The 52,673-nt window shown below is 48.6% G+C and overlaps 1 protein-coding gene across 1 annotated transcript; it reads right to left on the bottom strand.

The window, feature by feature from the left end:
* Positions 1-3,194: 3,194 nt before the first annotated feature.
* Positions 3,195-46,552, bottom strand: LOC111139235 (ubiquitin specific peptidase 22). Its single transcript, XM_022491448.1, has 13 exons — positions 46,225-46,552; positions 27,351-27,483; positions 21,769-21,882; positions 20,039-20,140; positions 19,578-19,747; positions 18,724-18,871; positions 16,111-16,216; positions 14,511-14,669; positions 9,814-9,940; positions 8,831-8,922; positions 7,877-7,939; positions 7,068-7,217; positions 3,195-6,328 (listed from the first exon to the last, which is right to left on the bottom strand). Exons 1-13 carry the CDS (start codon positions 46,393-46,395, stop codon positions 6,286-6,288), a joined length of 1,578 nt encoding a protein of 525 aa, XP_022347156.1. The 5' UTR covers positions 46,396-46,552; the 3' UTR covers positions 3,195-6,285.
* Positions 46,553-52,673: the final 6,121 nt, after the last annotated feature.

Here is a 52,673-nt window from a genome sequence, read left to right as displayed (position 1 = left end):
TCTGTACCTGGGTTTGTCCACATTTCTCAGGTTCTACATCAAGGCTATTTCCCTTCCAGCAAGTTCCTTGGGGCCAGGCCCTGGCTCCTACCCCCTCGCCATCAGACTCCTACAAGCCGATCAGGGGCTGCCCAATCACAGCCGCGGTCACAGAGGCAGGGCCACCAGCACTGCAGCAAGTCACCATGGCTCCCGGCGTGAACTATGCAGTCAGTGACCTGACAGTGCATTCCGCTCCCATGCCGATTTGTGGCAGACCTGGCAGGACAAGAGCAGGTGGAGGGGACTACGATTTGTAACGGCCAGCGGGGCACTTTGCTTTTACTTGGCGGGGTCCACAGTGTACTTTCCCGGTGCAGACTCGGGGCTACGCTAATTCCGCTTTCTGCTTTAAGAAGCATACATAGACACGGACTACCTCGATATTCCATCATTCATTGCTCTGGTCCACCATACGGAGGGCATTCTGCTGACTGGACCTGATAAGCAGGTACCAGTAAATTCTACAAAGGCTTCAATGAAACAAGAGAACCAAAGCATGAGAAATAAGCTTCCCGGAAGTCAGGCCCCCAACACAATGACGTTTCTGGGGAGCTCAGGGATCTGAAGCCTGTCAGGAGAGCCTTGTCAAGGAGAAGGACAGACGGTTGCAAGTCACCTGCTACGTGGAAAGAGGTGCAGTGCCGGACCGGTCTTGCAGGCTTGAGAGGTGGCAGACACCGGGTCTGAGCGCGTTCATTCAACCCATCTCCGGAGGCACTGCGATCGGCTCCCAGCTGCAAGGAGGACTACGTTCAGGCCGTCATACACGCTGTACAACTGCTCAAATCCTAGGATCCGGAAGATCCAATGATACTCAAAGTGTCCATAGCAAATAAGAATGCTTCACAGAGCCTCCAGCAAGGGCCAGCAGAAGAGAAACAGCAGAGCCCCTCAGGAGTTCAGAGCAGCTCCCAGCTCTGTCGTCCTCCAAGATGCGTATCCTCCTTTCTAAAACAGCTCCAGTTTGTTTCTTGGACTTAGCGGACTGGTGTGTAATCACAGGACAAGAGCTGACCAGGCAGCCTGAGCCTCCCACATCAAAATGAGTGGCCTGACCCTCTTGGCCTTAAGGTTGGGTGTGGGCAGCAGCCATCGATCACGCGGCGGGAAGGGCACGTGGAAGAGAGCATAGGCGTGCGCGGAAGGTATCAGACTGTCAACGGACACCTGCTGCACGGCATCTGTGTTTTTTTGTGACCAGGTGACTGAGGACACCGACAGAACGGGATGGAGGAAAATCCTGAGTGGAGACTTGGGCCATACCCCTGGTTACCCAGCTGCCTGGAGGGGGCAGGGCCGGAAGTACTGATTCACGCTGATTTGTGGTGAGCTGCTAGCAGCTTGGCTGGATGGCTGAACATCTGGAACAGGATTCAAAGATTAGGGACATGGTCTGGCTGGGGACAGAGGTCTCAATATGGGCAGGCACAGACTATGAAGGTATCTGTATCCACGTGTGCCTGCCAGAGGCTCTCAGTGATCAGGGGGACAGAACGGCCTGCCCTGTGGACGCGGCCAGCTGCCTTCCCCAGCCACCGTGCTTGCTTGGTGGCCCCACGAACCAAGGGGCCATCCAGACAGGGGTGGGGGCTAGAACAGGCTCGGTATCTTTAACCTGTCCTGCCCACGGCTCACCGAGCCAACTACCGCTGAGGGCCTAACCAGCTAATGAACACCGAGTTCCTAGAATGGCATTTCCTCTGAAGACCAGCTAGTCACTAGTGTCAGGTAGACTACACTGGGCCCCTTGCATCATGGAGGGGGCAGAGACCGGTCCCCACTGGAATAAACAGATAGTCCAGTCATGGACACCCCCACCCCGCCTGTCAGCACCACCACCCATGGTCACTTTCCACAAACAGCTGTTGATCACAGAACCCAAATCACAGCAAGGGACACTCATGACAACAGGCTTGTGTCCATGGAACAAACTGTTATTACTACATCATCCCCCACCAGGAAGCAGCTGGGCGTACTGAGGACTCAGCTATGGTGAAGGAACGCGGTGCCGTCTCTCACAAGGACTTCCATGCCTTTAGCCAGAGACCATGATCTGGTGCGGATTCCCCAACAGCCAGAACATACGGGTCTGCAGATCAAGGTGTGGGAGTGGGGTTGGCACTCTGCAGTATTACACTTAATAAGCCAATCACAGAATCTTTATTTGAGAGAGACACACACAGGGAGAGAGGGAACACAAGCAGGGGGAGTGAGAGAGGCAGAAGCAGGCTTCCTGGTGAGCAGGGAGCCCAAGATGAGGCTTGAGCTCAGGACTTGGGATCACGACCCAAGCTGAAGGCAGAGGCCCAACGACTGAGCCACCCAGGTGCCCCTCACCCAATCTTTTTACTCCAGGCCTGGAAAATCTGGGCTTTGTTGGTTTGGCGGTCTTAGATGCTAAGGGGGTAACTTCCCCTGAGGGACACAACACTGGTTCTGGGTAATCCAAGAAGAATGCCACTCAGTGGTGATAGAGGACTAAGCCTGAGATCCAGAGAGATTCTCCAGTGTCTCCTGGTGTCTCCACCCAAGGGAAATAAAGCAAAGGGAAGTAACTCACTACAAAGGTTTCTAGAAAAGGACACTTCAGCAATGAAGGTTTGGTTCAGCCAGGTAAAACCCAGGTAAGGGAGGTTCTGAGGACAAAGGAAGTGTGGAGGGTGGCAGGGGAGTCAAAAACGTCAACTACAGTCAGCTACAGTCCTGTGAGCGATCACAGAATCCAGGGCAGGGCTAATGGCACATTTTCTCCGTACTGACTCACACATGCTCTTTTCTCATCTGGGGCGCTCCCTGTAAGAGAACATTGCTATACTGCACCCTGGGGCTCGTCGCCAAACGCTGGCAAGGACTCCTACATTTCGAGAACTCCTCAGGTGACGACGGTGACAGCGACCAACTCTGAGAGTGCGTGGTTGTCCTGACTCCCAGATGCGTCACCATTATGCCAAGAGCAGGAAAGAGAAGGTGGTCAGGGAAGCAGTGAGCCAATCAGAGAAAGTGAGGAAATGCAGGGGGCGCAGACTTCCTGGTACCAGAGCCCTAGCTGCTGAGCTCAGGGCGGCTGCTGTGGCCCGGGAGCCCTGCAGTGCGGCCTCGCCTCCGCAGCGCCCTCTCTGGCTGCTGTCGGTAATAAGGGGAGACCAGCCGTGTTCCGAAGAAAATGTAGCTTTATTATGACATAGGAAAGACTACAAGCCATTAAGGGAGAAGACTTGACAGGTCCTCAAAATGACAGGTAAAAGGGAGGTGTAAACATCTTGGTAATAAAATCCACAGCACGATCATTGGAATCTTTTTCTTACAATTTTTGTTTTCAAGGTTATAGTAAACGAAACAATCACTTGAATTGTCAAAAGGAGGGCCATCTGGCCCAGGGAAAGCATACACACCAAGCCGAAGGACAAGAGCGAGGGGCTATGTGTTGTGGGGTCAGGGGCACTGCCGCGAGAAGGAGGCCTAAAGACGACCCTGCGCCCTGGAGAGGCAGCCTGGCTGCTCGGGCTGCCCGCCGGACCCCCACTCTCCCGGCACGGCCCCAGCTTAGAGCTCACGTCACAGCTCTGGAGATGGAAAGCCCGGTTCCCTATGATGCCGTGAAAGGGCGGCCAACGTCTCAGAAACACAGATTATTTTAAAACCACTCATGGGAATGTGGGGGGGCAGTGGGGATCCCCCGATGGCCCCTTTAGTGTCAGATGCACTTGGTAATGGCCTGAACATGTGAACAGGGGTCTTTGCAAGGAAACGAGAGAGCTATGTTCCTGAATTTAATGCCTGGCCTGGGAGCAAAAAGAAACATTCCCAGGCCCACCATGGAGTATTTTGTGAGTAACAAAGTAAATCCCAGCGACCGACATCCTGCTGGCAACACTGCCCTCGCACGGTTGCTACAGTCACAGGAGCTTCCCAGCGGCAGACACAGGTGACAACTTGCAACGCCGGTGTCAACAGGGAATAACAACAGTTAATTTGGATACAAAAACTTAGAGTCATGTCTACAAAAGAGAAACGTGGCCTCATCATCTATCTCCAGACCTCATGCTCTTGGAACAGCTGAGCTCTCCTGAACATGAGCAGACACAGATGTGGAAAGCAGAGCTGGCCAGACCACAGGGAACCTGCCAGAAAACCCAGGACCATCCAGTACAGCCAGGTCTCAAGGGAGCAGAGCTCACAGCTCGAACTCCGCAGGCCAGCGTCAGCCAGTTCCTTGCTTGACTTGCTCCTTATTAAAGGGCAACAGCTCTCCCACAAAGCAACCTTCCCAACAATTTCTCTCTTACAATCACACACACAACCCAGCCACGTGGGGCCATTTCTGAAAATCTGCACCCACCCTTGTTCCTGATCATTCCTGCTATCACAGAACACGTACTCCCAAAAAGCAAAAATACACTGAGCATGAACTGAGCAAGTGCTTAAAAGCTGCGTCACTAAGGGCTTTGTCATCCAGGAGGCTGCTGCGGCACGACTGCTGTTTCACGTATTCCCGCATGTTCCACACGGAGCGGTAACTACTCAACGGCTGCTGTTCCTACCCACTTCCTACCTTGACTAGCTGATGAGCCAGATCACGCCCACTGTTTCTGCATGGCCTACCAGCTCAGCATTGTTTGCACATTTTTAAATAGAGAAAAAAAAACAAATTCCGTAACAGGTGAAGACTGTCAAATTTCAGTGTCCGAAAGATGTCTTCCTGGAAAAGCCTCAAATTATTTACTATCTGGCTCCATTAAAAAAAAAAAAAAAAAGGAAAGTAAATATGCTGAACTTGAAACAGAGGATTCTCTTCTCCAGGAACAAACATTCCACAGCTCAAAAGCAGACCCGGCTCCTAGGACAAGCACTGCTTGTTCCCCAAAAAGACATTAAAACAGCTTTTCCGCACCCACATGTCTGGGTTGTTAAGTTCTCAGAAACGGACAATGGAAGTTTGTGTTTAGACAGACAAGTGCATGCAGGGTATCTTACAAGGACCAAGGCAAACTGTTCCGTCTCCTCCAGCAGCTCCTCCCTCTTCCCACCAGCTCGCTGGCCCAGCCGCCTGCCTCTGCTGCAGCTCTACCTACACCAGACGTAGGGCGGAGGCAGCAGTACCAACCGCAGGCTCCACGGGACGCCACTCCAGCTTCCATCCGACCCACGAGCCGCCACGTGGCCACAGGGAGAGCAAGTGGGACGAGGGGCCAGGAAGAAAATAGGAGGAAGGAACAACGAAGCCCCTGGAAACACTTCACTTACTCAAAAGATTAACAGGACAGAGACACTTACTAGCCTCAGCCTGACTCTCGGCCGCTGCCCCCGCCAGCCCTCACCTGGACGCGGATGCTTCCAAAGGGGAAGGGGGTAGGGGAAGCAACAAAACCAGCACCGATGAAAAAGCAAGATTCACTCTCGAGAATAAAGGAAAATGATCTAAATTTCTGTATAAATGCAATAATTCATTCACGTTACTACCATTACATTGATGAAAGTCACCATTGTGGAAAAAGAGAAAAGGGGAGAGAGCTATGAAAGTGCCTATTTCTAATAAAAAAAAAAAACAAAACCAAGAGAGACCACCTGGGCTGACGCCTCCACATGCAGTTGGGTGCTAAGTGATCTGCGCAACAGACGAGCTTGGGAACCCGCTGGAGTCCCCGGTTCCGCGAGCTCGGTGGGGGTGGGGGGGTGGGAGCGTTCCTCTATCTGCTGACCAGACGCAGGCTAAGTTCCGCTATCTATGTTTGATACTAAACCAGCAGCGAGGAAGGTGCGCGCAAAGTCCTCTGTCCTCACACCACGGCTTTGGCTCCTGTATCTCACTGTTTTAATGGACCCATGATGGAAAACCGGGTTGGCGCCTTTTCAAACTGCTCCCTTGCACAGCCGAGCCGCAGCCCCGGGACACGCTGATCCCCCCACCTCCGCCGCACGTGGTCTCGAGGAGCACAGCAGACGCCCAGGGACGCACCACCGGGGTTCCTCCCCACGCAGGGCACATCCCCCCACGTCGCTGCGTCCGCTGCGTCTGCTGCGCAGGTCCCGGAGCTTCCTTCGGAGTACAGCGCTCGTGCACGCGGATGCCGCGACCCTGCGCACCCGTGTGGCCGCGGCTGGGCCCAGGCTGCAGGGGAATCCGATGCTCTCGGGGGCACTTCTGTGTGGGGGGTGGCTTCATGAAGTCGGGGAGGGCGGAGATCACCTTGGGAGGCTGGCCAACTCATCGCCTTCATTTTTGGGGACCAGCCGCAGGTAAGGCTACTCATACTCCAGGAACTGTTTGTGGTAGAACAGCAGATATCTGAGGAGGCAAAGACAAGAAGCACGCTGACACTCCAAGTTACCGGAGGCAGAAGCAACACCGCGCCTCACCGCCGAGACACCCGCGTGGGGGTCTCGGAACCCACTGGCGGCCTGACTGCTGGCCTGGCTGGGTTCTGGCCCCGAGGAGAAGGGGCCTTGGCTAGGCAGCAGGCTGCCCACGGTGAGTGCCCGTCCTCCCCCCTGTCCGCCAGGATGTCCTGAGTCCATTAGTCCCGCCCCCACAGCTCCTGAAGCTTCTCCCGCCGTCCACCTCGCTGCCAGGCTTCTAGTCCAAATGCGCCCCTTTGGGTGGCTCCTCTGGCCGCCTCTGCGCCCACAAAGCTATCCTCTCGCACACAAATTGTTCTACAAGGCTCTCAAGGGGCGCCCCACTACTTGGCGGTGATACAAAGCGCACACGCCTCAGGAGTGCTCTGGGCCCTATCTGAGCCCATCTCTGGTGGGGGCGGGGAGCGGTCCATGGACAGTCTCAAACCGAGTAAGGACTTGAGGGCAAAAGGCCAGGGAGGAATGAAGCAGGTCAGGAAGAAAGGAGCTCCCCAAGACCCCACGTGGCCACTCAAGCCACAGAGAACAGAAATGACCACCCCCACATTCCTGGTGTTCGGGTGTTCATGGAGAGCGACCCCGCCCACCCAGGCTGGCACCCTGTCCAGAACAAGCCTCCATGTGGGAATGGATGTACACTCAGGGAGCCGGCTGCCGCCCAGACGTACCCCTCACTATCCAGCACGTCCTCAATGCTGGCCTTGGTGATGATGGCATCGTCACACTTGAACCACTGGTCCTTGTGCTGCCGGATGAAGCTGGTGTAGTGGCCACTCTCCAGGGTCCCTTGGTGGTTAACTACGGCAAACAAGGAGTACCTAGTTTGGGAGCGCGGGAGTGGGGAGAGAATGAGCAGAGAACTTAATCGAATCGCCATCAGAAGCAGTCAGAAGTCTGCACGGTCCGTAGCTCACGGACCCCAAATGGAACACCCCAGGAACGACAGCGGGAGCCCGGCAGGCACACAGGCCTGCCCAGCCCGCCCAGCCCACCCAGCTCTTTAGCTGCTTTGCAGAAGCCACATTCAGTGGAAGCGGGGACAGCAAGCTGCACTGGGGATGCTGTAAGCCCACAGTCCTTTGTTCCTTCCCCCACAGCGACGGTAAGCAGGGGTGAAGGGAAGAACAGAGGCCTTACTGCAGCGCCGGTGGAGGCAGAGGCCAAAGGGCCCCAAATCCAGACACGGAGCTCTCATGCTAGCAGCGCCGTGGCCAGTGCGAACCCTGCTCACGTGCAGGAGCTGGGGCAGAGGGGGCAGGCTCCTACATCGGGCAGCTTTACGGTGCGCTTGTGAAAATCCTTCCCCAAGAGGGTTTCAGTGTTTTCAACAGGGGCAGAGGAGCAGCAAGACAGGCAGCAGGCCAGCGGCCAAAACAAAGAGGAGCTGTGCCATTGGGGGCCTCCCCGCACGGCCCACCTGTGGTTCCATGTTCCCTGCTCATGCTGGAGACGCGCCCACCCACGAGGCACCACTTACTTATTGTCATTGTTGAGACTGTCTGTTGGCTGCTGGTACTGTCCGTTCATCCTGCTCTCTTTGCTGTAACAAAAAACAGTACTTCCTCAGCATCATTTAAAATAATTAACCAGGGACACCTGGATGGCTCAGTGGGTTAAAGCCTCTGCCTTCGGCTCAGGTCATGATCCCAGAGTCCTGCGATCGAGTCCTGCATCAGGCTCTCTGCTCAGTGGGGAGCCTGCTTCCTCCTCTCTCTCTGCCTGCTTCTCTGCCTACTTGTGATCTCTGTCTGTCAAATAAACAAATAAAATCTTAAAATAATTAACCAAGCAGATGCCCGGCTCGAATGACGGTACCCCTGGGTACTACTCCTGGGGCCTCCTTCGCCAGACGTGGCACTCGGTGCACTTTAGACATGCTTTCTAATTCTTCCAGCAGCTCTGCTTTCTAGGGGAAGGTGAGGAAGCGGAGGCTGGAGCTGGAGAACAAGCTGCACAGAGCCACGAGGCGCAGAGCCGGCCCAGACAGACCGGACTCCCCTTGGCTGCTTCCAGCTAAGCTGTGGTAATCTGTCAGAGAGGCTGTAGGAGATAATGCACATTTCACGTAGGCGCGAGTGTCGTGGTGGTTCGGAGGGCACGTTTTAAGTGGTCTGGGATATCAAGATTTGAATCTATAACTGCAACACAAACTGCTTAGTGTATCCAAAATCAGTCCCATCAGTGGCAGCGCGGCCTGCCGGGATCCCACCGCGACCGCTCGCCACGACTGAGGGCTGCTAAAGGAGCACCGGGGAAACCCGAAGCTGAGGAAACTCCTCTGTGTCCTGGGTTAAGACCAGGATAAAGATTCCGTTTCAGCAAAGGCGCTTCTAGTAGCCTCTACACCGGCTGATCACAGACCCGGAGTCGATCCTGGACCTTATGGAGCCGCAGCCCTCCTGATCACACAGCGGCCCAAACCCTTTCATACCTGGACGCCATGAAGGGGGTCATGTCCAGTTCCAGGGGAAAGGACACGTATGTGGTGATCTTCCGCCTCAGCTTGGCCGAGTGCTCGAATCGCTACAGAAACGGGAGAGGGGAGAGAAGGAAAGGGATGAAGCTATAGGGGTTTCCTCTGATGGTGCTTCTCTGGACACTCCCAAAAGTGGGCTTTTCATGGCCTTTCTGACTTGCCCTTTGGCCACATCTAGAGCTTACAGACTCAGTAACAGTGTATTAATCTATACAAATCTAATTTATGGGGTTCAAAAATGGAGTCTTGAAATGATGGGGTTGTTCAAAGTGACTGACGCCAGGTGTGCAAAAAAGTGATCTTACAACAAACCCAGCGAAGGGCAAGGCGGAAGGAAACAGAACAAACATCCATGAGCTCCGGGAGCAAAAACGGACCTACTGTTCCTTTCGGCAAAGACATTCCTCTGACTAGACTGGGGCTACCAAACCCATGCAGCAAGCCAGGAATGGCTCGGGGCTTTTGCTGAAAGGGTCATAAAATAAAGACCATAAAACAAAGATCCTATGTGGCCATGAAGCCTGAAATATTTACTCTCTGACCCTTTATAGAGAAAGCTGACCGACTCCTGGACTAGAGCATAACGCTCATGGTCTCATTTGCTTTTAAGTAAAAGGAAACCAGAAAACTCTGGTGTTGGGGGGAAGGTGGGGAAGCTGGGGAGGAGGAAGAGGAGGAGGTTGTTCACTCCCGCCCCCAGGAGAGTAACTCACGTCCTACTGTCATCATGAAGTAACCAGTCTGGTTCACCACAAACCCCTCGGCGCAACGAGGACGGGGCAGAGTCACAGCGTACAACCCTCCTGCGCCCTCCGTGCTCGTCGCTGAGTCACGGCAGTTGTACAATGTGCTTCTCTACACCAAACCGACAGGCTCTCGGTGGTACCAGGGACTGAAAACGGAATCTGCCGCGGGAGTCTGCTTTCTAGAAAACTTACTTTGAGATGAAAACAGGCTACAATGGGCAGTTTCTTCATGGTGAGCTGCTTTGTGGACTCCTGGTAGCTGTGGCAACCGCTGCACTTGATCTTGGCGCTGCTCCCTAAGTGCTCCGGTCGGGTGAATCTACAGGACACGTGGAGAGCACAGTTGAAGAAGAAGAAAAAAAGATGGAGAGGTAAGAGAGGAAAAGACAAGAAAATAATTATTTTATCACTTTCCATGAGTTAATTTCCTACTAAACATGCACATAGTTAGGAGTGTTTATAATTCCACAATGAAAAAAAGAAAAACCAAACTATTTCTTCCTTCATCTCTTCCCCTTAACACTTCAAGAATGGTCTTAATTCTTCTTTTGAGTTAAAAGTCTTGTGAAACAGTAGTAACTTTCTAACGACCGTAAGACCCAGCAATTTGAATTTCAGGAAAACGAGAACTCAAGTTCATGCAACAATGGTACACAAACGCTCTGAGCGGCTGCACCCGTGACAGCTGAACACCCGACAGCCATCAGTGCTCTCCGGTGCGCGGACGTTAAAGCAGCGGCTACGGGCCACCCCCGGAGTACTCGTGGGCAACAATCAGGGACAAACTACGGAAACACACAAGCTGGAAGAATCTCCAGAGACCTATGGATGGGAGCCTTGGAGATTTCAGAGGTCGTATGTTCTACGATCCCGTTTACATGACATTCTCAGAACTCCCATGGCTGCCGCGGGTTACGAGGCAGTGGTGGGGGGAGGGACGGGCGGGGATGGAACTGTCCCGCATCCCAACCGCATCGATGGGAATATCCTGATGACACTGTACTGTAATTTTAGAAGATGTTATCACTGGGGGGGAACTCTGTAGAGGGTAGCCAGTTATTTATTTATTCTTTTTTAAAGATTTTATTTATTTGACAGATCACAAGTAGGCAGAGAGGCAGGCAGAGAGAGAGGAGGAAGCAGGCTCCCCACTGAGCAGAGAGCCCGATGCAGGGCTCGATCCCAGCACCCTGGGATCATGACCTGAGCCAAAGGCAGAGGCTTTTAACCCACTGAGCCACCCAGGTGCCCTAGCCAGTTATTTCTTACAAAAACGGGGAAATGATCGTTTTGGAATGATGAAGACCGACCACGACACAGCAGGGCTGCACTGAGCAGGCCAGCAAGCATGTGGCACAGGGGTGGCTACCCATAAAACAGACGTTTCGATACGGTTTATGTCAAGTTTTTTAAGTTTGAGGCTGAAAAACAAAGTTCACCTTTTCACAACTGGGTCTGGAAATCTCCGTTTATCCATTGGAAATTCGTCATCTTCCCAGAACAAGAAGTTGCCCCCTCCTGACCCGCAGCTGACCCTGCCTGCCCCGGGAGGTGCCCCGGAAGTGGGAAGCTGAGGGGAGCAGTCAGATCTCGTAGGGAGAAATGTGGGACAAGGCATCTGAGCGTGTCTGCCCCAGCCTCTAGGAACTAGCCCACAAATGCAATTGGCAAAGTCCACAGGGTGGGTAATTCTGAGAAAAACAATCTTGTCTTCTCAACACAGAAACAGCAAGGCAACCAAAGAAGAGGCTGAAGCCATGGATTTGCAACCAAAGTAATGTGCACACCTAGTCTGGATTCTGACTTGAACAAACTGTACGGAATACTTTTTTATAAAGACTATCAGGGCAGTTTGGACACTGGGTACCTGACCGAAGAGAGAAGAACGTGCCCATATCTATAGTGAAGACTCTGGAAATAACATGACTCGCCACACACAACCCCATAATGCAGCTTTCCCACTCAAACCCGTGTGGCCCCAGCCCACCCAAACTGCTTAGGAACACGCCAGGGGCCAAAACCGCTTCCATGACGACTAGCCACGCTTCTCCAGTCAGCACTGACAGCAGGGACAAGTACTCAGACTGTGGGTTACTACTGGGTGGAGAGAGCACTGTGCACTGAGGAAAAACAGGGACTTTTACAACTGGAAGCCCAAAGCCAGCCCAGAACAGAAATCAGGGAGAGGATTCTGTCCGTCCAGCAAGCAGTCAGAAAACAGGTGTCTGATGGCGGGAAGCAAAGTCCCCGAGGCAACAAAGCTACCAAGCCGGGCTGCAAAGAACACTTCCATGAAGGAGTCCCCAGGAACTCTGTCCTGGGACAGGTTTGAGCTTCCCGAGACGCAGCCTTCTGCGGCTTGTTAAGTCAGATTGGGGGTGGAAACATTTTACTTAGCCTCAAATCTGAGTACACATGCATCAGCCAGGTACAACCTCTCTGCTAAGTATCACCAATTAAGCACCTGAGTAGTAAGCACGCTGCTTCTCCTGCAGACACGCACTGCAACAGACAGACGCCCGTCCAGTCTAAAGTATGGAGTCCAAAATCCTCTTTTGAGGTTTTCCCATTTTGTATTCTTCGGGAAGTTCCTGATTTTTGGTCATTTTTTTTTCCATGTACAGTGCCCTAAGCTCATCCTCCCTGCCAAACTACGCTAACTTTCTGACACCAAATAGGTCAATCAAACCTGCTTCGACATTAAGAAAATGTCCCACGACATTAGCTACAAAGAGGATTTGGCTTCAAATTCACATAACTGTGAGTAAAGGATGGAAGAACCACAGAGCTCAACCCCCATTATCTCCTCAACTATCTGTCCAGGCCACCCCTACTGTTTGGGGAACTTCCAAACCTAGGTGGGAGGCAAGGCCCAACTTCCTTCATGGAAGGTTACCACAGAAGTTTGGGCACCCGACCTAGGCTCGGCCAGCTGGATACTCTTCATGAGGACTCTGTATCTGGAAAAGTCGCTCTTGAGAAACATCTGTAGGAAGAACTGGTCCGGCCAGGAGCCCCAGTTCTGCTGCACCCGAGAGCAGCAGGCCGATGGCGGGCAAGCCTCTCGCGGTGACCACGTGTTTGCTGAGCTAGGTCCTCTTCAGCCTTCCTGGGGATGTGGTGACACCCAGTACCTTTTCCTGCCTAAGTTCAGCAGAGCCCGCTCCTGCCACCTGTGAGCGGTCTGAGCCGGTGCACCCTCATGCACACATCCAGGGGAGGACCACCACCATGCCAGGTGCGACGGCAGGAGAGGAAGGGAGTACGAGGCAGTCTCCTGCCCCGAAGAGGCTGCATTTCGATCTGGACTGAGGAACTACAGCATGGACAGCAGAAAGCAGAGACAGCAATATACTGACGAGAGCCAAGGGCACGTCCCGAGGCCAACACAGGAGGAGCATGGACACCAAGGAAATCGACTGGCTTGGCAGAGGTCTCCCCCCATCACCAGGGCCACTTCTGTCTCCCACCGAGTCCACCTCCTGCCAGCAGGGCTCCAGGAATACAGGCTGAGCACTGCCTTGAGGCAGCTCCTGAAGGGTGATGGCCACTGCTTACCCCCTCATGAAACACTATAGGACTCGAGGGTCTGGAGCTACGGAATTCCATCTACCTTGACGTCTTCCTGCCGGGTTTGCAATCTGCTCTCAGCCTAACTCGGAAAGGGTCCCTTTGCCGTTAGCACAAACTCAAGATGCACGTTCTCTGCCCTTCCCCAGCCACTCGGCCACTGACCCAGCCCCATGTGGCCCCCAACCGGACAGCTCCGTGGGCCAACTGTGGCTGCCCCCTCTGTACCTGCTTGGTGGGCAGAGCTGCAGGTCGCCGAAACATAGGACTGAGTGTAACAGAGATGTAAACACTCCCTTTGAAAATGGTGGGCTTTTCAGTTCTGATATTTTGCTTGGTTTCCAAAGCAAAATCTGGTTTCCAAATTACAAGTCTGATGCCCCATTTACAACTGGAGTATCAGTGTGATGGAGCTGATGCGTTTAAAAATTCTTAGCAGGGGTGCCTGCGTGGCTCAGTGGGTTAAGCCTCTGCCTTCGGCTCAGGTCATGATCTCAGGGTCCTGGGATCGAGCCCCGCGTGGGGCTCTCTGTTCAGTAGGGAGCCTGCTTCCCCCCCTCCCCCTCCCCACCTGCCTCTCTGCCTAATTATGATCTCTGTCAAATAAAGTTTTTGAAAAAAAAAAATTAAAATAAATAAAGTAAAAATTCTTAGCATGCACCTTTGGGCCTGCTGACTACACAGAGCAAGATAAAGACCCAGAAGGCCGCCCCTCTGCCCAAGGACACACCTGCAGTGACCTTTAATTAATGTAAAAGGAAATAAAGACTGTAAAACACTAAACACCATTAGAACAGTTTAGGGAAGGTCTCTAGTCTCCCTGCCATTGCTGAGAGCTTCCCGAGCATGGTGACAGCAGTGGTACTCTACACCCAGCACTCGTGTCAGGCAGAGACGAGGTGACCGGACAGGCATGGCACCACAACAGGCCTGTTGCCCACAGAGAGGGCCCTGCCCGACACCAGGGCAGGTTATCAGCCACACACGGTGACCATTACCGAGCTGTCCCCTCAGCTCTTGGGTTGGTCACCCGGCGCGGCGGAGCACGGCTATAACACATACAGGCTCCCTGCCAGGCTTTCAGAGCCAGGACAGACTGTCCGAGCCACTGGGCACCACCTACAGCCGCCTGCAGGCTGTCCTATCTCATTTTCTGTACCCAACACATGAGAGAAAATCCTACTGGGCCCCAGACGGTCCTGAATTTCTTTGGACTCTCCCCTGACCAACCAGTACCTCCAAGAGCCTGAAGGCAAGAGAGACAAGTGCTGGCCAAGAAAGACCGTTCTCCATCCCCAGAGGTGCCGGCGGTTTCTTACCTTCGCAGGCAGTCCGTGAGCGTAGTGGTTCCCGCTACGTGGCTCTCCCCGTTCACCACACTGCCCTCGCTCCCGGGGCTCAGGGGCCAGAATGGGGTGGAAGAGCCAGGCAGATCCAAACTGATGTCCCAGAAGGGGTCTATGGTGGTAGAGACTCCACTAGAAGCAAGAGGAGACAAAGATGCAGGTGAGAGCAGACGGCCACGCAGCCTCCGAGGCAGCAGCTGGCCCACGGCAGCCGCAGCCTGACACAGCCCTGCTCGTCCACCCAAAGGACATAAAGGTCAGACATCGCAAGACAGCTCCCACCCAACGTGTCGTGGCTCCCCAGAGGCCCTACGGAGGAAGAGGAGGTAAACCACTTCACGCAAAGGCTGCTCTGAAAGCAACAGTTTCCGAACCCAGAAGATCCTCATGGTTATTTTGGGGTTTTCTGAAAACCTGGCCCGTGTCCATTAGTTCTGAACTGATGAGCCTACCTCAGCAGCATCTGAGTCCGGTAGGAATCTAGAGCCCCAGGCGCGCTGCCCATGGAGAAAAGGCCGAGCAGAACTGGGCCCTTGACTGAACAGAGCCGTCTCCCTCTTACAGACGGACTAAAGGACAGGCTGGGAGCTTCATTCCAGATACTTAAACAGGACATAAACCTGAGACCACCTCCTGCTGCCGGAATCCAGCAGCACAGAGCCGACAAGGAGCTTCTTTAAAACGGAGTCTCTAAACACTGGAGCGCTGCCCACGACGGCGTCTCCGTCACAGAACGCTGTGTGCATGACCCAGGCCAAGTTACTCTCCTGCCGCCATCTCCTCTATCCTCTACCAACCGCATGGGGGAACCTGGCAGAGGTTCCGAAATAACTTGAGTGGATCGTGACCAAGGTTTTTAAAAACCTTGAGATGGAATAAAAAACAGAGGAGCGTGTGTGGAGGTCAGGAGGGAAGGTTCCTGCCACCTCACGGGTCAACGCTGCCTCCTCCAGGAAATCAAAGCTCTTGCATGCTGAGCCAAGCCTACAGCTGTCATCAATCAGGGAGCCCACGCTGGAAAACATGGAAACAGAAACCACGATGTGAAATGCAACACACTTGGGAGCACGGGCGCCAAGGATCGCCCACATGTGCGCCAGTCCCTCTGAAAGGCAGGGCTCGCTTATGTGGCTCCTGTAGGGCAGAGATGGGGGGGATGGGAATAAAGATGGCCCTGGGGACCCTGCTCCAGACGACCTGCTACGCTCCCCCCTGGGTCTTCCCTGCCAGAGCTGTTTCATCTCAACACAGCTGACGGCTTGGCTGCCGAAATTCAACTCGTCCTGCTTCACATCTGGCTGCCGCTGCACAGGCTCCTCCATAAGAGCCAAACCCCTGGTCCATCCCACCTCACCAAGGAGGCACAGCCGTGGGGCACCAACTGAACTTCTGGCTCTAAAAGTTAAACTTTTAAAAGCTGCTCAGAACACAGCCATGTTGTTGGTTGAAAACTTCCCAGCATGTTCAATAAGCAGCACCTAAGGTCCCACATCGAGGTCTGGTCAGCACAGACGAGGTGGGCCCTCGTGTTCCAGAAGAACGCTCGGGGCTACGCAGGGAGCCTCCCACTTACTGGCAGACTTGGCAGGTGACGTCGGACTGCAGCCCGCCCGTGAAGATCTGGTCGATGATGCAGTTGCAGTGGTTGGGGTTGTTGGCCTTCTTCCCGTTATCGTCACCTGGGGAAAGATTGTAGCTGTGACATGCACCTGTGCCCGAGTCTGCAGGCTTCCAAGTGCCATGGGCCCAAGGTGCAAGGCCATTCGCGGGCAGAGGCTCACAAAGCCCGATATGATCACACGGGCGCAGAAGGACCCTTATGCAAACAGGGAGGCTTGGCGGGAAAGGAGGTAACAACCCAGCTAGCTTATTTTCAATGCTCTTTTTTCTCCACTCCCTACCATCCGCTGGGCTCCTATCTAAGTACCAAGATATAGCTAACGCCCAGTTACCGGGGAGAGTTAAGGATTCCCGTCTGCCTGCACAGGACAACTGAGCAGCCCTGCCATGGCAGGCACCCCACGCTGCCGTGCCTGCTCTCCCCCTGTACTGCGTAGTCAGGTGCCCGACTTCAGAAAGCGTCTCTGCAGGACTCCCGCCGGGTTGTTTTCCCCATCAGCTCCTGTGCTCTGCAACCTCACGAACAGCTCCGCTTTCCAAGAAGCTGCCCCCAGAGAAGTACCACTCCCATCCTCCCTAGCTCAGTACGGGTTTTATTTATATCTTCGGGTGCAGATACAGGAACATAGTGCTTACATGCGGAACACGACACATGTTCGTTTGTACCGTTAAGTACATACTATAGAACTTCCATTGAACCAGACGAAGGGGAGAGACTGGGTCTGTCTGTATGTACGTTTCTTCTCAAAAAAGTGCAATTATTACCTAGGAATAAAGGATGCCCATTGGGTCTTTTGACAGCACACTGCCTAGAGAGATTAGGCAGAAAATCATATCCAGAAAGATTTCAAATTCATAGGAGAAAATGTCAGGACACAGGAAAATACATATAGGAAGCCACAAAGGAAGAGAAGCCAAAAGGTCCCCGACGCTTGCAGTCACACAGGAGCACGACCCAGCCAAGTCAGCCAACAAGGCCGAAGGACTCAGAACACCCTACTCCGGCAGGAGGAGCCACGCACGTGAGACCTGTGGAACGGAGTACGTCAGAGGAGTGGGTCCCAATCACTGTATCGTGTTTCTGTCCGATGAACGTTTGCACAGCAATGCATCTGAAGCAGCTGATTTTCAAGACAGACTCCTGCTGGTTACAGAAGTCTCGTGATTATCCTGAAGGGCTTGGAATGATAACTTAACAGTCTTACATAGCGGCTCTTTTCGGTCTGCGTGTTATACTTCCCACTAGAAAGCCAAACCTCACCTAAACTATTAAGCACTGTTCATTGGGTTCCTCGGGCGAGCACTGAAAGGATGTTTTTCAGGAAAAGAGTACATAAAAAAGCCAGAACCCAAAGCCACACAACTGATGAGAACAAGCCATCTTATTTGGAGTTTGGCTTGCTTTGAGGTTGTAATGTCAGACCACATGGGGCATTTGGGAGAGCAGCCCCGCAACTGGACAGAGGCTGAGCAGGAGCAGGAGGTGGCCTGGAAAACAGAACTGTGGTCCAAAAGAATCACCAAAACCCACTGTTCCAACCCAGGGGCCACAGGTAAGCAGTTGACTTGGTCACCCCGACACACGTCAGCTACACCTGAGTGTGCTCCATGAATCGGCACACGAGCATCACCAGGGACCCAGCAGGACAACTGCTGACCCTCGCCACACCCACTGACAGAAACAGCAGCATGCCCTCCAGGGGACTCCGAGCCACACTCAAGGTCAAGAGTCCCCCTCACCTGATCCTGTGTCAGCACACTTGGGCACAGGGCCTCCAGACGGGGAGCCCCGCCACAGGGAGGGCAGGAGGAGGGACCCGGGGCCTTGTTATTCAGTCCTAACCTCCTGCCCCGAGCCCGAAGAGCTGCTGCCCGATGTCCCCTTCCCCAGACTATCCAAACCTACCCACGTGTGAGACCCCTGGGGAGGCTGCCCCGCTCTGGGGGCCAGGCTGTGGGAAAGAAGTCAAGACCCAGTGAGATCCAGAGAGACTTTTAAAAAGCCCTTGGCTGGACCCCAAAATGAACAGGACTTGGGGTCACGGAAGCAGTGGCAAGCATGCAGGTCCCATTTTGTATTCTCAGCTCACTCCGGCGACTGCAGAGCCACAACCAGTCCTTCTGGAGACCCCACGAAGGGAGGGAGCCAGTGCTGACAGCAGAGCTGCACTTGGAGCATATGTGGAAGTTTCTGGCCTACCAGGGGCCACGATAACCTGGAGGAGCTGCACACCAGCCCCCTCACAATCAGGCCGAGAGGAAGCCGGCAGCAAAGGACTTGAGGCACAGGGCCATCAAGGACGGAGAGCTCTGTTCACTGTTACGGGTTTTACAGGACTGACCACCATGCTCCTCTCCTCCCAGCAAGGTCGGAAGACAACACCTCCAAACTGTTCCCTCCCCTCTTAAGACAAATTATGAAGAACCTCTCTGGGGTATTAAAGGTGAAAAAGAACACAGAACACAAGTGCCATATACAAGATTCCCTGCCCCTGCCATCGTGCGACAGCGCCCCCTACCTCTCCTGGGTGGGGGGAGGGTAGAAGTAGGGGGCACGGAGCCTCACCTTTGCAGTGTCGGTGCAGGACGTCTAGGGCGGCAATGAGGAACTCGTGCGCGTCCTGCTGCTCGTACCCCGCCAGGTGCCGCGCGTGAGTCCACACCAGGTGCAGCAACTTGTAGGGGATGTGGGGGGAGCGGTGCCCGGAGTAGAACTGCTCCCAGAGACAGGAGGGGAAGGGGAAAAACTGTCAGCAGGAAGTACCACACACGATAAAAAATCTGTTAACAACCACCTAGAATTTCTTGCAGCTACTCTGACAAAAAAGGATTCTGTTTAACTCCTTCCTTTTTTTTTTTTTGAAAATGTATTTTTTATGTGGACTCACTGGACTTTTAAAATCATTTTGTCCTTTCCCACTGCCAGTTTTCTACGGATAAGCCAAAATGATGAACTGGGAGTGCCTGACACAGACACAAGCCTGGGCAGGGCCTGAGAGCAGCCTAGGATCCAAGCAGAACAGAACCTGCTGTTCGGGGCGGAGGGCTACAAAGACAGAGGCGTTCTAGTGAAGCATACGGAGGCCTGGCAAAAGGGCCACTTTCCTTGAGAACAGAGGACAGCAGGCAATGAGGGAAGGGTGAAAAGACCCCAGCATTCACAGACAAATGTCTTCCACCCGCTGTCCCCTTCCAAAGGGCTCTTCTCAGCCTCCAAGTCGGCACGCCGCCTCTAAGCGACGCCAACGGTCCCTGACAATTCCCTTTGGGAAAAACGTCCCATAAGAAACGCACGCATTATTCACTGTGTAAGGTTTCGGAAACCTGCCTTCCTCTCCTGTGTCAACGTGATTTTATTTAAAGGAAAAACACAACAAGCAGTTACAGAAATGGTACGCCGCCCACGTCAACAGTGCTCACCTCCTGAAAAAGCGACGACATCTCGCAGACCAGACAGGAGCTGGGGCTCTGCATCTCACACCTGTGCCTATCGGAGAGGAAGAAGTCTCGCAGCAGCGGCGTGTGGGTGAGAGCCTGGACGATGCAGTTCATGAAGCAGGTGTTGCCAAGGTTGATCAGCCCTCGCAGACCTGGGCAGGATAAACATGAGTCCACTTACAGGACGGACTGTCACGGCCCCGGGGCAGGGACTGTTTCTGTCCATTACCACGAGGCTCCCTAAACCTAGCACACCTCCCCCGGGGCTGCAGGTGCTCCAGAAGCAGTTGGGGGGGGGTGGCAAACGATAAAGGCCTTATACAAGGGCTTAAAGAGAACCACACCAAGAAATCCTCCCGTTTACATCTACTTTTAAACCCAGAGAAGCCAGCCTTGCTGGCAGTAGTCACAAAGCCCCGCTCCGAGCACTGTCTCCCACTTACCTATGGTGCAGTTGGAGGTGATCTTTCGCCTTTTCGGGTTGTGCTTCAGCAGTTCGAGCTCCCGTTTGGTAGGTTCCCAAGTTGAAAACTTCTCCCCAACGCCTAAGCAGATGAAAGACAGGTCCCGGTGCCATAAGCCCAGTTTTCATCAAGTGTGTTTATACATAAAAGCGATGGTGACAGAACACTTAGATCGGCGTGTTTCGAAGCCACAACACGAGGTCTTTCCAGACCATGTTATATTGCAACAGGCTAGAAAGAACACTTAAAGGGAGTTTCTTTTGGAAAATGTGTGGTGAATAAGCAGTTTCCTGTGAGAAGGGCAACGCCTCCCATTAACACTACCATAGTGCTAATGCCAATATGGGGTTTTTCCGCCAAGCCTTTAACCCTTGAGCAGAGAGACTGCAGCAGCCCTGGCGGAAAGGGCTACACTTGGCACTGAGGTGAGGGGTCTCCGTGAGAAGACTGAAAGTGACAGGGAGAAAACGCACTTGCCGAAACACAGTTTGAAAACACCTCGTGTTAAACAGCTGTACCCATAAACGATCTGCACCACAGACAATAGTGCGGATGCTAATGGTCACAACTCATCCTAATACGTACAACTGTTCACGTGACTTAACATTTCTGCAACATTCAATGAACTTGAAAAAACATTCTATCTCACTGACACATGAAGTTATAGAATGATTTTAGAAGAGTTGTTTTATTCTGGGTCATGCATTTCTGAGCTCCTGTAAGTGAAATGTTCTTCCCAGAGAAATAATATATTCAGACTTAGTTGCAATGTTACTAAATTTTTGAGGGAGAAAAGAACAGGAGGTTGGTTAGAGACTGTTCTCCAGAAAAGATCTGTTACAATTGTGATCACGGAGAGCACCTGTTCCTATTGTTCCATTCTCAAAATATGGGGCTGCTTAAAAGCAGAGCAATTAAGGACAAAAACTGCGAAGCAGAGACCGGGTTTCTATGTTCTCTCTGTGAACAGTGGAAGCTGTATTCATGGAGAGATGCTCACTGGTCAAGTGGGGTCAACCGTACCTCCCACTGTTGAAACCCTCTTACGGTTCCAGCATCTGCTGAAAATGAAAACTAGAAAACCACCAAGGAAACAGTAAGAAATGAACAATAGGGAAAACAGCCACGTATTTCTGTGTGTCTCCCCGACTATGCATCCGATGAAGAAAGCATGTGACCACACGGGAGGACAGGGAGGGGAAAGCACCAGAGAGCCCCACGCTGGTACCAGAGCTACCGCCAGAAAACATACTGGTCTCTGCCCCTGGTTCCTGGCACAGAGCTCCTCAAACCCTTATGATTTCCTAAGTGATAAGAGCACTAGGAGCATCTTTATTCCAATGAGGTGACTCCTGGGGGGGCTCCTGGAGAGAGACCGGTTGCCAGAAAGACCACACCAAGAGAGGCTTGGCATTTCCAGCCTTGACCCCCACCACCCCCTGGCCCCTGCAGAGGGAGCCTGAGCTCCTGTCTGGTCAGTCACCTCATCTGCTTCTCCCGGATCCTCGGGTGGCGCCTACAAGAGGAAGCGGGCAGGTGTGGGGGATTCTTCCCAGCAAAGCAAGTCCAAACTGCAAACCCCCCCCCACAGCTGTCCTATTTCCCAACCCTGACCTTCTCCCTAGATGTTGACCTTTTTCCTGATAAGCTCTGTCCTTGACAGTCATCTAAGAGACAAAGGAGACACGTAAATCTAGGCACAACCAAACCTTGCAGTTTCCAAGCTCTGCGCTGCTCCTCTTTGGCGATGATTTCCATGTCCTTGTCATATATGTAGTCGTGGCACAGAAAGCAGTAGATGCCGCCATACATGAGCTCTATGGCTGGAGAGAGAAGCGGGGGAGAGAGATCACACTGAATTAAGAACTTAAAGGTAATGCTTAAGGTCACATATGAAACATCTGAGTGTTTAGACATTTTACTGTTTCCACCACGTCCCCACTCTCTCATTTCAGACCTTTACCCTAAGCAGGCGAAGGATGTGTATTTTCCCTGGGAGCTTGGGACTTCCGAGGCTGAGGGGATCGGACTGCAAATGGGAGGCATCACACCCGTATTTTACAAAGGATCTCAAGTATCAAGGACCCTCCGCCTAGTCTCTGAAAGTAAGGGAAGGGGCGCCCGGGTAGCTTAGCCAGGTCTGCCTTGAGCTCAGCACCCCTCCCACACATCCCCCGCTTCTGCTCGTGCTGTAAAATGGAAAAAAAAAAAAAAAAAAGGGAAACCTTTCACTGAGTATAATCAGCCCATAAGGATTCTAAGCCACCTGGACTGCTTTAACTATTTTACTACATCTACGACTCCTGATGTGATTACAAAAATGAATGAAACATCTACTTCCTACTCTTACTTTAAGGACAGTGGTAAAATATCCTCTACCCAGATAATCTTCACTTCTTGACCCACACAGGTGACTCCTGCCCACCTCTGAGTGGATCTTATGCATTTTCTCAACTGCATCATCCATAAAAACCGGCTTCTAGTTACTTCATTATAAAGTAAGATAAAGTCCTTTACTTTAAGCACCCGGAAGAAAGCTGTCTCAATTCAACAAATAAAAATAATATTTTCTGGCTTGGATTCACCATGCAGTGGAAGGTGTCTGAGGGGCAGTGGAGCGGATAGAGCACAGATTTAGAGTACCGGGATGGATCCCGCCTGTGACCAATCACTCTACTTCCCCAGGCCTCAGCTTCCCTCTGGTACGTGGTGATGGTTACAGCACAAACAGCTCAGAGGTTCGTGTGGTGCTTTTATAATGTTACAGCACGCCTAGCGCACGGTCTTCACGATCGCCGCCTGTATCATACTCCGAGTCTTCAGCTGCCAGGACACAGATCAGTCACTCTCTGATGGATCTTCAAAGTCCTCTAAAGCAGCCGTGTTAAAGCTCAAGGTTCCCACATCCACGCCTCACCTCTCACTCCCAAACCGACAAAATTCCTACAAATTCCTTCAAAGTCCCCATCAAAGCTGTCACAGGGAGCACAGCTGCGCCTCGGCACTGTATGCCTTGCACGGGAGAGCTCCCAGCATGGGGGCGGCAGAGCCCGAGGCAGACTACAGTGAGGGCGCCAGGCATTTTCAGGAAAGCAGACGCATTCGCTGACACACACGAGAAGCGAGCGGCACAGCACAGCGGGCTCTGTACTCGGCGGGGAGTCTGCTCCAGATTCTCTCTCCTTCCCTCTCCACCTGCCCCTTCCCGCCTTTAAATAAGTCAGTCAGTCTCAAAAAAAGAAAAAAAGAAAAAAAAAGCAGGCATACGGCCATACGGCCAACAGCACAACTACCAGCCTGGGGAAGGCATGTAACTATTTAATGTGTGTTCAAGTCTCCCTAAACAAGCTCCTCTTCAAGGCACCTTTCCACACCCAATGCACCACTACTCACTGTGTGAGGCTAATGGAGCCAACCGGACGCCAAGACCACTCAGTGGGGGGAGACCAACCTCCTCCACCAACAGTGATGGGACGATCAGACACCCACCAACAGAAGCGGGAAGCTCAATCCTTACCCGCCTGTCATACAAACATGGACTCAGAATGGGTTAGCAACTGCAATAAATCGCTACAAGTAAAAACTTTTAGAAGAAAACCCAATGGGGTCAAGTCTTCATGATCTGATTTGGCAATGGGCTCAGATGTGACACCAAAAACATGAGCAACTAAAAAAAAAAAAAAAAAAAGACAAATTGGGCTTCATCAAAAGTGGACTTTGTGCCTCAAAGGACATTATTAATAAAGTGAAAAAACACCCCACAGAATGGGAGGAAATATCTGCAAAGCATGTATCTGCTAAGAGTTCAGTATCCAGGAGAGAGAGAGAGATAGCTATCTCCAAGAGGTGTGTGTGAGGGTGTGTGAAGAGACAGATTTCCAAAATAAAAATATATATACATATATAGTTACCTCAAAGTACAACAAAAGCCCAACCCAATTAAAAACATGACCAGATGACTTGAATAGATATTTCTCCAAAGAAGGTATGCAAAGGACCAAGAAGCACATGAAAAAAACATTTAACATCCCTGGTCATTGAGAAAATGCCTATCAGAGCTACAATAAGATACCACTTCACAACCATCATAATGGCCAGAGTTACTATAAAAAAAAGAAAGCAAGTGTTGGCCAGCATGTGGAGAAACTGGAACCTTCATACAAGGCTGGTGGGAACAGAAAACCGTGCAGCCACTGTGGGAAAGTCTGGCGGCCTCACAAACACTCAGCAGACTTACCATATGACCCTGCTGTTTCATTCCTAGGAACAGACCTAAAAGAAGTGAAAACGTCTGTCCACACAGAAACTTGTACATGCGCATTTGCGTGGCATTACTCGGAAGAGCCGAAAGGTGGGAACCACCTGAATGTCCATTAACGGACAAAAAGATGAACAGAATATGGAAGATCCACGTGATGAGTGATTACTCAAACACACACCAAGGAACGAGTTCCTGATGCCCACCGCAGCACAGACGCGACCCGAAAACCTGCTAAGGGAACGAAGCGAGACACAAAGGGTCATCTACTGTATCATTCCTTTTATAAAATACTCAGAATAGGCAAATCCAGAGAGACGAAAAGCAGACTGGCTATCTCTGGCGGCGGGGTGGGGGGAGAATTCATTCCTGGAGGCAGTGTGTTCTTCTGAGAAGATGGAAAGTGGAGAGACAGCAGCTGCACAATGTGGTGGGTGAATGAATGCCACCGAGCCTCACACTTTAAACAGCTGGACTGTACACTGTGTGAATCCCACCTCAAAATAAAATGTAAAAGCAACACCTACGGGCAAGGTAGTTCCCTTGGAAAATTATTTTACTGTCAAGATAGGGGTACGCTGGCCTCCTTGGGAATGCCCGAAGCCACGGCCGACACAGGTATCACGCCTGCAGGCACCACGTGAGGGCCTTCTCCCTGCGTCACAGGGTGACTAGGGAATGGAGGGTGACACTACCCAGTGCTAAGTGGGCTGAAATCCCGCCCCCACCAGCACGTGCTCTTCCAGGGGCAACTACAATAACTCTTCTAAGACACACGGAACGAGGCTAAAGGCATTACTTTTGTACCTTTGTGGCTCATGGTGGCAAAATCTAAGTATCGCGTGACTTGCCATAAAAAGAAACTAGAGAAACTGAGAAACTAGAAGGTATGAAATCCAACAGCTCCGAGTTGGTCGCCCACACTCCCGCAGCAGGCCCCACAGTCCACGGGAATTGCAGCAGCCGGCTGAGCACACGGACCAGTCCCGGTGGAAGGACACCAGCCTATTGGAGGGACTATCCCGAATGAGCAGAAGCTCTCTTGCCTGAAGTGTGTCTCTATTACACCGAATTTAGGCAACTTTGTAGGGCAGGATGGACAAAGAAGTAGAACCTTCCATCAGACTGCCGTCAGACCCTCCTCGTCCCACACCTTACTCATCCGTCCCTCCGCAAGACCTCTGACAATGACCTTACTGCTACTAACACTGTTCTTAAGTGCATCACCCACAATATTCGGAGAAGACTCCGTTTAGGCCTCTTTCGCTACTCCAACTAAAAACCAGACGCCTGCTGAGAATTTTCCCAATAATCCATTTCCAGTCCCAACACTGTACTACTGAGTGTCCCCTGGGAGGGGAAGAACCTGACCACAAGGAAATCAAGGTTCCTCAGTCCTCATAGCACTGCTCCATTATCCTGCCCTTGGACATCCGACAAAATACTCTGTATAAAATGACGCCCAAAATGTTGACAGCCTAGAAGTTGCTCAGGAGATGACGGGCAGGAGCAGCAGTGAGATGCCCAGAGTGGAGGGCGGGCAGGTGCTCCCACAAGTTGGAAAGACAGAGACCAGAGGACGAGGTGGGAGTTGCGCTGCCCCAGGTCACTTCCTCACTTCAGCTTCCCTCTCCTGTGCCCTCCTCTCTACCCGGACAGAAAACTAATTTCTACCTTGGTTAAACACACAGACACAGAATCTTCAATAAATTCATGGACTTAATACAGCAAAGAACTGGACCTTTCTCCCCTTTCAAGGTTTTGTTTCTGAAAGCAAACTTTCTAAAACTTATTCATCCTGGAAAAGTAGAGGCAGGGTTTATCAATCAGGACAATGAAATGAATAAATTTCTGAAGTGACTTTTATAGATGACTCCGGGTAACAGTAAGATTCTTCAGATAGCTTTTCTAAGTGCAAATGTATATGCAATCTTCCACAACCCTTTACCCACACGAAATCACATCCCAGGCATGACAGCAGCATTGCCCGAGCAGGTCTGGTGCGAGAATCAGACATGGCAGGAATAGTCTTCATCTGTATTGTAAAAGCACGCATGTACATTAAGTAAATACAACTTTAACACCTCTACACTGTCCTGAGGAGGGTCTTTTCCATCGGGTTAGCCAGTGTAAGAGATCACCGGCGACCTCATTCCTCTGTGGGACGTAATTCATGAGAGCACTACTGGCCCCATTAGCTCTCTTTCCAAAAAGGCCAATCAGCTCATCATCATAACTCGAGCCCCTCGTTCCAAGCAGCAAGCAGCCTTCTCACCAGCGCTTTCTATGAGTTCTCGTGACAAGTGGGGCTGTTCCGGAGGGAGGACTCCGTTAGTACATTCCGTTTGTACTATTTAAAAAGGCCAGAAAAGAGCTTTAACTGGAGTTGCTGAGCCCCCATGAAGTTTCTCTGGCCTGGACCTAACCTCACCATCATCTAAAACATGATTCTGAAGCAGAGAAACATTTAAGGAGCACGGAAATAAAGCCAAGGACAAAACTTTGCTTTATGTAACTTCCAGAATGTGGGACAGTTGGAACTTCTAAGTATAAGAAACATTAAGTTTATCTCGACACCACCCTACTGTTAGCCTTTCCATGGCTCTGGGTTATCAAGAACAGTGAGAATCCATCACAGAAAGCAGTAAAAGCCACTCGGCCGTCGTCCATGCCGACATCAATAACCCAACACTGCATCCAAGATCTTTCTTTGCAAATTTTCAGCTCGTCAAGTATCTAACCATGCTTTTCAGAGGGAAAGATGGCTCTGAGGCTGCGTTAAAAAGAAAGATCCAGAACAGTGAGCCTTTGTAGTTTATCATTTCAAGTTACACAGAATACGAACTTCATGCCTGAAAGCAAGCTAGTAGGTCCATTGGCCCTGGGAGTCCCACGTGTTTCAGCGGCCCCGACTTTCAGCGGAACTTCACAGCGGCCCCTGGGAAGAGGGCTGCTGCGAGCCCCAGGGCAGGGATCAGAAGGGCCAGTAGGGGATGCTGCACGAGGGACATGCGTAGGGGGAGGGGGGCTCACCCAGGTTGTGCCGCTTGGACTTGGCATGTTCATGGATGTGTTTCTTTGTGAAGCAGCCGAAGAAGACACAGTGCAGGCAGGAGTGAAGCCGGTTCAGGTGGACGCCGCAGACGTGACAGACGCACGACTTTGCCTGAAATTGAGAGCAGAGAGTTAGAAACCAGGTGCCCTCGGAGAGAAAGTGGCCAAGCAAAGTGATCGGTAACGGACATGGTGACGGGAGGAAGCGAAATCACGGTATCAGAAATCACGGTATCATCAGCCTCACTCAACAAGAGGTCACCTTGCTAATCCTTTCAACGGCTCCGAAGGGTACTCCAGCTCATTTAGCTCAAAACTATCAGCTCCACGTAAGAAAGCTCAGCCCACAGCCTCAACTACCAAACCCAGCAGGCTGCTCAGAGGTTTGCCACATGAAGCTTTAGGAGTCTCCGCCTGAGCCCCGACGGGGAGCCACCAACACTCTCGGCTCCTGTCCCCGTTTCAGACCAGCAACCCGCAGCCTTGCCAACCCCTGCCGTGGACATCACTGTACGTTTGCTATTCCAGCTCCCACCACCAAAGCCAATTCAGCAGCCATCCATCAACCAGTAGAGAGGACATGAGTCAAAGTGATACAGAATAACAAGAAAAAGAAACTTTGTTGCCAAGAGTTAGACCGCAGAAACCTGAATTTGTAATCTCAGCCAATATGAGCAGTGATAATTCTTACATACCCAAACCACCCCAAAACACCACTGTTTCCAGCACAATATGACCTCGACACTGTAGTAGTAACTCTAAACTCCCTGCAGGCATCAAAGTGAATTTCCGGCCTCTGAGAGGACACCCTGGTGTCGGATTTTCCTCTGTGATGGGGGGGGGGCATGGAGCTGGGCCAGGAGGAAATAAACTGGGTACCGGGAAGGGGAAGGTAAAGACAGAGCACGCTGTCGACACACACTCCACACTACCCGCTGAAAGCACCAGACACCGGGGCCGCGGGCTGAAAGCGGCCACATCTGAAAGATGCCACACCCCAGTCAAGGCTCACCACCGCCTGCTGGAGATGGTTCTGGGCTCTTCTGGAAGTTACTAGTGTATATGTTTGACCACTGAGCCTGTGTGTGTGTGTGTATGTGTGTGTGTGTTTGTGACACACACAGTTAGAATGTGGACAAGGACGTGCCTAAACCCCAAGCGGCCCCTCAGCCTGGAGGCAGCCCCAAGCTTCCCACCGCACACACAAGATCAAGTCAGGTGCCAAGCCCTGCAGTGACAGGCTGTGCAATCACCTTGAATGGGTGGCACGGAGGGAGGAGGGGCTCTGGGGACCAGGCTCAAATCATATTTACCTAAAACATGAATCACTGTTTTCACCTAGCTGGTAACTGCCTGCAGGGAAGCAGAGCAAGTGCACATCAGCTGGGCAGGGATGGCGCCTCAACCAGCACAGAGCCCTGTGGCCAAAGCCCAAAGTCAGAAGACAAATTAGACGAGCTCCTCTCCCTGGCCCGTCCCCACCTCGTGCACTCTCTCAAATAAATAAATCCTCAAGACAAAAACAAAAAAATAAATGAATAAAATGCCGTATTAGTAGAAATAGTAGTTATATCATCTATTGATTCTTCTAATGATAAATCAAAGAAATTAGGTAACCATAATTGTTTTTAGGAATATAGGGGACATTTTTAAATTACACATATAGCTATAGTTGATGTAAGCAAGTGATACTTCCAGGCATCATGGAAAAATTTCCCTTTAGCTATAAATACTGTAAGTAAGAGATTCCTGGAGATTCAGTTATAACCATGAGTGAGAATCCATTTACTATTCACTACAATTACAGACACAAAAGAATGATTAAGAGGAAAGATTAAGAGGTGTCTTTTATTTTTATCACTCAGGATATTTTTTAAATTATTTTTAAAGATTTTATTTATTTATATTCCAGAGAGAAAGAGCATACACAAGCAGGGGGAGCAGCAGGCGGAGGGAGAGGCAGGCTCCCTGCGGAGCAAATACCCCCATGTGGACTCTGGTCCCAGGATGCTAGGATCATGACCCAAGCCAAAAGCAGACACTAACCAACTAAGCTACCTGGGCATCCCATCACTCAGGATATTTTAAAAAACTGATATTTAAAATTCCTCCATGGGACACCTGGGTGGCTCAGTGGGATAAGTCTCCGCCTTGGGTTCAGGTCATGGTCTCAGGGTCCTGGGATCAAGCCCCACGACTGGCTCTCCGCTCAGCGGGGAGCCGGCTTCTCCCTCTCTCTCTGCCTGCCTCTCTGCCTACTTGTGATCTCTCTCTCTGTCAAATAAATAAATAAATAATCTTAAAAAAAAATTCTTCCATGTACTTAAAACAGTAAATCCAATTCTATTTATATAACAAAAAAAATTCCAGAGTACCATTACCTTGAAAATATAAGCTTATTAGATAATTACATAACTGACACAATTTTTCCTTAAAACACAAAAAAAAACTTAAAAAAAATTTATTTAGAGAGAGAGAGAGGGGTAGGGGCAGAGGGAGAGAGTCCTCAAGCAGACTCAAGCTCATGCTCCTGAGCACGGAGCCCGACTTGGTCCTCCATCTCACGACGAGAACTGAAATCAAGATCTGGATATTCAGCCGAGAGAGCCAGCCAGGCGCCCCAAAACCCAGATCAAGTTTTTTAAAAAGATAAAAGGTAAGCCCTGAACTTTCAATGTAAAAATATATCAACTGTTCTTGTGCAGAATTTCATGGAAGAGAAATCTGCCTGAGGAAAAAGATCCTCCAGAAGTCAGCTGCACAAACACTACGGCAACTGTAAGGAAGCAGAGAGCTCCAACGGAAAACACAGAAACCGATCATGCCCTGAAGCCACCGGGTCAGGGGAAGAAAGCCTCAAATATAAATAAATGCACACACATACTCACACTTCAGCTAGGTATTTTTCATTTAAATAAAGCCCATGGTCGGGGCACCTGGGTGGCTCAGTCAGTTAAACATCTGATTCTAGATTTTGAGTCAGGTCGTGATCTCTCGTGAGAGATCCCCGTCTTGGGCTCTGCACTGGGTGTGGAATCTGCCTGGGATTCTCTCTCTCCCTCTCCCCCTGCATGCGTGTACATGTGCACACACTCTCTCTCAAATAAATAAATAAATAAATAAAATAATTTTTAAAATAAATAAATAAAGCCCATGCTCGATACTCATGTTAAGGCACACATTAGATTTTACTAACTGGAGCTCCCCTGTCACGTTCACCGTGGATATAGGTCATGAATCTATTACCCATAAACACCAATGACCTGCCACACACCCTAGCCACGAACAATTAATTAATTCATGCTTCCTATACAAGAATGAACATAAATGGATACCTCTTATAAGCCACTGAGTCCAACACCAAGAGAGACACGTGAGGAACAATGGGAGCCCGCTTAAGGGATTCCCACTAGACAATTTTGGTACAATTTGAGCATAAAAATGAGTAACAACAAGAACAGATTATATACTAAATAAAAAAGAATTCTCAAGTCCATTCTGACACTAATACTACACAAACACACACACACACACAGTCTTAATGGTCTTCTTCCCCGGAGAATTCCATCTAATCAATGTAGTAGGAAAGACAAAAATACACATGCAAAATCTTCATTTTCTAATCAACACCGTAATAATGGATTCAGGCAATGATCACCAGATGCTAAAACCACAGAGAGAAAAGTACTGAGTCATTCACAATAGCTAAAAGGGAGAAGAAAAAGCCCAAATTTCCATCAATGAATGAACGAATATGCAAATATAGTACATCCACACATTGGAGTATTACTCAGCCATAAAAAAGGAATGAAACTGCAACAACACAGATGAACCTTGAGAACATAAAGCTAGTGAAAGCAGCTGACACTGAAAGTCATGTAGTGTGATTCCATTCACATGAAATATGAAGAATATTAGTTCTTTGTAGAGACAGAACAGAAATCAGAGGCTGCCACCAAGGACTGAAGATGGAATGGGGAGGAGATAAAAGTTACCTGGGGGCACCTGGCTGGCTCAGTAGGAGGACCATGCCACTCTTGATCTCAGGGTTGAATCTGAGCCCCATGCTGGGTGCAGAGATCAGTTAAAAATAAAATCTTAAAAAAAAAAAAGTGATCTGAAACTTGGCAGATGTGGGGTGATGATCGTAAAACATCATGAACACGGTGACTTGTTCATTTTATTTATTTTTGAATTGTTCATTTCAAAGTTAATTTTTATGTGAATTTCACCTCAATAAAAAAAATACATTAAATTTCTTATATGCATGTGTACATGTGTGTACGTGTCTACATATGTCCGGGTGTCTGTACAATGGAGCAGAGGATATTTAGTTTCAAAGTATCACCCCAGAGACTACTTTTGTTGATTAAAAGAGAAAAGGTTACCTTTAGAACAGAGAACTCCGGCCAACAAGCACCACCTCATCCAAACCTTAACATCCCCCAAAGAAACCGACATACATGAGAGAAGTGCATATACCTAGAACACCAGAAGACACACAAAGGAATATCATAACTGTAATACCCAAACCTGAAAAGAAAAAATATTTGGCAGAAGCAAAAAGAATAAACTGTGGTACAGACAGTGAGGGGAATGACCAGAGCACTGAAGGAACTCACAGTAGGTCGAATCCCAGAAGCAAACACAGAGGAAGCCCGCCACTGAGAAGAACGCACTGCAGGTTTCGGTCATATGAAGTACTGAGGCAGGCAAAGGTCACCAGCTGGTTATGGAAGGGCGGATGGGGGCAGCGGCAGGAAAGGGTTTGCAGGGGACATCATGTGGAGTGCTGGGTGCAGTCCACAAGGACAGGAGTGTGTTCACTTTAGAAAAACTCACCAGGAGTGTGCCTTAACAGGAGGGATAAAAAGCCATAACACAAAATAGTAAACACACCGATAACAGATGCGGTTTGCAGTCATACTGAGAGACCTAAACCAAATGCTGTGCAATTTAAAAGGAGAACCGCCACACCTGATTGAGGACGAGGAGAGAACTCTGAGAAATCTGTACACAATTTCTGCTCAAATTCCACGGAATTCTATAAGATAAATGTTTCTTACAAGGGGTATGACTTCGGTTCAGCAGGAGAAGAGAACTAACTCCAAGTGGGAAGACCTGCTCTTCCGAAGAACAAGAAGTAAAGTGTGTAAGGACGGACCTCACTTCCTCCTCTGGGTGACCAGGTTCAACACCTCTAAAGAACACCGAGGAAGCTCTTCTGGAGGCGGCTGAGCGCTTGCCACTGAAGGGCTGTTACTGAGCTGACAGATGCAACAGCTGTGAGACCAATTCTCCAACAGTCATCAAGCAGCCCGCCAACCAACCAGACACTAACCACGGAGAGCTGGAAACTGTCTCTGACGCCGACTTTTGTCATTTGTATCAGCACGGTCCATTACAGGTCGAAGTCACGCAGGCAACCAGGAAACTGGGTTTTTTATTCTACTGCAAAGTCACTACAAACAACACACGTGGCTAGTGCCTGGAGTTCGGGACAGCACAGCTCCAGATCCTACAAGAAGCCATCACTGATTCCCACGAGGAGCTCGTAAGATCTGTGTCCTGAGTTCATTGACCCCGAAGGTGGAGCACAGAACCCAGAGCGGCTGGACATTAACCCTGGACGCCCCGAGAAGCAGCAGATGCGGTACCCACATTTGCAGGTCTGACACCGAATCTCAGAATGATAAAATAAAGGCAAGTGCTTAGTCCTGCCAAGTACGAGTGAAAATAATTAGGTAGATGTCCATTATTTCCTCATAGCCAGCTCCCAATTAATTCTTTAAAGATCTTGCATTCAGCTGTGGCCCACTCAACATCGGTTCAAGGGCACAGGAGCGGCTCACTTCCAGCTTCCACCACCTCGCTGTGAGATACAGCAAGTTACAGGATTCTCCCCACCTCCATGCGGTGACTTTTCTACCTCACACAGGCTACCACCATGGTTGAATGATCCGATGCTTTTTAGTGTACTGAGGACAGTGCCTGTATGTGTCTGGGATTAGCAATGGGCTCACGGTGGCTCCCCAAAAGGTGTGTCCCCGTCTTAATCTCCAGAACCTGAGAATGTTACCTTAGGTGGGAAATTCTGCATATGTAATTAAGTTAAGGGTGCTGAGATGAGATTACACTTGATTAGGGTGGTGGGCCCTAAATGCCAGCCTGAGTGTCCTTGGGAAGGTCACAAAGACCTTGGGCAAAGGAATGAAGAAGGAATGAAGGAATGAAGGAATGAAGACCTTCAAAGGAATGAAGGCCAGGTGAAGGAGGCAGACACTGGAAGGTGGGGGGCTGGAGCTGGCACAGGCCAGAATTGTTCCTCCCTTTGAGCCTCTGGACGGCGTGGTCCTGCCAACGCCAGGGGCTTTTGTGGGCTTTTGGCCTCCAGTACTTGTTCTAAACCCCCCCAGTTTGTGGTCACTTGTTAAAGCAGCTGTAGGAAAGAATACGGAGTTCATGTTAGCTAGTAGGACTCTAACCCACTCCTACTGACACTGAAAAGGTTAGGACACCTGTGCACCACACACTACTGGTCTGAATGGGCCAGGGAGAGGCACAAGGGTGCCAGGGTTCCTCCCTCAGCTCATCCTGTTGCGGAGGCAGCACTGGCCACTGTCCTGGATCGGGAGAGGCAGCAGAATTCTGGAGGCTGGTGGAGGTTCGGGGAAACTCTATCTGGAGTCTACTGCTCCTGGAGTTCTTGCAAGGATTTCTATATTAAATCCCTTTCTCCCATATATTAATTCAAGTAGATTCAGTAGCCTGCAAGGAAATCCTGAAACACAGCTAGGATTTTACTGACAGGAAAAGCAGACAGGGGTCAATAATTTGACAGTTCTGTTTGCATCCACATGGATAAAGCTAGAGAGGATTATGCTAAATGAAATAAGTCAATCAAAAAAAGACAAATACCCTATGATTTCACTCCTGTGTGGAATTTAAGAAACAAAACAAATGAACAAGTCAGGGGGAGAGGCAGACCAAGAAACAGACAAGTACAGAGAATGAACCAGGGGTTACCAGAGGGACAGGGGTGGGGGGATGGGGATTAAGGGGGCACTTGTGATAAACATGGGAGTTGTATGGAAGGACTGCCTCACTGTCTTATAGATCTGAAATTAGTATTATGGTATATGTTAACTGGATTTTAAATAAAAACTTAAAGAATGGGGCGCCTGAGTGGCTCAGTGGGTTAAGCCTCCGCCTTCCACTTGGGTCATGATCCCAGGGTCCTGGGATCCAGCCCCATATAGGGCTCCCTGCTTGACGGAGAGCCTGCTTCTCCCTCTCTCTCTGCCTGCTGGTCTGCCTACTTGTGCTCTCTCTTCCTGTCAAACAAATAAAATCTTTAAAAAAAAAAAAGAAAGAAAGAAAGAAAAGAAAAACAGTTCTGAGCTTACATAGTGTAAAAAATGCAGAGAAAGTCCATTCATTCAGCCCTAATACTATTTCCCTGGATACCCTAATCTCTATGATCTTCCTTCTCATACCCTCCTCCCCACCCCAAGAAGGATGGAGCGGGGGCAGACAGGGCCTATGAAGTCGGGGATGACTCAGTTGTACTGTGAATTTTGAGCTCAGCTTAAAGAAAGAAAGCGACAACCACAACACAGCACCTTGCAAGCTAACGCACGACTTCCCACCACCACTAGTCTATTAACACCTGACAACTGTAAGGAGGTAAGTTTAATTGTTTCTTATTCTCTTCAATAACTTTTTCAAGGGCTCAAAATACTCTTCTACCATCACAGACTCTGGTATGAGCAAAGGGACAGGAGTAAGTATTCCATTTTCCACGCAAACTGAGGCACTAAAAGGCAAATACTTAAATGAAACAATCTCCTCCAATGTCCCAACCTCAGAAAGCTACACTCGGGTCTCAGAATCTCTGCTCCAATAGATCTGTTTACTCCACTCCCTCTGGTACAAAAGGGAAAGTGAGTCAACTGCGAAGGAAGAAATACAGAGTTTGGTCTTCCTTCCAAGTTCCAAGAACAAAGGTCTTAAAACCCTTGGAATTTAAGTGACCTTATTGATAAAGGTGTCTTTTGTTATTTAAACAAGTCCCTTTCAACACGGCTGAAGTTTATGTTAATGAGCTGATTTTTGAAAGGCTTCCGGAGAGCCTCTGGATGGGGTCAGGGTGCCAGGGAGCCAACCAGGCCATTAGAGACCTGGAACTCTCAGCCCCACTCCAACCTCCACCAGTCGCCAATGATTTAATCGATCATGCCTCTGTAACAGTCTAATCAGTGTCTGCTTAATCGATCAGAACTATGTAATGAAGCCTTCGTAAAAATGCTACAGGACATGGTTCAGAGGGCTTCTGGGTTGGTTAATGCATCCATGTGATGTGGGAAAGAAACAAAGGCAGAAGAAAAATTATTAAATTTCCTTACTACTTCACAGCCCACTGACAAAATCCTTGAAACAGTGACACTCCTCTAGGAACTCAGGTGCTTCAATGTTAATACCTTGCTAGGGGCAAAAGGCAATCTTAGGCCACCTGACCCCCAGGATCCTTTAAGTCTACTTTAACAAAAAAATTCCTTTGGGGGCACCTGGGTGGCTCAGTTGGTTAAGCAGCTGCCTTCAGCTCAGGTCATGATCTCAGGGTCCAGGAATGGAGCCCCCCTGTTGTGCTCCCTGCTCAGCAAGGAGTCTGCTTCTCCCTTTTCCCCTCTGACCCTCCCCTCTGCTCATGTGTAAGTGCACACCCACTCTCCAAAAAAAATTCCTCGGGTGTCTGGATGGCTCAGTCAGGTGTCTGCCTTTGGCTCAGGTCATGATCTTGGGATCAAGCACTGTGTCACATGGTGTGTGGGGAGGGGTTGGGGTGGAGGTGGGGTCCCCGCTTGGCAGGGAGTCTACTTCTCCCTCTCCCTCAGTCTCTCCTCCTGCTTGTGCTGTCTCTGTCTCTCTCAAATGAATAAATAAAATCTTTAAAAATAAATTAAATAATTTTAAAAATTCCTTTGGAAATTTCCTTTATCTCTACCCCCCAAAATATATATTGGCAATCATCCCTCAAGCATATGACCCACAGATATTACATCTGCAGGATCTCCAGGTTAAGGTTTTATTAGACGGTAATAAATAATCTTTTCCCAACAACAGCTAGACCCCTCAAGGTGCTAGAAACCCTGCTTCCAAAATTCCTTAGGGACTTAACGCTGTTCCTAACCCCCACCCACCTTGAAAGTATACAATGGGCCACTCCTCATGACCCCAGTACAGCTCTTTCTGTCCTGTCCCTGTGCTTTAATAAAATCACCTTTCTGCCCCCAAAGACAATTCAAGAATTCTTTCTTGGCCACTGGCTTCAAACCCTCTCATCTTTCCTACTCATATGCACTGGGATTGTGGTGCATCCCGACTCCACTGGAACAAAGCTGCCATGCCCAGGGTCCTTCCAGACCCCTTCCTATGTACCTCTTCATCTGGCTGTTCGTCTTACACTTTATAGTATCTTTTACAGTAAATTGGTAAGCGAAAGTAAATGTTTCCCTGAGTTTTGTGAACTTTTTTTTTTTTTTTTAACACTTTGGGAGAGTGAGCAAGTGAGAATGAGCAGGGAGAAGGCAGGGGCAGAGCGAGAGGGAGAAGCCGACTCTTACTGAGGAGGGAGCCTGATACGGGACTCGATCCCAGGACCCTGAGATCATGACCCCGGCCGAAGACAGACACTCAAACAACTGAGCCACCCAGGCGCCCCAGTTCTGTGAACCATTTTAACAAACTCCCAAATCCAAGGAAGGCATCCTAATCAGCTGCAAGCACAGGTGCCAGTCTGGACTTGGGACTGGTGTGTGAAGCAGGAGCAGTGCTCTGGATCGGAACCGTTAACCTGTATAATCTTACATGTCTCCAGGAGGTGTCCAAGTTGAGTCTAATTGTACAACATACAGCCGCTGTCTGCGAGATTAGAGAATTACTTGGTGATATTGTAAAACATTCCAGAATAAATCAGTGGGAGCACAAACTGCAGACTCAAAGTAACCTAATTTCAAGGCCCAAATTTGGTGTTCCCGATCAGTACCCTTACATAGGTTAGGAGACTCACCTGCCACACCAACTTAAAACGTATATCGTGAGTACCAACATCAAGTGAAATTATGTATGAAAAATGCTTTACAGAATACAAAATGCTTTGTAAATATAAAGCACTATTATCATAAATGAGAAATCAGAGACACTCAAGAGAGACTGGGGGGACCTGGGTGACTCACACTTTTGGAGAGAAGCAAGGGCAAAATCCCCACGGTACTGACCAGCTTGGGCTAGTTTTTCTTTCCCTTGGGCTATTCTCAATTCAAATTCCACATCACCTCCCAACTCTCAGTGTAACTGTGTATAGGGAGTAATCAGATTATCCAAAACCCTCATTTTAACCTCCTTTTTCCACTTTATTCCCCAAAGTCTTTTACCAGAGCTGCTGATAAGTAGTAATAAAAGCTACTGATTCTGGCTCAATTTCAGTCTCCGCTGCAGGAATCTGTCAACATAAGGTGAGCAGCAAGAAACAAACCTCAGATATCTGCTTAAGGTAGGTCATTCCGGTACCTGAAAACTGAGTTTAACTTAATCTTCTTAACTTTAACAGCACAAAGGGAAACCGTAATATATGCAAATTTGTAAGTAACCAGTTAGCCGGTCAGAAGATGCCAGAATGCAAAGCAGGCCATGACCAAAAAATCTGACTGTATGACAAATAAATGTATGTGATAATGCCCACGTATGTAGAGTGTATGAGACAACACGCCTAAGTAACATGGAAATGAGCGTAGGGTGTAAAATGAAAGGCAAAAGGAGCCACATGTAAGCCAGGTGATAACACTGCTCCCCAAGGAGGGGAAGAGCAACAATTCTGAAACCGCTGCTGGGAGGGGAAATTTTTTCCTCTACCCTCCAAGATTCTTCCAAGGGGCCTAAGATTTAAATCAATGTGAGACAGACTAACAAAAGCAAAAAAAAAAAAAAAAAAATGTGCACACGGAGACCAATACTGACATTAAGACCCAAAGAAATGACAAGTGTTGGTGGTATAGTGGTGAGCATAGCTGCCTTCCAAAGAAATGACAAAAGCTGGCAGAGAGACAATAAATCTGAGTGGAACTGACAGGACACTTATGTTCAGAACCTGCAATGAATAAGGAATTAAACACAGATTTGGGGCTGGGCCTGAAACTGGTAAAAAGTAATAAAGGTTATACAGCTTTCTCGGTTCTAAAACCGCTATCTCTGCCAGAGTGTTCTTTCATGGGCCTTTTTTTTTTTTTTTAAAGATTTTATTTATTTAGTTGACACAGAGAGGGAGAGAGATCACAAGTAGCCAGAGGCAGGCAGAGAAAGACCGGGAAGCAGGCTCCCTGCCGATCCCAGGACCCTGAGATCACGACCTGAGCTGAAGGCAGAGGTTTAACCCACTGAGCCACCCAGGCGCCCCTTTCATGGGCCTTTTTAAAGGAACTTTTCATTCGGAATAGACAATATGAGGAAGTGTCACTTCAGGCAGCAGACTACCCTTGTCCCTATACCACTGTACAAGTAAACTGAAAAAAAACAGGTAAGTACATGGATGGCGGGCAGTTTCAGAGAAGCTACAGGTAAGCAAGAGGAGAAGGCTAGAATAATCCACGTAGTACTGGATTAGAGTTGGAGACGTCACTATGAACTCAGGTCTAGTTTAATAAGGCTGGGGATGAACAACCACAGACATGTGTGTACATGAACCTATATACACACGTTTGTTTTTTAGTTCTGTCCCCTGAGGGCTGGGAAGCCACATCACTGGTATCAACAGGTACAGCCATGGCCCAAATCGTAAATTCTAACTCTAGTCTCCAATAAAAGGAACTAGGGCCCCTTGGAGAAATGGCAGATTCTAACACCAGGGCAGAAAATATACAATATAAGCCTAGAAACTCACAGTACCAGAAAGTAAGGAAGTCCTCAAAAATAACCATAAACCAAACAAACACTGGTAAGGGTATGTCAGAGTGACAGAGAAGACAACTGGAAGAGCTCCCATCGGCTAAAGCTGGAACAGTCTGAGCAACAAAACAGAATACTGGATTATAACCCATGGTATGAAGTATCTGTAAATCTATGCCAACACAAAACGCTGAGTAAATACTAAATGAGTGAGAAAGGACAGATATTTCTCACAGAAAAAGTCCAAATAATTTCTGTAGTTACCCTGACCTCAAGAGGTAGAGCATAACTGCTCACTCCTTAAGCGTGACCTGTGCAAGTGACTCTGCTCCCAAGAGGATACTATGGAAAGGAGGAGAAAAGAGTCACTTTACTGCTGAGCAGGATGAGAGCCACGTGGTCAAGCTTACCACCTATATTTGTAAGTCGTGCCGACCCCTTCACCCTTGACAGAGCTTGGTAAGGGCATAACACCTCTCTGGTCTTCCCAAAACCCATAACCACAGCTATGAACCATGAGGAAATCAGACAAGCCCAAACTAAGGGTCGTTCTATGAAATACCTGAACGATAGGTATTTTAGAATAGCAACAGGTACTTAGAAGCCTCAAAGCTTCTAAAGTCATCGAAAACAAAGAAAGTGTAAGCAAATGTCACAATCCAGAGGAGCCAACGGAGACATGACTATGAAATGTAATGTGGAATCCTGAACGGGATTCTGAGAAAGAAAAAGGAGACCAGGGAAAAACTAATGGGATCTGAATGAAGTAGGACTTTCAGTTAACAACAATGTATCAAGCTTTGTCATTGGTTTGTTATTGGTAACAATAAGAGGTTAACAATCAGGGAGACTGGGGGGCGTGGTCTGAATAATATGGGCGCATTGTTATCAAAGATGGACATTGTTAATATTTTATTACAGTCTGCAAGATGTTACCATTGGGGGGAACTGCGTGAAGGGTACAGGGATCTCTATGAATTATTTTTTACAATAGCATGTCAATCTATGATTATCTCAAAAGAAATTTTTTTTTTCCATTCTGGACTTTTACTTGGAATGACCTGTCCCCTGCTTAGTATGAATTGTATGATATCTTGTTGTAAGGATTTGAGAGATTCAAGGCATCGATAAATAAAGCGGAAGTTAATTCCTCAAGAGAACAGAGTTTGAAGGAAAAAGTGTACTTTAAAAAAAAAAAGACATACTGTGGTGCCTGGGTGGCTCAGTGGGTTAAGCCTCTGCCTTCAGCTCAGGTCATGATCTCAGGGTCCTGGGATCAAGTACCACATGGGGCGCTCTGCTCGGCAGGGAGCCTGCTTCCCCTCTCTCTCTGCCTACTTGTGATCTCTCCCTCTGTCAAATAAATTTTTAAAAATCTTAAAAAAAAAAAGAAAGACACACCCAAAAAATGAACTGAACTGAAAGAAAGAAAGAAAACAAAAAACCCAGAGTGGGCTCAGCAGCATTCTCAACGTCATGGTTAGGTGCCAGGCTGAGTCAATGAGGACTAACCAACCTGTCTCAAAGGTGAAGCCAGCAACACACGAACATCTAACGGTTCTCAGTTCACGATCTCCCAGTGTGTCCTGTAAGGCACCAATGGCAGAACTGTTTTCCCCCAAGTATGATTTCTACTAAAAAGTTCAAATGAATAGAAGAGATTTATTCAGATCTGAAGGGATAGATCTTGGGACTCCAGAACTAAAACAGCACTTTAAAAAGACATGACCAGTGCACATCCTGGACTAGTATATCTTTTTCTGAAACACATGGCAAAGTACCACTGACTGACTCAAGAGAAGTAAGACCATTTTCCAGCTGCAATGACTTCTGTTTCCATAGGACAACCAAACACCTGAGCCACACTTATACAACCTGACTTTTAAGAGCTCCTCTCGTCGAGGCAAGCGTCCACTGGGTAGTGATCTGTGTTTGTTGCTTGGTAAAGATTCAAAATGAAAGGGCATTACACTTGTACTCTCTGAAACTATACTACCTTAAATTTTTATGTTTCAGGCACCCGGGGGGCTCAGTGGGTTAAGCAACTGCCTTCAGCTCAGGTCATGAACCTAGAGTCCCAGGACTGAGGCCCACTTCAGGCTCCCTGCTCAATGGGGAGTCCGCTTCTCCCTCTGACCTTCCCCCCTCTAATGCTCTCTCTCACTTTCAAATAAATAAATAAATAAATACATACATACATATTTAAAACAAATAAGCTTTTATCTGCTCAGTGGGGAGTCCGCTTCTCCCTCTGACCTTCCCGCCTCTAATGCTCTCTCTCACTTTCAAATAAATAAATAAATAAATAATTACATATTTAAAACAAATAAGCTTTTATCTTTCATACTTAGTTTTTGTACTTGTCTCCTTTTGGCCACCTCCCTCTCCATGTTTTTCCACACAAAAAAGTGCTTTTTTTTTTAGGTTTAATGTTAAGTAGACAAATCACATTTCGATCCCTTGGCAACAAAAACATACGTAAAAATGACTTGCTGAAGATTATTCCTTCTTTAAACTGATTACCAGGCTAAAGTTTTAGAAATTCTTAGTAAATCCTCCAAACCGAAAGCTTGAAAGAAAGGGGAAAATACACAGCACTGTTTGCATCCAATGGAATATTAAGGGCACAGCTCAACAGATCCGTATGCATGGGCAGTAAGTGAAAGACGGAAACAAGATACACAGCATATATGTTTACATAAATAGAAACACGTAACTTTGCTTTATACGCAGATTTATAATTTTTTAAAAGATTTATTTATTTACTTCACAGAGAGAGAGGGAGAGACACCACAAGTAGGCAGAGTAGTAGGCAGAGGGAGAGGGAGAAGCAGCTCCCCACTGAGCAGGTAGCCTAATGCAGGGCTCTGTTCCACATGCTGGGATCCTGACCTGAGCCCAAGGCAGATGCTTAACCAACTGAGCCACCCTGGTGAACCTGTAATTTTTAAAGAAATCTCTGAAGACCCAGGCAGCAAACATATCTTAACAGTAGTTGTGTGGAGTCAGAAAAGACTCACTGTATACATTCTATGTGCCTGTAGGGTGTTTTACTTTACACATGAAGAATATATTCATATTGGGAGGTCTGGGGGGCTCAGTCAGTTGAGTGGCTGCCTTCAGCTCATGGGATGGAGTCCCGCATCACACTCCCTGCTCGACGGAGAGCCTGCTTCTCCCTCTGCCTGCCACTCTGCCTGCTTGTGTGCTCTCGCTCTCTGACAAATAAATAAAATCTTTAAGAAAGAAGTTCATATTGTCACCTCTGTAATTTTTTTTAAAAAATACACAGATTCACTCATGCATTTTACTCTTCCTCAGTAAGACTGACTGACAAGCATCTAGACTTATTTACACATTCCTGTATGTGTTCAGGCTCTAATTACCCTACATGTAAGAATTAGCACTGGGCATCTACAAATAGTCTAAATTTTAAGGCAGATATTTATTTTCTGGCTGTGTGACACCTACTATTTAATTGCCTTTTGACAATTATCATTTCCATTCCTCAAGACAGAAGCCCAGGGCTCCAGAGCGGACTCTGGGATGAAGAGAGAATGAGAGTTTCAAACAAACAGGGAATCATTCCACTTTCTTCCAAAGGGTATCCAATTCCACATTTAAACTGTGGTGCAAAGACCACAAAGGTCAAACAACAAAATGTTAGAGTAAGAAAGGTATGACCACGGGATCTCAGAGCCCTCCGGCCTCTCACTTATTATTTCCCAGGTAAGTTTCCTTCTCTCTAGCTCCTTTCTCAAACAAAGTATTTCCCTAAGAATTTCTAACCAAAAGATTGTTTTAGGCCCCAAATTTTGTGCCTCACATAGAAACCTTCAAAGGCAGTTTACTGTCCTCCAGATTACTGACCAAATTAAACCAAAATCCGCAATGATCCAAAATTACAGGAGGCTTGACAATTCTTCTTCATTTGTGTCAAAGTTTATCTGGTAGAAGTACTTACTACAGCTACAAAGAGGACTGTGTTTTTGTTTTTTGTTTTTTTTTAAGATTTTCTTTGTCTCAGAGAGAGAGAGCAAGAGCGCACACAAAAGCAGGGGGAGGGGCAGGCAGAGGGAGAAGCAGGCTCCCCGCTGAGCAAGGAGCCCCATGTGGAACGGGATCCCAGAACCTGGGATCATGGCCTGAGCCAAAGGCAGACACTTAACTGACTGAGTCACCCAGGTGTTCCAAGAGGGTTGTATTTTGAGGACAAGCTGCTGCAAAATTTCAGAGTCACAGAAACCGTTAAAAAAAAAAAAGAGAGGAATGATTATTTAAAATATTTCCTGTCCTCTCAAGTATCTCTATGTTCACAATACAATGTAGACTTTGTTATGTCATAATAACGGACGGATAGCACTGTAAAACCTTGATGTTTTCATTGTCAGTTTCTTTTTCACACACAAACCCTAAAATGATAAGGTATTTGCTATATTCAACACATGCGAGAAAAGCAGGGCCCACTGTGGCAGCACTGAGTGCTAAATCATGGGAACACAGGAACATTTTTATATTCTGTAGTACCCAAGTCTTACTGTAATTCAAGGCTAAACTGGACAGAAAGTTACCAAATCTGATCATGTTCTTCTTACTCTGTGCCTACCAAAAGAAGAAAAAGGTGGATACAAAAACGATAACCCATTTCTATTTAGAGAAAGCTCTCCTGTTATCCAAGGCTTCATTCCTATGGTCACACTGTCGCTGAGACTTCAACCTCAAAAGGCACCTTTGTTTATTTATGGAGATTACAACTCAAACTGAAATATTTTTACAGGAGACTTCATATTATTAAAACCAAAATATACTAAGCCTACAGATCTACTGAGAATCCTACACACCGTGAAAGGTGCATTGTTCATTGTTAAACATCAGGGTTAAACCGTTTGTCAAACCAGCTCTTCCTTGGCTGGGCCACTAGAGAGTGCTAGACATACAGTTATACAGGACCAAGTGATACAAAAATTACGCGCCCTCCCCCTCGCCCCCCCAAATCTGGAGCAGAGAAGACAAAGGGCATTAGGATTCCTGCCTGGTATACCACCAGAAGATTTTGCAACACTGACAGATGTGGAGTTTGAAGTATTTATCACCACCTCTTGTCTGTCAACAGCTCAAGTCCCTTCAAGTGAGTAAGAGAGATGTGCTTCAACAGCTTCCAAACTGAGTAACTGAGATTAAAGGATTAATCCAAGACATTACAGCAAACGAAAAAGTGATTCCTTCCTTTAGGAACAAAGACAAGTTAATAACGACTATTGACTCTTTCAGCTTTGTTAAAAATTTACAGGAGAAGGGGAGGGGAGAGATAAGAAAAACGTAGGGGATTCCTAAAGTTAGGAATCCAATGTGGCGAGGACTCTTACACACACCATATAAACCTAAACCAATACACTAAAGACATGGAGCAGTAACAAGATTATCGCCCAAAGACCACCGGCTTCAGCCACGGTTTTTTTAAGGACCACACAATTCCATTAGCAAGAATCTCCCTTTGATCTTAACAGAAATCATCTCTGATTTTAGTTCATTCTAAGAGGTAATGCTTCCCAACACCATCATTAATAAAAAGAAAGAAAACTGGTTGCTCAATCCCTACAATCTCAGTGGATGTTCGTTTAAAAAAAAAATGTTAAAAAAGCTGCAAGGTAGAAAGAGCGTAACACACCTTTCAGCCTCACTGAACTGCAAAATCGAGTTACACTGTAACAAGATTCAGATAATACCATTACTTTCTGACTTCCACATCATTAATAAGCTTAATGGGACGTTTACCTGAAAATGGTAACACTAAATGTAATTTCCTCAACGTCTCACGGAGGTGATCAGTTTCTTACTAAAGCCTCTTAACGGAGAAGGCAAGCCACTGTCCAACCTTCCCATCAAACCGATCTTTTAAAAATCCACTTCTCCATGGGGCGCCTGGGTGGCTCAGTGGGTTAAAAACCCACTCCTCCGTAGCTACAAGCAATTCTCCAAAAACACATCGTGCTGGTAACGAAATGGCTTTCCCAGATACAGGTGGCTCGACTTGCTCTATTTCCAACCACTCAGCACTTCTCACCCCCTCCACCCACGTCCGGATCTGAAATGGGGCGGGGCGATGCCATCTCGCTGCGTTTGCTCCTGCAGACCCTGGAGTCCGTGGTGTGGTCTGCCCAAGCACCACACAGTTGTAGCTTCACCCTAACAACTCCCGGCCGAGACACACGGTTCCGTTTCCCTGACGCAGGTAAGCCTTCATTCACACTCCACATTAATGGGTGCTCAGTATGGTGGCAGGGGACGGACCCACAGCAAACCACCCAACGTGCCCCGGAGTCTTTGTCCCTTTTCTCTGTCCCAAGTCTTCTCATTGCCCCCATTCCCTGCCCCCCGCCGAGCCCTCCCCCGCGCCGGAGGGTTCCTGGGTAAGGCCTAGTGCTGGAACCTCGGACACCTTCGTCCTCCGTACCAGGTTTCCACCGCCACCCGGGAGGAGAAAACCGCCCCCTTCCTAGAGCCGCCCTTGCCCACCCCCAGAACTGGACCCGCCCCAAACCCCGCCCCTGCTCCGTCCCCACCCCCGCAGTGGAGCGGGGGAGGAAGACGGGGGAGGGGAGGAGAGGCCGCGGGAGCACCAAGGCGGCGGCGAAGGGGAGGAGGAGGGGTAAAGGAAGGGGGAGGGAGAAAGAGGGTAGGGAATAAGAAAGGAGAAGAGCCCTCTCGGCGCCCCCCCCCCCGCCCCCACCGCCGGCGAGCGCAGCCCGAGGAGGGTCCGCAGGAGGCTAACAAGCCCTCCCTTCCTTCTCCTCGCCCCCAACAGGGCCCAGAAGCCCCCCCCCCCCACTTGCTGGGCAGCGCTGCAAAAGAGCTGCTCCCCGGCTCCTAGGTCAGCCCGCAGTTTCCCGGGAGGAGAGGGGGGGGGTCGCACCTTGCGCTTGCGAGCCTCCGCCGTGCCGCTCCACACGAAGCACTGATAGATGGCCCGCAGGTTCTGCTTCCAGTTGTCCACCTTGAAGCTGCTCAGGTGCGAGCAGCCCGGCGGCGTCACCACCAGCTCCGCGTCCATGGCCTCGGTCTCCGGCTCGGGCCGGGAGACCATGGGGGGTAAGGCCCGGCCGCGCGCGGGGGGCGGCGAGGGGGACGAGGACGACGCCAGCGCTGCGCGGGGGGCTGCTCGGCGGCGCGCCCCAGCCCACGAGCGCGGGGAACAAAGCGCGGGCAGCCGCGGGGCCGGCGGACAAAGACCCGGCTGCGCGGACGCCCAGGGGGAGGCGGCGGCGATCCAGGCGCCGCCCGCGCAGCGCTCGCCGGGTTCGCGGAGCGCGGCGCGGGGCGGGGCGCGGAGGCCGCAGGCGGAGGTTACGTCATCCCCGGCCGGCCGCGGGAGCCGCACTGCGCAGGCTCTAGCCGCTCCCGGGTCCGCCCCGCCGTCCGCCCCCCCCCCCCGCCCCCGACACCCGGCGCCCGCCCCCCCCGCCGCCCCCGACACCCGGCGCCCGCAGGCTGCGGGGCGATCCGCGCCGAGCGCAGGGCGAGGGAGTGCAGCCGGCCGGGGCCCGCCCCCGCGCTTAGGCCAGCGGGGGTCGTTAGCTGTCAGTACGGGCCGCCGGGTTCAGAGAGGCCTCCCGGGAAGCTGGCCACTTGTCCTTCCCGGTCCCCTCGGAGAACTGCGGAGGCGGGGGGCAGCCGAGGATTGGGCGACGCGGACTGTCCGTCGGGGCACTGAACCGGTTTGCACTGGCCTGAGCTCTGCCGCAGAGAGGCGGAGCAACGGGCCGGGCCTTGCAAATCCGTGCAGTCTCTCTGGGCCTCGCGATCCGTGCTGAGCCCTAACCTGGGCTTTCCCACCCCAGGCGATGCTGTGCTGGCTCGCTGTCAGTTTTGTTGGCGACGGGAGTCCCTCAGCTGGGGCTCTGCAGGCCTCTCCCATGTTTATGGCCTGTCTGGGAGTTGCTGGGCATGGAAATGATTACGACCATATCCTACTGTGAGGAATCCAGAATGGATGCCATATGATTTCGCTCACTCAGAATTGAAGAAACAAATGAACAAAGGGGGGAAAAAAACCCCACAAACCCCAAAACCCCAGACTCTTAGAAAAAACTGGCAGGTGCCCGAGGGAGGGGGGGTTGGGTGCTTGGGTGAAATAAAGGGGAATAAGAATATACTTAAACTGATGAGCACTGAGAAATATATAGAATTGTTGAGTAATTGGATTGTACATGTGAAACTAATATAACATTTTTTAAAAGATTTTATTTATTTGACAGAGATCACAAGTAGGCAGAGAGGCAGGCAGAGAGAGAGAAGCAGGCTCCCTGCCGAGCAGAGAGCCCCACACAGGACTCGATGGGAGGACCCTGAGATCATGACCTGAGCGGAAGGCAGAGGCTTAATCCACTGAGACACCCAGGTGCCCCCTAATATAACATTTTATGTTAATTATACTTCAATAAGAAAAAATCCCAGAGTGGAATGTCAGTTGATGCAGTCACTGTGGAAAACAGTATGGAGGTACCTCAAACGTTAAAAATAGAAATACCACATGAGCCAGTAATCCCACTACTGGGTATCTACCCAAAGAAAATAACACTAACTCAGGGATATATGCACCCCTCTGTTTATTGTAGCATTATTTATAATAGACATGATAAGAAGCAACCTAGAAGTCAATCAATACTTGATTGGATAAAGATGAATGATGACTGGGTAAAGATGTGGTATATATACACAATAGAGTATTACAGCCATAAAGAAGAGTTAGAGGATACCTGGGTGGCTCAGTCCTTAAGCCTCCGCCTTTGGCTCAGGTCACGATCCCAAGATCCTGCCATCGAGCCCCACATGGGCTGCCTGCTCAGCGGGAAGCCTGCTTTGTCCACTCCCACTCCCCCTGCTTATGTTCCCTCTCTTGCTATGTCTCTGTCAAATAAATAAAATAAAATCTTAGGGAAAAAAAAAAAAAGCATAAGAGCTTGTCATTTGGGACAGCATGGATGGACCTAGAAGGTATTAGGCTAAGTGAAGTAAGTCAGACAGAAAGACAAATACTATATGATTTCACTTATATGTGGAATCTAAAAAACAAAACAGACAAAAAAGAAACAGACCCATAAACACAGACAACAATCTAGGGGTCGCCAGAAGAGAGCGGGAGATGGGAGGGGAAGTGCAAAAAGGGGTGAATGGAAATGGGAGGTACAGGCTTCCAGTTATGGGGATGAAAGTTACAGCATAGGGAATAGTTAATGGTATTGTAATAGGGTCAGTATAGTGGCAGAGGGTAGCTACACTAGTGGTGACCATAGCATAATGGATAGAGTTGTGGAATCATTATGTTGTATGCCTGAAACTAATGTAACATTGCGTGTCAACTCTGCTTGAATGAAAAAAAAAAATCCCACAAAGTAGTGGGGTAAGTACCAACAGTAGCAGGCAATTACAGTAATATGAGATTGCAGAGATAAAGGAAAGTCCAGGTAACATGAAAACATTCCAAGACACATTTACCCTAACCCTGCCTGGAAGTCATAGTGGAGGGGATCCAGAAATGTTTAGTATGCCTTACATAAGCATAAAACGATGAGTAGGAGTTGGCCAATTTTCAAAAATAATTGACATGGTGAGGGATTTGCCTTAAGCCAAATTTCCCACCGTCCATGGGACTAACATAGTCTAAAATGTTAGTCTCTCTCTATTTTTTTAAATTTTTGTTTTCCAGCTTAAAGGAATTTAAAACACCCATGGAATTGTGCTTCCAAGATGGTCAAGTAATAGCCTACGTGAATTCTCCCTCTGATAACAACTATGATCTCTGTACAGGATACAAAAATAAACACCTGAAAACATTGGAGAATAAACCAAATCAAGCAGATTCAGGAGGGAGCAGACCCTTGGAAGACAGGATTTGCCCAAAGGAAGTAACCTACTTTTTATGGCTTATAGACTGAGGACAGGCTACACTTGGAGAAACCCATGTAGGGAGACTAAAACTCTGACAAAAGACCCCCCCCCCCACTTTCTGGACTGAGGAAGCAGAAGAAGAGTACAGAATAAACCACTGAAAAGTGAGGAGAAAGAAGGGGGGCCCCAGAGTCTATGCATGAACTACACTTTGACCACTTAGCCAGTCATGACTAATTCCAAGCCACCCAAGTAGAACCAAAAAAAGTGAGCAGAGATTAAAGCTGCTGCCCAAGAAAGAGTTAAAGTCTAAGTTAGTGCCTTTTAAAAACAAAAATATCAACTCTCTTTGGAGGTATTTAACAAAACCCATAATTAAGAAATAGAACATTTATAACATTCAAGTTATGATCCAAAATTATTTGACATATGAAGAAAAATATGAATATATGATTCATTGCCAAGAGATAAGACAGTCTGTGGTGAACAACCCTAAGAAGCATGAGGTGTTAAAATTAGCAGGTGTTGGGGGGCCTGGGTAGTTCAGTGGGTTAAGCCTCTGCCTTCAGCTCAGGTCATGATCTCAGGGTCTTGGAATCAAGCCCTGTGTTGCTTCGGGCTCTCTGCTCAGCAGGAAGCCTGCTTCCTTGTCTCTCTGCCTGCCTCTCTGCCTACTTGTGATCTCTCTCTCCGTCAAATAAATAAATAAAATCTTTTAAAAAATAAAAATAATATTAGCAGGTGAGGACTTCAAAGTGGCTATGATAACTGTCCTTGGTGAAGTAAAGGACAATATCCTTGAAATGAATGAAAAGACAGGAAACAGCAGCAGTGAACTATTAAGTAAACTTGGAAATAGATCAATTGAAATGATCTAATCAAAACAAAGAAAAATATTGAAAAACTGATCAGAGCTTCACACACCTGTGAGACAATATCAAAAGGCCTGAAGTATGTGTGATTTAAGTCCCAGAAGGAGAGGTGGGAGAATATGAGAGTGAAAATATATTTGAAGAAATCATGGCAGAAATTTTCCCCAGTTTGATGAAGGATATAAATGTACAGATTCAAAACCGCTATTGAATCCCAAGTAAAATAAATGTGAAGGGGAACCTGGGTGGCTCAGTCAGTTAAGTGTCTGCCTTCAGCTCAGGTCCAGTCCTGGGATCAAGCCCCACTTCTGGCTCCCTGCTCGGCAGAGTGTCTGCTTCTCCCTCTGACCTCCTCCCCTCTCGTGCTCTCTCTCACTCTCTCTCTCTCTCAAATAAATAAATAAAATCTTAAAAGAAAAATAAAATAGAAACAAAAAAAAATAAATGTGAAGAAAACATGATGAGGCACAACACAATTTACTAAAAACAAATAATAAAGAGGAAATCTTGATAGCATCTGAGAAAAATAAGACATTATATACAGGAGAACAATGATGTATTTTTTAAATCGGAAAACTTGGAAGCCAGAAGACAGTGGAACAACATTGAAAAAAAGTACCAAAAGACACTTAAGTATTGCAAAAGTCAGGATTTCTTTTTCTTTTTTATTTTTTAGAAAATATTTATTTATTTATTAGATAGCATGCACCCAAGTGGGGGAGGGCAAAGGTTGAGACTCTCGAGGAGACTCATGGGTCCCAGGGCTGGATCCCACGACCCATGAGATCATGACCTGAACTGAAGCCAAGAGCCAGATGCTTAACTGACTGAGCCACCCAGCTGCCCCAGGATTTCTTTTTTATGGCTGAATAATATTCCATTATATTTGTAGAGATGCACCACATTTTTGCTGTGTTCAATGGAATACTATTCAGCCCTTAAAAAGGAAATCCTGTCATCTACAAAAACATGGATGGACCCTGAGGGCATTATGCTAAGTGAAATAAGTCAGAAAGGACAAATACCATATGATCTCATTTATAGGGGTATGAAAAAAAAAACCAGAAAATTAAAAAAAACAAAAACAAAAAACTCACAGATACAGAGATTAGATTGGTACTTACCAGAATCGGGGATGGAGGGTTGACAAATTTTTATGGTGATAGATATTCATGAAACATATTATCATACTCATTCTGCAATATATACTTACACCAAATCATTTTATTATACACTGAAAATTAAGGTTATATGTCAAATATGTCAATTTAACGACAATAAAAATAGCACACAGTAAGGTTTTATTTAACTTATTAACAAGGGAACAACAGGAAGATATAGAAAAGTCAAAAGATCACATGGGAAAATGGGATTTTTTTGGTTAGTGGGAGAAAAGGGAACAATGAGATAAGGTTTTCTAATTATTACTTTAAAACTTGGTTAATGTCCTAGAGCAGTGGTTCTCAAACTGGAGCATACGACAGAGGAAACCTGGGATGCTGGGCTTCTCTTCTAGAGTTTGTGATTCTTAGGTCTGGAGTGAGACCTAAGGGCGGGGGTGTTTAGGGGCAGAAGGAGAGGGAGAGAGAGAATCTTACGCAGGGCTCAATCTCACAGTCCTGAGATCACCACCTTCCCTGAAATCAAGAATCCGACGCGTAACTGACTAAGCCACCCAGGTGCCCCCTTTCACTTTGTTTCTAAGCTTTGAATAATATTTCTGATCACACAAATGTATTGTTAGATAATTTCTTCTGCAGTGAGTCATCCAAATTGCCAAATTAGAGATTGGTCTATATCACTTGGGATAATAATTTCTAGTAACAGGAAAAAAGCAGTGAAGAGAAATATTACCAACCTTCTGTGTTATCCTTTATAGATTTCAAAGGGCTTCTACAGGTATCGTCTCATTTGACCTTGTCATTAGCCTATGAGATAGTGTGGTTTTATCTCATTTTCTTAGAATTAAGTAACCTGAGCCTCAGGGAACTTAAGTCACTTCCTCAAGGTCACAGTGAATGTGGAGTGTGTCATTTGCATGGAATGAAATTTGAATGAGTCCTGAAGTCAGTGAGGACGTGGCTCTGGCCACAGCCTTGCTGCCTCATAGCCTCTTGTCATCTTTGTTGTTTTGTTGCTTATTCGGTTTCACAAAATGAAAATCTTGCTCATTTGTCCTAGCAAACTGGGACCTCTTGAAATACCTTGGCTATTAAAATCTCCTCTGTATAGAAGAAAGGGCAGAAGAAAGTTTTTTTTTTTTTTTTTTTTTCTAAAATAGCCAGGAGTAGGTGCACACGGGTGGCTCAGTTGGTTAAGCCTCTGCCTTCGGCTCCGGTCTTGATCCCAGGGTTCTCAGGATTGAGTCTGCTAGTGATGATGAACATTTTTTCATGTATCTGATAGCCATTTGTATGTCTTCATCATCACTAGCCATCAGAGAGATTCAAATTAAAACCACATTGAGATACCACCTTACGCCAGTTAGAATGGCCAAAATTAGCAAGACGGGAAACAACATGTGTTGGAGAGGATTGGAGAAAGGGGAACCCTCTTATACTGTTGGTAGGAATGCAAGTTGGTGCAGCCACTTTGGAGAACA

Source organism: Enhydra lutris, unplaced genomic scaffold (genome assembly GCF_002288905.1).
Source record: "Enhydra lutris kenyoni isolate GAN:26980312 unplaced genomic scaffold, ASM228890v2 scaffoldscaffold97, whole genome shotgun sequence".
NCBI lineage: Eukaryota > Metazoa > Chordata > Mammalia > Carnivora > Mustelidae > Enhydra > Enhydra lutris.
The sequence above is the reverse complement of the archived record's forward strand: the minus strand, read 5'-3'. Positions and strand labels throughout refer to the sequence as shown.

Bases quoted from the DNA above. Each gene is read 5' to 3' on its own strand.
- LOC111139235 (XM_022491448.1), bottom strand. From the start codon at position 46,395: ATGGTCTCCCGGCCCGAGCCGGAGACCGAGGCCATGGACGCGGAGCTG. The intron at 16,217-18,723 runs GTGAGGCTCCGT...ATCTTTCCCCAG, and splicing joins CCTGCACCGACACTGCAAAG to GTGACGATAACGGGAAGAAG. The intron at 8,923-9,813 runs GTAAGTTTTCTA...CCGTTTCTGTAG, and splicing joins TAGCCTGTTTTCATCTCAAA to CGATTCGAGCACTCGGCCAA.